Source organism: Sciurus vulgaris, assembly GCF_902686455.1.
Source record: "Sciurus vulgaris genome assembly, chromosome: 10".
Lineage (NCBI taxonomy): Eukaryota > Metazoa > Chordata > Mammalia > Rodentia > Sciuridae > Sciurus > Sciurus vulgaris.
The window spans coordinates 82,643,701-82,715,789 of record NC_136470.1 but is presented as its reverse complement, the minus strand read 5'-3'; the positions used below and the strand labels follow the sequence as shown (position 1 = coordinate 82,715,789).

General features: G+C 34.4%; 1 protein-coding gene across 2 annotated transcripts; it reads right to left on the bottom strand.

Moving 5' to 3' along the window:
- Window positions 1-23,728: 23,728 nt before the first annotated feature.
- Window positions 23,729-65,726, bottom strand: GMNC (geminin coiled-coil domain containing). 2 transcript variants are annotated; one of them, XM_079155825.1, is made up of 5 exons: window positions 65,634-65,726; window positions 31,641-31,815; window positions 29,754-29,842; window positions 28,672-28,788; window positions 23,729-27,212 (listed from the first exon to the last, which is right to left on the bottom strand). In XM_079155825.1, exons 1-5 carry the CDS (start codon window positions 65,658-65,660, stop codon window positions 26,592-26,594), a joined length of 1,029 nt encoding a protein of 342 aa, XP_079011951.1. In that variant the 5' UTR covers window positions 65,661-65,726; the 3' UTR covers window positions 23,729-26,591. The 2 variants fall into 2 exon arrangements, with proteins under 2 accessions (XP_079011951.1, XP_079011952.1); XM_079155826.1 differs by lacking the exon at window positions 65,634-65,726 and adding an exon at window positions 33,608-33,966.
- Window positions 65,727-72,089: the final 6,363 nt, after the last annotated feature.

The window sequence follows — 72,089 nt, the reverse complement described above, 5'->3', positions numbered from 1 at the left end:
ACTACATGTATGAGTAGTTGATCCTCAGCATCAGGAAGAGGATGAGCTATTATTACATAATGTGATAAGGAGGAAAAGATTGGCATCTGTTTGATCTACTTATGTAATTCTTAGTACTCTCTTGTCCAGTAGGATGGTAAATAGACATTAAAAGACCAGGATGACTGGAGTCTCAGACAGTATCAGGGTCACTAACAGGGTCACTACTATGTCAGTTACCTACACAATAAGAGGTGTTAGCAGAAGCACATCTGGAAAGGATGATAGACAAGAGATAAACTGAGTATTGGCTGCAGGCACAAGATGAACTTCAGTCTGGGTACCATAGTACATCAGATTAAAATTTTTCTTGTTAATTACTCCAGGAATAAAGACCAAAGATCAACTAGAACACTGTGGGAACTGTCCCAAGATGGGATGAATTTACTAGTGAAGAAGTGCAAGAAGGGCATTTTCGGAGATATTTCAAGTTTGTACCACTCCAAATCTTTTTCAGAATCAAGATATTAACTCTCTCTGTATAGGATGCCAAGTTTCTTTCCAGAAATGGAGTTCAGTTGAAGGGAGATACACCACTCAAGGTTAATCTCACTTTCAAGACCAAGGTCTAAAGACTGGTCAGTTGCCTCCATTCTGAAGAGCTGTCTCAGTTTCATGGCTCCCCAGAGGACTAGGTCTTGAGATCCTTGTTTTGACCCTATCATCACTAATTTTTTCTGTTTTTAAACTTACCCATAACCCTTTAGGTATGTTTTTCCTCAGAAAATTCCCCTGAAAATCTCCTGCATGCAAGTCTTTGTATCAGAATCTGTTTCCTAAAGAATCTATTTTGTACACAAGATCGCATGGATGGTACATGACAACCAAGATCAGAATTCACACCTGCAGACTCCCATTGCAGGGTCCTTTCCTCTACATCACATTGCTGTCAATAGGGTTTTTATTCATGCCATCACATTATGAGATAGGAATTAAATGCTTCCATGTGTGTGTGTCCCAAACTAGGATATAAATCCTTATTTATTTCCTAAACCGAGACTATTGAGCATTCTGTATTGAGTACTTAATATTTTATTTGCTGAATGAACAACTTTTAAATTACTACCATTATAGATAAATATTTTTCTAGTTTATCTGAAAATAAGAAGTTAACATTCAAATATTTTCTATACAGTAATTATAGTATATTAGAGGGACTGTCAACAAGACAGGATGCTCTTTCTAACTTTGCTCTCTGTTTACTTCCAATGCAAGGGTATTCACAAAATGCAATTCTGCTTTCTTCTCATTACACCTACATTTGTATTGCCATCTTTATCTTTCTATAATATTATGATTATATAATTTTCTTGCTCAAAACTGGCAAAAATATAACAATGAATCAAAAACTATTACCCTAGGTAAATGTATGATTACAAAAACAGTATGCCTCTACCTCATGTACAAACAGAGAAACAAGATGTATCCCATTTGTTTACAATAAATATGAATTTAAAAAAAAAAAACTGGCATGCACTCCTATTTTTTAAAGAACAAGTTTAAACCCAGTAAGTGTTTCTGAATGAATAGAAGCCACATTCTACTAGATTATCACCTAACTTTCTAGGTTATTTATCATTTCTTCATGTACCCCCAATGTTTTCCTGCACAATTTTGCTCTCACAATTTCCTTTCCTCTCAACCGGTCTTATGAATTCCATTATTCAAAATTTTAACATTTCTTCAGAGCCCAAATAGTTTCTTCTTAGTCCACATATTTTTCTGATAATTCTGTCTCCCATGATAAAAAATAATTCCTTTCTACATTTAACCTCCATGCCTCTATTTTCTGATTCTGTTCTGGAAGGCATCGTTTTATAACATGTGGATTATTCATGTTTGTTGTTATCTTATCCCCCATGCTCATTGTTTTTCCTCTTCCCCTCAATAATGAGGTACAAGTGGATGCTGACAACATAAAAGATGAATGACCAGCTATGGAACTGATTTATTTCATTTAAGAGATGTGTGTCAAATACATTTAAAGACAATCAGATGGCAAACCATGCAAATAGTAGGGAGATAAATTAAGGATAGAAGTTGAAAATAGGTGAATTCCAGGTAGAGCAAAGACTGTGGCACAGAAGTGAATCCTTGCCTCCTGCCTATATTCAATTCTTAAATTCAGTGAAAATAGTGAGAAAATACATCACAATATATTTTCATAAATTTGTAATGTTTTCAATAAAGACAATATAAGAGTCATTCTAAATTGTTTAGTAAGTTTTAAATTGATATGTGGTGCTTGTGAGTACTTATGGGGTACCATGTGAAGTTTCAACACATGTATAAATTGCGTAACAGTAAAGGTATTTAGCACCTCTATCACCTCACATGACTATCCTTTCTTTGAGGAGAGAACATTCAAAATTTTCTCTTCTACATACTTTGAAATAGTCTATATTCAATAGATTGAATTAAAAAATATTTAATATAATATTTTTAACATTAACCGGTCACTGTGTAGTAAAACACAAGAACTTATTCCTTCTGTCTGACTTAGGGTATATTGACAGATCTTTTCCTTCCTCCCATCCTAACCTCTGGCAACCACTCTTCTACACTCCACCTATATGACATTTTCTTCTTTAGATTTCACAGGTTAAAGCACGTGGTATTTGTCTTTCTATGCCTGACTAATTTCACTTAACGTAATAACCTCCAGGTTATCCATGTTGCTGCAAGTGTCAGGATTTCTTTTTTATGACTGAACAGTATTCTATTGTGGATATATACCATGTTGTTTATCACTTCATACATGAATGGACACTTTGGATGAGTCAATAACTTGGCAATTTTTAACAATGCTGCGAAGAACACAATGCTGCAGATGTCCCTTTGATGTAGTGGTTTTATTTATTTTGATATATAACCAGTAATGGGCTTGCTGGATCATATTGCAGTTCTATTTTCAATTTTTAGAGCAACCTCCATAATAATGTCTATACTAACTTATATTACCCTTGACAGTTTCTCTTACCCCACATCCATGCCACATCAAACCACTTCTATATGTCTTTTGATAATAGCCATTTTACTTGAGATAAAGTGATATATTATTGTGATTTTGATTTACGTTTCCCTGATTAATGATGTTAAGAATTTGTACACATAAATATATATATAAAATATATTTATATTTTATTTACATATTAATGTATATGAGTTACTCATGTGTCTTTAGCAAGAATTGTCTATTTGTATTTTTTACTCACTTTCATTTGATTACTTATTTTGGGAGTACTGAGTTGTTTCATTTTCTCGTTTCATTTGAATAGTAACTCCTTGTCACATGCAAAGCTTCAAATAGTTTCTACATTCTCTGGGTTGTCTTTTCACACTGCCAATTGTTTCATTTGTTGCACAGAAGTTTACTTTAGAAAACTCCTTTAGCAAATATTTCTTTTGCTTCCTGTGCTTATGGGATCTTATTCAAAAAAGACCCTTACCCAGACCAATGTCCTGGAGCCTTTCCCTGTATTTCTTCCAGTAATGCTCTCATTTCAGGTCATACTCTGAATATTTGTATATGATGAGAGACAAGGACCTAACTTCCTTTTTCTGCACCTGTATATCTAGCACCATTTATGGAAAAAGACTTCCTACATTGCATGCTCCTGGCAACTTGGTTGAAAATCAATTGGCTGTAAGTTTATGAATTTGTTGTGTTCTTTGTTCTATTCTGTTGGTCTATGTGTTTATTTTTATACTAGCACCCTAGTGCTGTGGTCACTATAGGGTTGTATTAAATTTTGAGGTCAGGTACCATGAAGTCTCTACCTCTGTTATTTTACTCAAGATTTCTGATTTCTTAGGCTGTTTGTGGTCTTTTGTGGGCCTGTACAAATATTAAGAGATTTTAATATTTCTCTGAAGAATGTAATATTTATTTTGATAGGCATGGTTGGATCCATAGATCACTTTGGGTAGCATAGTCATTTTAACAATATTAATTTTTTCTGAAGATTTTCTGTCTGGATGATCAGTCCATTGTTGTAAGTGAGGTATTCAAGAACCCTACTAGTATTGTATTGCTGCCATTTTCCTATTTAGATCTATTAATATCTGCTTTGTACATTTAGGTGCTCCTATGTTTAATGAACATATATTAGTGATTTTTATATATTCTTACTGAATAATCTCTTTACCATGGTGCTGTGGCCTTCTTTTTCTCATTTTATTTTATTTTATTTTGGGGGTGGGTCCTGGGGATTGAACTAAGGGGCACTCAACCACTGAGTCACATTCCCAGCCCTTATATTGTATATTATTTGGAGACAGGGTCTCACTGAGTTGCTTAGTGCCTTGCCATTGCTGAGGCTGACTTTGAACACGAGGTCCTCCTGCCTCAGCCTCCCAAGCTGCTGGGATTACAGGTGTGTGCCACTGTGCCTTGTTCATTTTATGTCTTTTAATTTAAAATCTATTTTTCTAAGTGTCACTATGCCTGCTTTACTACAGTTCCCTTTTGCATGGAATATCTTTTCCATCCCTTCACTTTCAGCATGTGTGTCTTTATTGGTGAAGTGAGTCTTCCAGACAACATATGGTTCTTTTTTTCACATCCATTTGCCCTTTCAGTCTTTTACTTAGATAACTTAATCCATTTATATTTAGGATAGTTATTGATTGATAATAATTTTTAAGTATTTTGTTTTTTCCTAATTGCTTTGTAGATACTTTATTCCTTTCTTCCTCTCTTATTATCTTCCATTGTGGTTAAGTGATTTTTCTGTAGTTATGTTTTATTCCTTGTTTTAGTGTGTCTTTTTGTAAGTGTTTGCTTTGTAGTTGCCATGAAGTTTATAAAAACAATCTTACAAAGGTTATTTTATACTAATAACAACTAAAGATTTTTGGTAATGAGAAAAAAATAAAACTATGTATTAACCTCACTCTTCGTCACACATTTCGAAATTTTAGTAGTACAATTTATATATTTATTTATTGCATATCCTGTAACACATTATAATTATTATTGTTTATCATAATTTTGCCATTTAGCTTTCATAGTACATATTTAAATGTTTAACACATCATGGTTACCATATTAGGGAATTCTGAATTAAACTGTGTACTTATTTTACCATTATTGTTATACTTTCAAGTGTTTTCATGTTCTCCATTAGTATACTTTTATTTCAGCTTGGATAATTCTTAATTTTTTTTTTTTTTTTTTTTTTTTTGGTACAGGGGATTGAACCCAGGGGTGCTTAACCACTGAGCCACATCCCCAGCCCTTTTTAATATTTTATTTAGAACAGGGTCTTGCTGAGTTCCTAAGTGCCTTGCTACTCTTGCTGAGGCTGTCTTTGAATTTGTGATCCTCCTGCCTCAGCCTCCTAAGTTGCTGGGGTTACAGGCATGCACCAACACACCCAGCTCAGTGTGGACAATCTTTTGTAGCATTTCTTGGAAGATAGATCTGGTAAGGATGAAATTTCTCAGTTTTTGTTGGTCTGGGAAAATCTTAATCTCTCATTCATTTCAACAGAAAAGATTTGATGAATAAAATAGTCTTGGTTGGTAGATTTGTTTTCTTTCACTACTTTGAATGCATCATACTAGAATTCTGTTGTGAGCTGCATTGGTGTCATGTTGACTCCATTTGTATGTAATATTTGTCTTATCTCTGCTTTCAGAATTTCTCTTTGATTTTTAATAGTGTATTATATGTCTAGGTATACTTCTTTTTTGGTTTAATTTGATTGTAGACTTCTGTGCTTCCTGTACCCATGTATTAGCATCTATCACCAACATAGGGAAATTTTCGGCTATTATTTTTAAAATATGCTTTTTTGCCCTTTTTCTCTTCTCTCTCTAAAACTCATATTATACAAATATTTGATTTACTGATGACCTCATATAATTGCTGTAGACTTTCCTTCTTCTTTCATTTTACTCCCCTGGCTGGATAATTCAAATGATCTGTGTTACAGTTCACTGAATTTTTACTTCTGGTGAGTGATTTTGCTGTTGAAGCTTTTTATTGAATTTTTAGTCAGTCACTATATTCTTCATCTCTAAGATTTCTATGTGTGGTTTAATATTGCTTCTATTTTTCCTCTCTCTTTTCACTTTTGTGTATTATTTTCTAAATTACATTAAATATTCTATCCATTTGTTCTTGAAGTTTGCTGAACTTGCCTGTGAACATTGCTTTGAACCTTTTGTAAATTTATAGACATCCTTTTCTTTGTGTTCCATTATTAGAATTTTATTGTTTCTTTTAGAAATATCATTGTTCCCTGATTACTTATAATCTTTGTGTCTTTGAATTATCTGTGCATTTGAGGGCACAATACTGTCTTTTGGCTTTTGTGGGTATTTGATGGCAGAAAAAGAGCATGATGCAATTTAGTGTAGACAACTGATGATGACCCAGGCATGGCAGAGCCTATTGGGAGATCTCTAGTTAACTGGGCTATTGCCTTTGCTCTTATGTATGATGGAACTACCAGCTGGGCTGCCCTGATCAGTGAGAATCCTAGCTGTGTTGTGATATCAGGTGGATCTGTAAGCTAGACACTGCTATGAATTTTGTTCAGGCTTGTAACAAAATGCACTACATGACTGGGTATTCCTTGTATTTGGTACCTGCAGTTGTAATTAATGCTGTAATTTTGACTTTATTTTTCTACTTTTGGGGGTTATAGGGCATGCTGAGATAATTTTAGCACTTTGATATATACTTCATTGGCATGTGATTAGAAATACAACAGCACGGGTATTCAGGCTGAACTCTGAGTTTAAGTGGACTCACTGTTCTAGACAAGTTGCACTGACAGCTGTGCTCCTTAGAAATGTGTAATTGGAAATGTCCTCTCTAAGCAGAGACACAGGATGGGTTTATGGCTGAGTTGAGCTTGCCTTCCAGATCTTGTCATTATAGCCACTTTGCTTCTCTGAAGACAAGGAAGGTGAGTGGGGCTGAGTGAGATTGTTGGAGTGGGCTGATTAGGGGAACTAACAGTCTAATAGTTAAAACTAGAGGGTGCTTCACACTACACTTTCAGAGGCGACCACTCAATTTTGCAAGTGTTCTATGATGTTACCCATTATTCCTGATTGTCACAGCCAGCAAGAACACAATCCATGTGTTGGCCACTTTCTTTACTTTTACCTGAATTCTAGGCAGTCACTCCTTTCTATTTCCCCAGTGTTCCCTGTGAAGTGAGATTAGAGGATGCTCTTCAAGAAGCAGTCCATAAAGTTAGAGAAGCAGATGCCTGCTTATGGCTCTCTTTCCCACCTAGATGAACTGTGCACTCTTGGAAATCCCCTCCATCTGGCACTATGCAAACTTGGGGAAGGAGAAGAGGGTAGTGTGGTCAGAGTGAGACCATTTCTCTTTACTCTCCTAATTCAGACTTCTGGGTTCTGCCTATAATGTTTCTAGGTGTTTTCAAAGGATGGTCTAGTCTGTGGATAATTATGAGTTGAATAGTCTGGGGAGTGTGGAGACATTGAGTCCCACGAATTCTTACTCTGCTATCTGGCTGATGTGACTCTCAGGGCAATTATAATTTATATTCTGAAAATACTGTAATTGATGTTATGCATATATAGTTGCTTTATGTTCTAGTAAGTATATGCTTTAAATTTAATTGTTTTACAGATATTCAGCATTTGAAACAGGCTATGATACAGTTTTAGTTTTTACTGTATGCTGTAATTTTGACTTTATTTTTCTACTTTTGGGAGTTATGGGGCATGTTGAGATAACTTTTAGCACTTTGAAATATACTTCATTGGCATGTGATTAGAAATACAATGAAAAACAATCAGAACTTTCTTCTGCTGCTTCACAACTGGAATGCAATTTCTCAGGCTGATTTCAGCACCTTGGCCAGAGCAAAGGGATCAAGGATGTTTTCATACATTTTGTATACCTTGAATTCAATAGGGCAATTGTCGCCATAAATAATTATTAATAATTATATATCCAAAGGTGATTGATAAAGGAACACAATAGACAACTATAAGCATTCTATCAGTATATACTAAAGTCTTCAAGCAGTTTAATAAGTATATTTTGAATAAATTAATCAATCATAGAACCCTAGGACTGAATAATATGTAAATCACCTAATTCTAAATCCCTACCTCCCATTATAAATGGACAAAAATTTTTGCTTGATTCTTTCAAATTAAAAATTGGTCCATAAACTAAAATTTTCCTTATCTTTATAAATACACCTATTAAAATGCCATGATGCAAGGGATTATGTACTCAAAACTTTCAAGAAAGTAGTGTTCTAGATCTAGTTATTTATGTAAACTAGAATAAGTAATATTAAGATTATACATTTGAAGTTTGCGTCTGTACAAAGAAGAAAAGAGATTTTATGGTACTGATGATACTATTTTTTTCATTTATGTTATTATCTGATGAAAGTGGCATGGTCAAAGTATATTATGCTATGGCCAGGACTCACAATCTATTAGTATACTGGAAGCTATCTGTTCATTTGCATGGCACACATGCTTTATCAGGTTTTAAATATTTGCCAGTCACTACTGTTTATATCTTTAATGGAAGAATGGAAATACTAATACAGGTATATACTTACTTAATAATTTAGAATCTTACCTGAAAAGCGAAATCATTTCTAATGTGCTTCTTCAGATTAAATACCATAAATACTTCTGAGTATACAGAAAATAAGTTCTTTGTTCTACTCATATAAAGGTCAAAGTGATTAGTAGAATTACTGAATGGTGGTTTCCTAAACTGATATTGTCCATATAGAAACACAATCCAAGTGTTAGAATACAGGAATTCAGTCTGAGTCAAAAGCACCAGATAGCAAACTGCCTTTCTCTGCAGCAATCCCCCTTCTGATCTTCTTTCTCTCCCTTATTCTTTAATACTTATTAGCTTAAAAACAGATAAGAATATAACATGAACTAGAAATGTTGGGAAAAGATAACTGTGGGAACATAAGAAATATGTATGTTGTAGCCAAGTTATTTTACTCTTCCTTGTATTTATTTTCTTTCATGGTCTCTTGGGATTTTCAATATTTTAAAGAGATTCATTGTAAAATAAAACACCACACAATGAAGCCATAAAATACTAATATTTATGTATGTTGATACAAAGACATACCCATAATGAATTCATATATTCAAAACTAGTCAATTCTATGTAACAAATGATCATTTCTCCAATAAATCAATGTAATATACAAAAGAATATATAGCTGCTATAGAACAAAATAATATTTTACTGGTGCATTATAATTATACAGAATAGGGGGTTTTATTGATGTATTTGTATATGCACATGACATAATTTAATCAATATTAATACCCATACTTCCTCTTGTCCTTCCCTCCTTCCTCCCCCTCTCTACCCTACTGTTCTCCCAACTATTATCATGAAATAACCTTTTTTTTTTCCTTTTTTCTTTGTAACTTCCACATATGAAATAAAACATATAACTCTTGACTTTATGAATCTGGTGTATTTTGCTTAACTCAATGTTCTCCAGTTCCATCCATTTTCCTGAAAATTACATAATTTAGTTCTTCCTTATCAATGAATTAAGCCCAATTGTATGCTTATGCCATATTTTCTTTATCCATTCAACGTTTAATGAACAAGAAGACTGGTGACATGTACTGACTATTGGAAATTGTGCTGCTATAAAAATGGGTACACATTTATTTGTGTAGTACACTGACTTTACTTCTTTTGAATAAAAACAGAGGCAAGCCAATTTACAGTTCCACTAACAGTGTGTTACTATTCCTTTTTTCCCCATTCTCACCATAATTTATTTTAATTTGTATTCTTGAGATTGTCATCTTAACTGAGACAATCTTAGTGTAGTTTTGATTTACATTTTCCTGATGACTAAAGATGTTGAACATTTTTGCACATAGTTATTGGCCATTTGTATTTCTTCTTTTGAAAAGTGTCAGTTCTGTTCATTTATCCACTTATTGAATGAGTTATTTATTTTGGGGTGTTGAGGTTTTTGAGTTCTTTACATTAACTAGATATTAATTTTCTGTTAGATAAGTAGCCTGCAGTTTTTCTCCCATCCTTAAGTTCTCTTTTTGCACTATTAATTGTTTCCTTTGCTATACAATTTGATACCATCCCGTTTATTAATTCTTGGTATTATTTTCTGAGTTATAGGAGTCCTATAGAGAAAGTTGCTGCCATTCCTGTATGTTGGAGGGTTTCTCCTATGATTTCTTCTTAACAGTCTGTCTTACTCATAGGTCTTGGATCCTCTTTGGGTGACTTTTGTGCAGGGTGAAAAATAGGGATCCATTTCATTCTTTTCCACACAGATATCCAGTTTTCCTACCACCATTTGTTTAAAAAGGCTCCTTTCTTCAATTATACGTGTATATTTTTAGTGATTTCTTCAATGATCAGATGTCTGCATCTATGTAGGTTTGTCTCTGTGTCTTCTATTTTGTACCACTGGGCTATGTCTGTTTTTCTGCATATCAGTACATGCTGGTTCCTTTCTTTCTTTTCTTTTTAAGGAGAACTCTGTAACAATTTGCAGTCAGATATTGTGATGCCTCCAGCTTCTCTCTTTTCACTCATAATTGCTTGGGCTATTCTGGGGTTTTTGTTCTTCCATATAAATTTTAGGATTTTTTTTTCAAGTTTTGAGAAGAATTTCATTGGTATTTAAACAGGAATCGCATTGAATCTCTAGATATCCTTTGGTAATATGACCATGCTAATAGCATTAATTCTGTATGTATAAAAAGGGAGGCCTTTTAATTCTTCAGTGTTTTCTTCAATTTCTTTTTCAGGGTTCTATAATTTTTCTTGTAGAGTTCTTTAATCACTTTGGCTTGATTTACTCCTAAGATGTTTTTTAAAGTTATTGTAAATAGAATTTTTTTCTGGTTTCTTTCTCAGATGAAACATTATTAGTGCATAGAAAGACTTTTGATTTTTGTATGTTGGTTTTTTATCCTGCAATTTTGTTTATCACGTCTAGAAATCTACTAGTGGAGCTTTGAGGATCTCCATGTATAAGATCACATCATCTGCAAACAGGGAAAATATGACTTCTTCCTTTTCTATTTGTATCCCCTTTATTTCTTTCTCTTGTGTAGTGCTTTGGTTCAAGTTTCAAGAGTATTATGAACAGCAGTGGTGAAAGTGGACCTCCTTGTCTTGTTCCTGGCTTTAGAGGAAATGCATGCATTCAGTTTTTCCCCATTCATTTTAGAACAATGTTTTTAGATGTGATAAGGACTGGTGGCTATTTAGAAAGTGCTTATTGGATAAAAATGTATATTGTAGTGGTAATAAGTGAGGTGTAATGATAGGTTGGCTTTCAAGTACTCAATATGCTTGTCATATTAGTAGTAATGATAAAATAAGATGTGAATATGTAATGTAATGTTGTAGATAAAATATTGGAATATGTTGATGATTGCTGCTGCAGTGAATGGGGACTCATAAAAGACTCATGTACTTTTAAATGTTTGAAAATTTATGTAATACAAAATAACGATGGGTTTTGTTTTTGTAAAAAAAATACATATGTTAATGAAATATAATAATTAAAGAGAAATGTGCACAGTGATTTTGGAATTGTGGTTGTAGATTTGTTTATTTTTGCTTATTTTTGTTCTTCCAATATTTCTCCTATAAGCATGTATAATTTAAAATTATACAAATATTTTGTAAAAATAAATTGTTTGCATTCTTTCATAATGCTAAGGGAAGCAAGTGTCTTATCAGAAACTTTAGGTATCTGATTTAGGTAGTGAACATACATTAGGAGTCCAATATAAATTAATGGCAACAGTGACAATATAGAGAAAAAGACCAACCCAAGAACTAGATGATATCATGGGGAAGAGTCTTTGAAACTTGGTTGATTGTCCCATCCCTTTCCTTTCACAGTGTCTGTACCAAACTAAGCTAGTTACTTCTATTTGTACTTGTGATAAGAGCCATATTCAGTTGCCCCAATTTTGCAAATCTCTCAGTTCTCATAATTTGTCTTTTCAAACTGTCATGGCCCACATTGATGTGTCTCTTTATAGATGATCGTGATAGAGGTGATGATGATAATTAAAACTTCTGCATGCTTACTGTTAAAAGCAACTATAAATAATTCAATTACTGCCTTAAAATTTAAATTATTAATTATGTGTAATAAGAATAATTAATTGTTGTCTTATAACTTGAGTTACTTTGATTTTGCCAATATTATAAATGAGACTAAGTCCTGAAAATTTAAGTAACTTATCTAAAGCCACATAACTGTGAACGGAAAAATGATAATCCATTCTAACTTTACCAGAAATAAACTTCTTGGTGAACTTCAACAATCTCAAGCTTGGGTTAAATCTAGACCAATGGGAAAGTTACTTTTGACTGGCTTTTTTAAAATTCGGGGCTTGGTGTTCATAAAATTTCCCAATATGTTAGCATTTCTTAAAATTTTGGTTATCACAGACTTCAAAGTCTGAAAAGATTGCAAAATCCATGGGAAAGGATATATAGAATAAGCACATTTTTGGTTCTCTCAAATTCACAAGTTTAATATTTTCTTTATAGTAATGTGTTTTATTTCTTTCGTATTTTATGTACATGACCTTGTATCTAGGCAAGCTGAGTCATCCACTCCGGATGATGGGGGACTTACAACCCTTACAGTGTACAGCATTCCTAAATCAAAAACTAGAAATTTAAAATGATACAGTATAAACATTTTCAGCACCGACATGATACCAAAATATGATGGGCTGCAGTCAGAACAAGCATGCTAGACATATTGTATAAAATCACCTCCAGGGTATGTGTGCAAGGTACACCAAAAAAACACAAATGAGCGCGGTTCCCCTACCCGCAACACTCACGCACAGGCGCACGCAAGATCCGAAGCAATAGAGAAGGCGGCCTCCCGCCGCCTAGAGGCGTCGACCCGGGTCCGCTCTACCCGCGCCGAGTTTCTATGGCAGCCCCAGAGGCCAATTAGGTCCCTGAGCGAGGTGAGCGTGGGAGCTTTCGGCTGCTCTGGGGTTGGGGAACGGGTGTTCCGCAGAGGAACAGCAAGCCTTAAAAACCCGTGAGTGTTGAGGATACTCTGAGAGAACTGAAAGCTTTCCCAGAATAAGGAGATAGAGAAATGTGGTTTGGAAAAAACAAAAATCAACCACTAAGGTGGATGTAGAAACACAAAATTACACTGGATATTTCAGTGCTTGATATTGAAACTGGAAATGGAAATGGTGTTTTCCTGTTGAACTTGTTGATACTTTTAGTATTCATATGTTTACGCCAAGTTTTTAATGAAATTCTGAAGTCTTGCAGTTGAGGATGTAACCATGTGAATATAAAGTAGTAAAGCTGTCATATCGTACTTTGAGAAGTCACATGGGAGGGAGGACTGCATAGATTGTGAGAAAGCACTAAATGAGTGGTGCCCGTCATAATTCTGAAAATCAGAATCCCAAGTACTGTAATCCTGAATGTTGAAATCCACAAAGACCAAAATTGCTAAAATCTAAAATCCCGGAAATCAAATCACAATCCTGAAAGTACAATTTTAAAACTTGAAATCCTAAAAGCTAAACTTCTGAAAATTTCAATTCCTATTTGGAATGAGAAAAAATAAAAATAAAAAAGCTATATAAGCTATATAAGAGGGGTGGAAAGTCGAATTCTGGGAAGGGATAAATATGGTTTTAGTTTTGTGCCTGATAATTGGACTGTGTTGGGGTGAATGAATACTCAAACTTGGTTAAGTGTTATTTTGGATGTGTGTTTCTGAGGATGTTTGCAGAGGAGATTAAAGTCTGAGGCAGGCTGAGTCTGAGTAGGTGGGGGAGATTCCCTTTTATGTGGGTGGGCAGCATCATCCAGTAGAATGCGGGAGCCTCTAGAAAACAAAACGGAAGGTGAATTGATCTTTTTCTGAAAGTTAGAACAGAGTTTTATTCTGCTGTTTTAAATACCAAAACACTTGGCCTTTAGACTCCAGAACTTAGCGTCAGTGGTCCCTGGGTCATCAGGCTTCCTGATTTGTACTGAGAGTTAACACCGTTGGCTTCCCTGATTCTGAGACCTTTGAATTTGAACTAAGCCAGCTACTGTCTTTACATATTCTCTAGCTTGCAAGTATCCTGTCCCAGAAATTCTTAGCGACCCTAATTATGTAAACTAATTCTCCCAATAAATCCCCTTTCACTTATCTACGCACATGAACATGTCTTGCTGGAGAACCCTGGCCAATACAAATTTGGTATTGTGGAAGCCAGACATAGGTCTCTATTACTGAATTCTTTACAACACAAGGAAGAAATCTGTGAAATTGTTCCTTCCCCAAAAAGACTGTGATAACTTAAGTGTAATAGTCTATTTAATGGTGAAAAATAAGACTAAATACTAATTATTATTGGTGTGAAAATAGAAAATTGCTTAATTATAATGACCAAATAATAACTAGACTTTCAAATAGACAATGTATTTAAAAAGTCTGTAGACCAGAACCACTCACCAAATAAAAGTACAGTGAGTGTCTCAAAGATTACAGGAGTTAAAATGCAGATGAACATACCAGAAGTTCACCCTGCCAAGTTATTCAGCTGTGTACTGCTTCACACATAACGCCATGCTTACTTTCAAAAACTGCCCTTTGTCAGAGAATGAAAAGAATTTGACAAGCTTTGGGACCTTCTGAACCAAAGTCACTTGAAGACAGATTCCTCCAGTGTCACAAAATACATTAAGTATGAACTCTTCGTTAGGTATTTTACCATTAAAGAAGACAGACATATTTAACACTTTGGCTAATATTTCAAAACTGTCTCCGTTTTTTAATTTTTTATCAACTACATACATTTCATGTTCCTGTTGGAACTGAAAAATCAAGAACATATTGGCTCCTTTATGTATTAAGACCTGGAAAAAGTGAAGTTTTTTTTTTTTTTATTTTAAAGACTTATTTGAAGATTTGGTGGACTTTGCAGAAGAAAATGGATTTAAGTTGAGTTCTCATAATGACGTATTTGGAATTAGGTGTGAACAAGACATCTAAAAGAAAATTTCAAAGTGTTACCCATAAAATGTTTTTTCTATTCAGTTCAGTTTATATGTCAGAATATTCTAACAAATGTGTTAGTTATGAGGTATGGCAAGGATGAACACTTCCAGGAGTTTTTAGTGGATTGAAGCTATATTTGCCTGAAGAGGCCAACAAAGTCACTAACTGATTTGAAAGTAATTATGTGCGTGGTAGGATAAAAAGACAATGTATTGATGGTTGGACACAGTGGTGTATGCCTGTAATCCTAGCTACTCTGGAGGCTGAGGGAAAAGAATAACAAGTTCAAGGCCAGCCCCTGCAACTTAGTGAGGCCCTAACTCAAATTAAAACACACAAGAAGAGGTAGGGGATATAGCTCAGTGATAGAGTGCCCTTGGGTTTAATCCCCAGTACTACAAAAGGGGGGGGGTGATATGCAATGATGTTGCTGTTTGGTCAGTATTTTTCTGTCAAACTTGTGGTTTGTATATGAAGGCGTGCAAAATGGATTTCTGTGTACCCAAAACAACATATGAGTATGATGCAGAAATGAGAAATTTTAATGGGGAATGCTTATGTTGCTCTATATTGAATCATAAAAGAATTTCAAAAAGAGAAGCACCACTAGAAAATGACTGTGAATGTATTCTTCAAGGAGAGCCTTAGCAAGGCTTCAAAACAGTTAATGATCTTGAAAGTTGGTCAGCACTTATGGAATACCGCTGTGCAATTGCCCATAATCTATCTCTGTAATACACTTTTTTCATGTTGAATTTTCAGGTTTTTACCACAATTTTTGTTCAGCATTATTTTTTATAATTTGCTGTTATTTATTTCATCTTCATATCATCTTCCATACTGGAATTACAAACAGTGTAAATACTTCTAGAGAATTATAATTTTTTTGTTGTAAGTAGTCATGCATGACAGTAGAATGCATTTGTACATTTTGATAGATCATACATAAATGAAGTTTAATGTCTCATTTTTCTGATTATACAAATTGTAGGATTACATGGGTCATGTAGTCATATATGTTCATGAGGTAATAATGTCTGTTTCACTCTACTATCATTCCTACCCCCATACCTCTTTCCCTCCCTTCACTCCCTTCTACCTAAAATAAAGTAACTCTTGTGCTTTTCTGTGCAAATTTGATTCTGCAAAAGTACACTATCACAATGTTAACTTAGTGTGGAAGGATTGTGAATGTACATTTAAAAAAACATTGAAAATTCTTCTATAAATTAAGAAATGTCCTTTTTGCATATCTGCCTTTGAAGGATAAAATTTCTCAATCTCCAGTCTTTGAGCAACTGCATGTGTGATGCTGACCCATCAAGGATTTTGATGTCTCCTCAAAAGATGTAGGTTGTCTTTTACAAAATTTGAGATGATGGCATTTATTAAGCTGGGTGCACAAAATTACTTCTCATGGTGACTTTATATACATATATACATATCACTTTTTGATCTTTTTTTCCCTCTTTTCTTTTCCTCTCTAATACTGGGGCTTGAGCCCAGAAGTGCTCTACCATTGAGCATCATTCCCAGGCCGTTTTATGCTTTATTTTGAGACAGGATTTCTAAGTTGCCGAGTCTAGCTTCAAACTTGTTATCCTCCTGTCCAACCTCCTAAGCATCTGGGATTACAGGCTCCACTATGCCTGGCTTGACCTATTTCTTTATAGGTATGGTTAGTCTGCTTATAACCCTTATGCTTCTGCATCTGTTGTTAGAGTACCTCATAGTTTACTTGCAAAATATGTATGTTGTCTATTTTATTGTGTAAAGTGGTCAATGAAGCATTTTGTTATGTTTTTATGTTTCAGATTTTCTTTTAAAAATCTAAAATATCTTAAAACACGTAAATGAACAGCTGTTGTGGTGACACACATTAGTAAGACCCTAAGTAACTTAGTGAGACCCCGTCTAAAAAAAACAATGAAAAGGGCTGGAGATGTAGTTCAGTGGTAAAGTGCCCTGGATTCAACCCCCAGTGCCAAAATACTACTACCACTGCTACACTACTGTTACTACTACTAATAATAATAAGTAAAAATAAATGAATTTCATTTTAAAACTTAGGTCCCATTCCCAGATATTTCATTTATGTATATGCAGATATTCCCAAATATAAAAAATGAAATATTAAATACTTCTGGTTTTAAGCATTTTAGATAGGAACTGTTCAACCTGTTTACAAAGAAAAAAATGTTAAAATTCAGCTTTGACATTGAAATAATATTTCAGAAAGATAATAAAATAGTCACACTTCAGAGACAAAAATCTATTTTCTAGGTAGAACTATAGGACATAGACAAGCTGGAAGAAAAAGAAGAGAAAGCAGATGGTCAGATATTTCTTACATGTCCTTCTCTATTTTGGTTGAAGTCTTGGAGAGCAGAAGCACATTAAAAAGATTAAAGGTAAAAATCAATGACTTACAGGACAAAAAGATCACTTCCCAGCTTTCTCTTTGAGTTTATGGAAAAATATTGTGTCCCAGGTTCCTTCTGATGCAACAAAGTGAGCTTGGTGAATTCTTTCCAAAAACTATCTCATTTTACATTTTGTATCCACACAAAACGATAGAAATCCATCCATACATGGGTTTTAGTCATTGTGTTTTATAAACATTGACTATTTTTTGCTTTAAAACTTATTGCATTTCCTACAATAATTTATAAAAGTACACCTTTCTTCACATTTCTTGAAAACCTGTAACCACATTCCTGTTATCACTCTTGATTTTTGACAACCCAGAAAGCAGTATTTGAATTTTAATAAATGAATATTTGAAATTAATTTACTTTGTGAATCATTTTAGTCAAAATTTTTAATAATTAGGAATGCATACTTGGGCAGGTATTAGAATGACATAAGCAAATAAGAATCTGAAATTCGTACTACTTATGACTTAAAATCGTCATTCCATAAAGAAAGAAAATGACTCAAGTGTTTGTTGCCTAAATGTCTCAGTCACATAACTATGTTCTTTCCATTGCACATATTTGATGATTCATTGACTTAGGAGGATGGAAATTCATCACTTGTTTGTCACCATGACTTCTGGTCATTATTTATTTTTATCTCTCTAGGTTTTCTGTGATTTTTTTTGGTCTGGCTATTAACATAAATATAAATGAAGATAAAAATATGCAAAATGTTCCTCACTGCTTCCCATTTAAAACACTACTTATTGTTTCCATTGGTTTTCGTTTTTTATTCAGTAATTTGTTTCATAGAATGAAGCTGAAATTGGTGTTTTATTTTGTAATTTACTGATTTTCTTTTACATATGAAGAGTAAAATATGAAGTACATTATATATGTACTTCAATATAAACACACACAAACAATATGGTATTAGGGAATCTCTTATACAACTAATTTGAAGATGACTCATAGAACTTCCTTTGATAAGTTGTTCTGTAAAATGTGGTCCACAAAAACAATGAGCATGGGTTGCATCTATAATGAGAAAATAATGCAGATTATTTATGAAATCAACCACTCAGAACTCAAAATTCAAGACTCTTATCAGTTGACAGAATAAGCTAAAGAGTTAAGTGGTCTTTCAGAATTTTTAGCAAAAACAGTTAAATATGAGTTCTGTTGATCACAGTGATTTGCCATCTCCCTTGGTGACATGACTCGTTGTTGGTGTCCTTTCTCTATGTGAAAAGCATTCAGATGCTGAGTTTCCTTTATGTTGTGGACATATATCCTACTTTGATTGCAGTAATCTGTGATTTTATCTATTGTTCCAGCATTCCTTCCAGTTCACCATTTGTTATATCTTGGACAATAAATTATATGATTATGCTCCTTGTAGGATACTTTTATGGCATCATTTTAGGACCCAAGAAATTCCACATAGCTTTGACTTGATCACGTCAAGCTGCTCCCCTTCTCCCCAACTTCAGCTCAGACTGCCAGATGTGAATTCTGGAGCCTCTTGTTACTTATGCCCATTACCTTAGAGACATAAGGTAATGCGTAAATTTAGGATGTCTTAAAACCCACCAACTTCTCCAGTGTTTGTTCCACCCTAGGAATCCCTGTCTTTAAAGAATGCAGAGACTCCAGGTTACTCTGCTTCCTCATCTTTGTTGCCTGCCTTGCACTGCAGGTCATGCTGCTGCAGTCAGTGTCTATTTGAAGAAAAAAACATTCACATACCCTTTCTTGCGGTCACTTTGACTTTTCACACGATACTTGAATGTCTCCACCTGCTTTCTCACCTCCTTCTTCAAATGGGAAGGGATTTGGATAGACTTTCTTCCATTGTATATTTCAAACAGATGATGCCCACTGCCATGTAGTCTCCTTAGTCCTCTTGTTATATGTGCAGTACAGGTAAGATTTTCAAATAAATACTACAATAGTTTATTTTAAAAAGAACTTAGGGATTTGAAATATCCCATTGCTCTATCTATGAAGGGTTCCCCTTAGTCTGAAGAAATCCAGGGAAAGTAAAAGAAAATCTATAAAAGTTGGAGTTTTTTACTAATTACTGCACTAGAACCAGTATAAAACATAAAAGGCAAAAGATTTATATGATCTGAAGAGAAACCAGAGTCTAATCGAACCTGAATAAATTAGCATGAGAGATAATTTTTTATTTCAAGGATACAAATAACATGTATAAGCTATTATTGTCTTTGCTCTTTTGGACTCAATATATGCTACCTCCATTTCTATTTACAGAACATTTGTAGAAGCTGAGGTGTATCTCATTATATAGAAACTTCTGTTGAATTCCAGGAATACACACATTATTTTATAAAAAACTACCCTGCAGCCAATAGAGCTAGTCCTCATTCCCCCAATAGGCCTCATATCTTTTCTTCTGTTTTTCCTCCTACATCTCTATCTGTATTTGTTGTCAATATAATTTGATGAATGTCTCTGACATCATGCCATCAATGAATTCTTTTCTAGTTTACCTCCACGTATCAACCTTTTAGACATGGACCATAGTCCCTAAAATATAAAAGTCACATTTTAAACAAAATAGGAAAACAGTGAGTATTTATTAAATCAGTAGGAATGGCTATAAATTATTTTGAAATATATTTTGTGAAGTATGAAATTTTTCATTTAATAATTTAAAACTTTTTTTGTTACTCTGTGTGAAGTTTAAGGAGAAGTGACAGAATATGTAGTCTTAAAAAACTATAAGATCATTTCATAAAACTGTGAGATAGGTAGGGCAAACATGTTTATCACTATTTTACAACTCAATATTATGTGACTGAGAAAGGTTAAGTTACTTCCTGACGATGTAGAGTTGTCAGTGGAGAAGCTCACTTTTTTGACTTCAGAAACTTTCTTTGTTCATAGTGTTACTCCTCTTTAGGAAAGGGGAATGTTCTGATCTCCTGACATGAGTAAATTCTAATAATTGCTCTGAATATTAAGTGGTCTTCTAGAAGCCTGTGTTCAAGGTTATCAGAATGTTATTTCCACTTATCAGAGGTCTAGTCTTTGGGCCCACCTCATTTTTGCTTCTAGTGTGCTAACAGTCTCACCCACAACAAATCTGTCTCATTCTCTATCATTTCAAAAGAAGCTTGTTAATTAAATTGATTGTCTAACTTTGGAGTGAGGACAATAGGATGGACTTGGTGGGACTAGTTACGGTCCTTAACAGAAAAGGAAAAAAAGGCTAATAAGTCTCTGGCAATATGTGTTCTAATTCTCCACGGAGGCTAGGATGACTGGGTATACTCCCAACTCTATGAGGTAGGTGGGGCTGTGGGCAGTCCTGTGCAGATGCCACTTTCAGACTGCATCTGGGATGAACTCCCCTGTGAACCAGAGATGGAAGGAGGGTGACTTTGTGGCTTCTGTGAGGTGGCAAATCCCAGGAGACCAAAATGAAAGGAGGATGTGTTTGGATCTTTTGTCTCATTGGGTCCAGGGGTTCTGGTTTCTCACAGCACATTCATTAAAGAGCTTCTCTTCCTCTCAGATTCACTGTGACTGCAGGGCTCTGAGGAAAACTTACCTTCAGAAAACTCCTGAGAGAGTTGGGCCTTATCCCAGGGGGACTATCCTTTTGGTTTTAAACAGTCTCTTGAAATGAGAAATTAAAATGAAACACTATTTCTCGGCCTTTTTATTTCAGATTCTAAACCTTGGATAGAGATGAGAGGGAAAATCTGCTATGTTCCTGAGAGTTACCATTTCACTCCTGATTTCCAAAAAGAAAGGATAGAATGCCCAGTGTCAGAATCAGTGAGTTCAGCATTATAAATATCATGATTTTACTTTCCCTCGGAGTTAAACCTAAAAGGATTGACAGAAAAGGGAATAATGCCATTACCTGAAGAAATATTGTCTATTTCCTGTAGGAAGAGAGGAAGAGAAGCTTCATAGGGATTGCTTACACACAGCTACTTTAGGCTTGAATATTAGCAGTAGTAATTGGGAAAGAGATTCATTCCACTGAATTTCTCTTTTGCATTTAAGAAGCATATTAATGCTTTTGACCATGATGCTTTTTCATACTTTGCCACCCCATTCTCCTCATCCCAAATTTTAAAATGGGCTTCAAATTACACACTACTCTATTTCAAACTGATGGAGGTTGAATTAGGTCTCTTGTGAACAATCTCTGTTAGCAACGATGGGATTTTTAAGCTACAAAATAGAACTCTGATAAAAATAAAATAAGGATTTAAGAACCCCTCTATACTTGTGGGGCCTCTATATCTGAGGTCTATAATACTCTGTAACAGCTGGTAGACTGTAAGTATATTTATTGGCCCCCAAAATAATTATATGTTAGAGTAGAAAGAGCATTAGACCTTAAGTTAGTGCCAGAGTTTTTCTTGGACCTCACCTACTTATTATTTTATGACTTGCATAACACTCCAGACCAGTTTTTTCATCTTTCAAATGAAATTCAAAAAATGATCTAAATCATCCTAATAACTTGTGTTCAGTAGTCTGTATTTACTACCTTTATATTCAAAGGTCATTTAGAGTGAGGAAGGTATTAGCACTATTTTCCACGAAAAAAAATCTAACAACCCTGCAAAACAACTAAACAAAATCAGCAGTTTCCATGACTGATAGCAAAAGCATGTCCAAGTAGAAAGGGTTAATGACCTGATATGCAAATTCCAAACCATTTTCTCTTGGTATTAATCATATATATATATATATATATATAAAGACCATATATATAGACCATATATATATATATATGGACTAGATAGTGGCCTAAGGAAATCCCACTCACAATTCTTACATGCAATATTTCAATATGTTTGTAATTCTCCGTGGCACAAGTGAGACCAGTCTAGAATCTTTAATTCAAGTTTTACTCATTCAGCAGGATTATAAATTGGAAGGATGAGGAGAATGTCCAAAAATAAACAATATTTATGAGATGTAGCTAACTTTTCAAACTCACAGAGCTGGTCCCATCCTGGTTTCTGTGTTACTTTTGTGTGCTTTTATTTTTATCACCATTCAAAGATCCATCCCCAAATATTGCCTACCTTGAAATCCCAAACCAGATTCTTGACAGCATGTCTGTAGTATGTAGAATCAACCATACCTGAAATGAGAACTTTTTCATTATGAGAGCCTATTATACCCTTGTTTAATTAAGTTTGTTGAAGTTATGCTTCTCTCATGTATTGCTAAGTTAGTTTTAATATATATTTCATCTTTACATCCTCAGTAGAGCTTGACACTGGCTGTATCTATTGAATAAGTGCCTCAATTTGTAATCATACTACTATTTCACACATTTGTAAATTGAAATACATATTTTTATGACATGGAATTTACAGCAGAAATGGGTACAGAAAACTTTTTCTTAGTTCATTTCTCCATTCACTGAAAAAATGTTTCCAAATTAAGGGCCAAACATAAAATTAAATGACTTGTCACTTATTTATTAGTCATAAATTCATCACAAAATTAACTTTCACAATTAGAAACAGTTCAAATCAAAAAGGATATCATTTAAGTGCTTATTATTAAGTGTTAAATTATATTTTACATTTGTAGAATATCTAATATATGAATTAAAATTGAATGTTTATGTTTAGTAACAAAAAGATGATAAAAATATGAGAAGTATGTTAAGAAATACAAACTTGTAGCATGAAAACCAAATTTGGTTGGTTTTACTCAAAAATTTTTTTAAATTAGGCATTTACTATTTAACCATATGTGAATCTTTTGGTAAACTGAAACAAATACCTAATCGTATGCCCTGACTTTACAGGCAAAAATATTATACATTTAAAAAGTTGTCAGTGGATGTTCAGGCACCATGGTGCATACCTGTAATCCCACTGGCACCAGAGGCTGAGGCAGGAGGAGGATCACAAGTTTAAAGCCAGCTTCAGTAACTTAGCCAGGTCCTAAGCAACTCAGTGAGACCCTGTCTCTAAATAAAAATATTTAAAAAGGGTTAGGGATGGTTAAGTGTCCCTGGGTTCAAGCCCTAGTATGAAAAAAAAAAAGAGTTATCAGTAAATGTAAATGTATTAATTCTATATTTCCTGCTGTACCTGTGGTAAGTAGATTGGTTGTTGAATCCATTTGTCATATTTAAAAATATATTCTGTTCTCTTCAATTACATCAAATACATGAAGTCGTTTCATTGATTCATATTGTTTTCTTTAATTTTTTCAAAATTATAGTTTAGCATCACTGCAATTTTAAGTAACCCTAATTATTAAACATCACTTGCAGAGCTGAGGCTTTCCAATTGTCCATATTTTCCAAATACTAGTAAGATATAGGTTTGTTTTCAGATGATCAGAGGACCCTGGAAATTTCATCAAATTTAAAAAATTGATACTGAATTCTGATTTTTATGTGTGATTAGGTAAGAGAGCGCCGTTCCCCTAAGGCACTTGACTCTTCAGGCCACCTAACATCTGAAAAATCATTAATGTGTCCTAGAAGAGAGAAGGAACCATTAAAACCTAAATTCTAAAGATATTAATCTGGCCATATCATATATCATACAAAAGAGATGCAAAAATGCAAGTTTATGGTCACAAAAATCCAGTAGAAGAAAATCCATTATTAAAAATGTTATGCACAATATAAAATTATTCATCATAATCACAGAAGTATTTAGTTTTATTTCCTGCTTTATCTTAACAAAATATTAACTGGCTTGCTGGAAATGCATGATAAAACCATAAAAGAACATATTCTCAGGTGAAACAAATTTCCAATTTCTCAAACATTAACAAAATAATTTTGCATACATTATTCAAATGAATATCAAATGTTTGTAGATATGATTGCAAATATATCTGGTAATTCTCTTTTATACTACCATTCATGATATTAAGTCAGAATAAGATATCATAATTTACCACATAAATGTCCTATAATTTTCTTAACCAGGCTGAGACCAAGTCTCAGTTAAAAGCTTTCAAAAGCTTTGATATTTTTGGTGACTTTATGTACCACATGCACTGTGAGAAGCCTGGATGTTTCCTCATGGTAATTAACATAATATGGATTGGATATGGCAAAATAAATATGTGTTAACTGGTAAATTTTGTTTTACAGCATGATTATTAGAGTTTTAAAATAGTTCCATTGCTTACTCAATTCCTTTTGTAGTAACATACAATCAATTCTAATTAAATTTGTTATTCTAGAGATAAATTTCACCCACCAGAGGCATAGACACTGGAGTGTAAAAGGCACTTTTTTTGTGTGGGAAGAAGTAGAATGTGTTCTATCTCTTCCTAAGTTGTGAAAATACTCCAGAGAATAATATTAACGACTGACTTGGATTCCCCTTCATGAATTATAAAGAAAACTGAGTGGTAACAAATCTTTATAAAATAGATTATTTACTCACACAACAAAAATAAACAGTGGTCAAACCCAAAAGAAATATCTTTGTTACAAAGAATTCCAAACAGCACACATAAGGAAGTTGATTGTGCAAAGTGATGTATTGAGAGGAGAATGGAAAGAGGAGAAATGGGAATGGCTTTCAACCTGGTAGATTTAATCATTAACTGAAGTTTTTCCAAAAAACATAGGTGCCCAACATTGATGCATAATCTATTCTGGGAAGAGTAGGGAACTTAAGGGATGGAAAAGAAACAGTCATGACCACTAAAAATTCTTTTTGTAAAAAATTTGGGGAAGGAGAGATCTTTGATATCCATATTTACATTCTATCTATTCACACTTAAAAATTAATATGTACCTATTTTTTAGATTCAAGTTACTCTTACACAGAATCAACCTACACAGTGGACTCATACTGGAAAAAAGAATCCTGAGATCAGAGCAGTGGTTTCTAATACCAACTGCAATTGACTCGTATTTGTTTTTCTGTTTCTCCATTGCAGATAAAGTCCACCCTACCTAATACATGCAGTGCCCATCTAAGGGGAAAATGGCCTTGAATGACCAAATTGGATGGGACCCAGCCTCAATTCATGGGATGTTAGAAGTTATTTCGTCAACTTCTGCATTCCACAGCTGGGAAAAATGAATTTTCATAAAAGGGAAATAGCTTTCTCAGGGCTGACAGCAGATGAATGGCTCTAGGTCTCATGAATGTGGACACAGGGTCCAAACTGCTCACATTTTATCACCATCCCATATCACAGTGCCCGTTAAAAAGTGAACATGAGGTATTCTACAGACATTTTGGGTGAATTGAGTGAATACATGAGTGATTGAAGGAAGGAGCATGACAGTGATGGACCTGGGCTAGTGATGAGTTGGCCAGCATCTCTGCAGTTTAAGATGATGCCTTGCTTTGTAACGGTTCCTCAAAAATGTCATTTTTGAGCCATGCTGATTAAAGAAACAATGGTCAGGTGCCAATAGAAGCTGGTATGGGACATTTTGAAGTAACTCTGTTTAATTTTTGTCATTTATCAGTGGTATTGCTTTAATGGAGTCGCAGCTGTCTTAAGAGAGGTTTTGCTAATGCCACTATGGGACACTTGACTCTTTGAGCTGCCCTGGACATAACATTATTCACATTCACAATATGTCTTCAGCAGTTGCAATGGGCAGACACTTGCTTCCACCCTACCCCTAGCAGGAGCAAGCACTTGAAGCAAAAATAGGGCTCATTCTAAAGGCAGTTTTCAGAAATAAAGCAAAGTAGGAGAGGGAGGAAAATAAAGACCACAAACAAACTACTTGACAAGAGAAGAAAAGCTGTTAAACTGGTCATGACAAGAAAAGTAAATCTAGGTCTTCAAGAAACCTACAAAAGATTGGAGAACACCTTTGCAAGTAAAAGGCAAAGAGAAGTAGTTGACAGCAGACCTTGGTGTGCAAACTAGTCAAGTTCTGGTGAAGGAAGAGCAGATGCCTCTCACATGGATTCCTGGAAGCTACTCCCTGCGAATTTAAGTAGTAGCTGAGAGTAACATTTAAAGTGGCCGAAGACTGTCTGGGCAATAGCTTCTGTGTTCCACACCGTGAGATTCAAGTGCAAGAGAGGTCTTTGTAAACAGAGTTCCTGGCAGTGCTCTGTGATACAAGGGGTCACTAAGGCTGCTTAGGGACCCAGGTAAACTTCCAGCCTCCTTCTTCATCTCGGCGCACAAAAGCTTGTCCCTGGTGGAAGGAATGAGTTTTGACATTACAGTGAGGACTCAGGGAGGTGGAAAATGCCATCTCTGTCTTGTTGGGTGACACATCAGCAAGATGATAAGGAAGTGTTTGCACCCCTGTTGAGGGATTTGAAAGCTGAGAAAAGTAGTGGAAGTCTTCCCCATGGCTGGCAGTGCTGCGCAAGGGGGTTGTTCTTTCGCCTCCATAGTTGATTGGCATATCCTCTCTGGGAACATTTTCATAATTAATGGCATCACCCGGAAACTGGGAGTATGTGCTGATGGCTCTTCTGGGATGAGAGGAGAGGGCACTGTAGTTAGCTGATGAGGTGTCATCAATGGTGTTGAGGTCTTTCAATCCAAGTGTTTGAAGCACCCAAGGATCAACAGGAGGCCCAGGTTGTTTTTCACAGTTAGTAAATTCACTAGAGAAGTTTCTCTTGGCATTTTGGGAATGGGGGATCTCAGCAACAGAGTATCCCTGCTCTTTGCGTTTCCTCTTCCCCTTTCTGAATTTTCCATACACTCTGGAGAATTCATCTGATGACAGCAATTTCTAGAGAAGTGATATTTGAAAATTATACTTCCTTGAAATATCTCATTCTTTAGAAAAATTGGTTAATTTTTAAAATTTTTTCACACACAAGTAAAATGGATTAGATTAGTCTCTATTACTAAAGTAAAATCCATGATAACAATTTATTTCCTAGAAGCCTGAATTCATTTCTTACCTTCATTTTAAAACTTGAAAAAAGTAGATAATGTCTTTAGGGTTTCAACTCAGGGAAGTAATAATTTTTATGATGGTGACAATAAAAGCATTTATTGAATTATCACTGATAAGTAAAATATCATTTATTATAATTTATAAATATTGATTACATGCACTATTTCTTTGGATATAGATACTCTTAAAATCTCCATTAATGAGTAAACTAAGGCACAGATGTATTTGTGACTTGCTGAGAATCCCTTAGTCTAGAATTAAACTTCAACTATCTGAATATAGACAGAACCCCGTTTAAACACTATATATGACATTCCTCATTTTATTTCATTTACTTTCAAAGCAATTCCTTGAAAAATGGATCAAGAGAGGTAGAGCTGCCTAATTAATATCATTTAATAATTTAATAATGTCCTTTCCATTGAATGGTGGCTGCAGTTAGAAGCCTGGCCTAGTAACTATAAGATGCAGTCATTTTTTTATGAAAGCTAACTGAACAGTAAAGTAGTCAAGTCTAATGTCTTTTCATCTCTGTATTGTTATGTTCAGTAAAAACAGCAGACACATCATCAATTTAGATTACACAATATCAAATAATACAGGTTTTCTAGGAATAAGGTATAAATTGATCACAGAAACAATAATGATAACATAATGGCAAATATATAGTAAGAAAAACACAAACTTGAGAAAAAATAACAAAAAGAGACTATAGGAAAGCTATTTATCTTTGAATTGGAAATAGGTCATTTAAAAGTATAAGAAAAAATGTGAATAAAAGATAATGTTATTGTATATACCTAATTGCTGCTCAAGATACTGGGCTCCAGTCATCGTTGAGATTGAGAGAGATTTTTTGCAGATTTTTAGCTCATCAATTTATAGCTAAAGGTAACTGAATCCCTAATTGAGAATGATTTTCCTAAAGTCAGAAGATAATTAAAACAATTGAGTTTTAAAATCTCTGATTTCTACATTCCATCCATCTAACTCTCCTTTTGATAAACTTGTTTTCTCAGCAATTCCCTTGACTAATGTTTGATTCATAAGAAACTCCTTTGAAATAATGTCTGGCTAGAATCTGCAATCTAGATACTTCTAAGAAATGATACATAAAAGTTCTTGTGAAATTAATGGATTTCCTTAAGAAAATGTTATTCATCCTATTCATGTATCCCATGACACATTGTTGTTGAGTACACTTCTTGCTTTTAATCAAGGAATTTTACATAAATGGTTTCCTTTCTTAAATCACTGCCCTGATTTTATAAAAGAGATTATTACACACCTTGGCCTTTTCTTCAAGACATTTAACCAAAGTAGAATTCAGGTATTGTCTGAGGTGATTATTCTCTTCATGTAGCCTAGCAAGTTCTTCTTCCTTCTGTACCAGAGTATCTTGGAGCTGCAAAAAGCAGACAATGGTGAAGGTTGCTCCACTGTATTGACTTTGTAACCTTATAATAATGCCACTGCTCCTCAGCCTTCTTAAACTTGATTATTCTTCTGTTTGCTTTATGAACACAATTTCAGGGAATCCTCATCCTCCAAGATTGAAATCAACAACCTCCTACCACCTGATTGTTCAGTTTTGTGCTCTGAATTTTTCATTTGTTACAAAGTATTTGAGGAGATTATATGACTTTTAAAATTATAACCACAGGGAATCAGAAAGGAAAATGAGCAGCATTCAACTGTTTAAATATAGAAAAGGGTGTTTAGAAAGGTTTGCCTGGACTCCTTCCTTGCACATTAAAAAAAAAAAAAAAAAGATGGTTAACTTGTGCCACACTCAGTTTGATCTGCCTACAAGTCCACTAGCTTAAATTACTTTTGGGGAACAGCTAAGAACAAAATATGGAAAATGAAGCAATATCTGGAAAAAAATTTTTGTCATCATCATTAATTCTTCAGGCAATTATCCATGTTTATCCTTTAAAAATACTGACACACATATGATTCCATTTGGTCTTTTTGTTAACCCTTCTGCGATATGCCACACGAATATTCCAATTTCATAAATGAGGAAAAGGAAGACATAATAGGTCACACAGCTGAAATCTGATAAAGTCAGAGCTTGACTTTAGGTCTTCCTAGAGTGTTATTTATGTGTGTGTGTGTGTGTGTGTGTTTGTGTGTGTATGTGTGTTTGTGTGTGTATTTGGGGGGGCACAGAAAGAGGAAAAAACAGGAGGGAGAGAGATTTTTCATCTAACTTTTCTCTCTCTGTCTGGACACATTTTAGTTCTAAACTGAGTCAATGTGATTTTAAAAAGGAAAAAGAAGCAGTATGAACTTAAGGGAAGATGCAGTGGAGAATGGACTGCAGGACACCTGGCCAGTCTCAATGCTCTGACTATCCACACACACCTGCTTATTTCTGTACAGCTGTGAGGAAAGCTGAGCCTCTTCCCAGGAACACGAGTCCAGAATAGGAAAACTCAAATTAGAAGATGACCCTGTGTGAAAATACAAAATTGGTAGCAGAGAAACACACTTGTGATTTATGTGCAATCAACTCAACAGACCATTCCCAAAGTGCAATAGGTTCAATTACCTTTCTAAAAATAGCTATTGCTTCCTCACAGAACAAAATATTTAAAACTTTCAGAAGAAGGAAGCAAGCTGTGACAGACAAATATTTATACAATATATGCCAAAGTGTGTTTAAAGAGGTGGGTTTTTTTTTTTCTTACTTTTTGGAACTAAGCAGTCACATTATATATATATAAATAATAAATATTATATATATATAAATAATAAATATTATATATAAATATATATTATGTATAATTATTACATAATTATATATAATTATATGATATAATTATTTATATAATTATATATATTCTTGTTGGTTAAATTAAAATAAGATTTTTCTCAGCTGTATCATTAATTCATTCAAATGTTTATTAACCCTTCCCTTCCACTAGGCATAACATTGCAATCCCACTATTTTTTTCTAATTTTTATTTTATTTTCTAAGCTTCAGCACTTAATAATATAGTGTTTAGCTTGATAATCAAATAACATTTTGTGATGCTACCATTTCCCTTTCTGTATCCCTAACTGTTAAATCTGATGGATATAATTCATTATTCGATGTGGTAGCAATTTCTACTTTTAAATAATTTGCACCTTATTTCTTTGAAGACCATGATAAAAATTGCAAAACTCTACCTTCTTTATTTCAACTGTTTTCATCTATATATTTTTTATGCTTTTACAAAGAATTTCTTCTTCTAATTTGACAGCAAGTTATGCCTGTTAATCAAAGCATTTGGGCATGCTTAATTGGTTTTTTACTTTTTCCCTCTCATTATTACCCTTCTGACTCTTGCCCCATTCTACTTAAACTTCTTTTATTGAAGTATTTTTTATTAAAGTAGAGTGGTGAGTAAAGAAACAAGAATCCAATTTTATAAAGAGTTTGAGTTCAGATTTGGGGCATTCTGTTTCTGCTGTTGCTTATAGTGAAAAAGTAAAACTGAATAACTTTCTCCATGACACGTAAGTGTGCTTTAATATTTTGGGACTTTTCATTTTTGTTTTTGTGCCTTTCCTTAACCCCTGCCTCCACCAGAGAACCATGTGGCAGAAACAACAGTACAGGTATTTAATTCTAAGATATCTGAGACTTTTTAGAAAAATTTGAATATTAATACAGAAATTCATTTAATTTTATAAGAATTGTTCACTAAGCTTCAAGTCAAGATTAATGCTATCTATAATTGCCCATCAATGTTATACTTCCCTCCCATGTTGAAAGTCTTTTGTGTGTGTATGTGTGTGTGTGTTAAAGGAATAATTGTTTCTATTTATAAGCCATTGTCTATAGAATCTCCTCTATGAAATAAAAGATGAAGTTATTCATTCTTATTTATTTATCCATACTTGGGAAACTTTCTTGAGTTCCAAAAGAAATGCTATAACTAGTATCTTGACTCCAAAAGCATCCTACTAGGTGTTGTTTATAAAATCTGACCCAGACAGACTCTCAGTGAGTTGGGAATCTACAAGAACTATAAAGTATAGGGAGAAACAGGTGTTGTCCAACATGAATGAGGAAGAATCCCATTTTCATTATTTGGTAAGTAAAAAACAGCAGGCATTATGGTAGTACAATTCTGGAATCTTTGGGCTTACTTAAGTTTTCCATCACATCCCTTTTTCAGAGTCCCAGATCATGATGCTTTGCAGGCACAGTGCTTTAAAAGGGCTTCAGGTCTACCACTAAAGCAGAAGAGCAGAACTTACCCTGTCCTTGTGGTGCTTGTTGGGGCTCACTGTTGTCCAGGAGACCAGCAGCCCAGAAAGAGACCCAAGTCTCCGTGGAAACGTCAACACTAGTTTCTGAAGTTGTAGTGGAATACGGGCAATTATAGCTCTGGTCTCCTGCAAAATACTGGTCTTGGCAAGGCAGAATGGTGTTCTGTGAAATTCAGTATAAGGAGTTGGGGTGGAAGGGGGGTGTCCCAGGAGATTGGGTGATGGAGATTTGGAGGGAGAGAAGGGTGGGAGAAACACAAAAATTACATGCAGTGAACCAAGAAATAGTAAAGGTGTTAAGTATAGATCCAGATTAATTTTTGAGTGGTTTGATTATAATAACTAAAAAGAAATCAGCTCCTATGACTTTCCTAACATTTCCATAGGTCTCTTAAGCAAAGAACAGACCACTATTGGATGAATCATATTTGCATTTTCTGTTGCAAAGCCTAGCTCACCTAATAAGCCACTCAGTAGCTATCTTAATTATATTTCTATTCTAATCATCTTGAAAGACAAAGAGCCCGTTAAAAAGGATGAAAAAGCAGGACCAGGACGTGGCATCATATAAACTAACTTCTGAATCATACACTTGTCTTATTTCTCTCTTCCTCTTTTCCTCCAAACTAAGATTCTGTTGGATTTTATGGAGATCTGAATAGGAATACACACACACACACACACACACACACACACGTGTAATGTACATGCATGTGTGTGTGTGTATATATATATGTGTGTGTGTGTGTGCATATATACACATATACATGCATGTAGATATATATATACATATACTTTCTTGTATAAATATGCATACATACATATAGATATGTACAAGTACATATGTATATGTGTATATGTATATATATATATATATTCTCTCTATGTCTGTTCTATAGATAATTAAATAATCTTTGTTCCTTGTAGGTAATTAAATAAACTTTACTCCTAACTCCAATCTGAGAAGAGTAACATCTCTCCAAATAAACATCTAAAAGTTGAAAGAAATAAGCAAAGACAGCAAGCTCTAGTTCTCTCCATCACTAAGACTCAAAGCCTTTGCAAAGTTATCTTGTCACCACAACTGCCTGCAGTATGTTTTCCACTGTGTTCTGATTCAGGGAATACCTTCCTGCCTGCCACTCCTCAAACCTCAAACATACACTCTTTCCAAATCTCCAAACGGGCAGGTATGCAGCCTTCCTGGGTTAATTTGTACAACAGTCCGTTCCTAATTATTTGTCAATGTTTAATCAGGTAAAAACCATTTATTCAAGCAGAGCCTAGGTTTGGATAAACTCTTTTTGACCACTACAACTCTTTTGTTGGCTTGAGTACTTTCTTGGTCATAACATAAACAGAAGGGGAAAAAATGAGTCAATTAAGTCACACTTTGTTAATGTTCCCAGTGAGTTAAGTTCTGAAAAAAATCAGCTCAGAAGCAAGTGCAGCTTGGGCAGTGCACACCAAAGAAGTTAAGCCAAAAATTTATCAAGAGCTATTTTCTTTCATTTTAAAAGCATGTTTGCAGACTCCTTCCTTGAGGTTATTGGAATTCGAGCTAAACTATTAGGCAATTGACACCTGAGAGGAAAACAAACCCCAAATACTCTTAGAGTAGTTCAACTCCAAGTGTTTGCAAATATGTGCATAATCTGGAGGAAAAGGAGGAATGAAAAGTGAGTGCAGGTGAATAGGAGAGATTTGAGGAAAATATGAAGAATAAAAACAACAGAAATAACAGGGAGAGAGGCGGTGGGAAAGGAAGGGAAGGAGAGATACAGAAGATAGAAGATACTAAAGAGGAGACAGGGCAGCAGAGAGGATCTATTTTAATGGGTGGGTAGCAAAGAAAACTTGCTCCTAAAATGGAATAAATTCTCATTGCAAAGTTTATTAGCTTTGAGAGCCCAAGGTTTTGCCAGCCGACTAGCTAACGCCGGTTCCTCACTTACCATCTTGCAGTGGAAGAAAGCGCGGAAGAAACTGAGTTCACACTTAACTTTTTCGTAAAGTCAGTGGGAGCTTTAAACCGAATGAAGGGAGGAACTAAAGAGAGGCGAGTTCTAATCTTCGGGAGCCGGTGACGCTCGGGGCTCCTGGTGAGCGCTGCCCTCTGATTTGGTGCGAGGCTGTCAAACAGGTGACGTGAGCCTGGAGACTCCAGCTGAAGTCCAAGTCACTCGCACTTGGCGCGACCACCACAGCGGGACCTGGGACCTGCGGGTCGGGCCCCGTCGACTCGCGGCTACCGGCTGTGCTGCGCCGCTTCAAACCCCGCGCCTATGCGGGCTGGCTGCGCACCTGGCACTGGACGTCAGAGGCTGGCGGTGGCCGCGCAGCACTGCCCACCGGACCCTGCGGCCAGCGCTCCCTCCTGAGCCACGCGCATTCGGGCAGGGCGGGGCGGCAAGTCTGCCTGGGCGAGGGTGAGGGACAGCTGGACTCAGACCCGTATTTCAGGGATGGGGCAGCACTTGTGGAAACCAGTCCTACAAGGCCCAAAGCTAGTATTATGCCTACATATCTTCTGATCACATGGTGACAAATTAAAGTCATCTTGTATTATGTTGTAAGTTTATTTTAATTAATTTATTTTCCCTATTTGATGGGCCTTATTTCACCCAATTCCTGAAGTGAATGTTAAATGTGGAGGTGATATCTTTCAATTCTAGAATGTAAATTTCCCAAGAGTAGCGATTTCTGCACATTGCTGTCTCCAAAGTGCCTGGGACAATTTCTGACACGTAATAAATGCTCAATAAAGATTGTTTAAAGAATGAATTAAGCTGCACATTAAGAAATCTAAAACATCTTTCTCTGTGTAGGACTAGCCTCACGACTACCTTTGTATAAAATAAATACTATAATTAAGATAAAATAGTATAAGTTAATACTTTTCAAAGTATTTAATTTCCTCCATCTTTTACATTTTATTCTCACAATTCCAAAATACTATACCTACAGTAGAAAGAAGAGTAACACCATCTTTAAAAGTATTTATCTACAAGTAATAGTTATTGGTAAGTTATTTCAATTAATAGTTAATGGTAAGTTATTTCAACTTACCATCTAAATAGATTTAAAAAAAAAACACTTGATAACAATAGGAGGCAGTACACTTACTGTCTCTGTTACATGCAATAAGGAATGAAGCACTAAGGTTAAGAAAACTCACTAATATTAACACAATTAGGAAGAGGCAAACTTTCTATTTGAACCTCTGCCTAAATAAAGCATGTGTGCTCCTAACTACTCTGCATATGGCATTTGACTTTAACTTATCTCTACTGCCTGTTATTTCCTTTTGTGCGATGGGCACTGTTATGAACTGAGTTGTGTCCCCCCTAATCATACGTTGAAGCCCTATACCTGATGATACTGTATTTAGAGACAGGGTCTTTAAAGAGGTAGTTAAGGTTGACTGTGGTTATAAAGGATGGAGCCCTAACCCTATAAGAAAAGGGAGAGATACCACTGGTGGTAGGTGCAAAGGAAAGGCCATGGGAGGAAACAGAGATAAAGCGTCTGTCTGCAAGTCCAGAAGAGAGGTTTCAGGAGAAACCAGTTGTCCTGCCGAAACCTTGATCATGGGCGTCAAGATTTTGAGAAAATGAATTTCCGTTGCCTAAGGCCACCCAGTCTGTTCTGATAGCCCTAGCAAACTACTATGGCATGATGTAGGAACTGAGGATTAGCGACTGATTCTGGCTTGCACAGCCCTTTCTCTACTCCAGCTGTGACCTTTCTTCATTCTTCGTTGTACTCTACTCATAACCATTAGCACTTAGCCAAACAACTAGGACAGAATGGATGTTAATTTAGTATTCTATATCCAAATTTAAGAAAGGAAAGGAGGAGGAACATGCCTGTCTTGGGTAGTCCTTTTCTCCTGCTCCAATAAAGTTTATTTGAAAAAACTTTCAAATATCAGCATTCTACAGAGATACAGCCACATCAATGTTCATTGCTGCTCAATTCACCATAGCCAGATTGTGGAACCAACCTAGATGCCCTTCAGTTGATGAATGGATAAAGAAACTGTGGCATATATATACAATGGAATATTACTCCGCCATGAAGAATGATAAAATTATGGCACTTGCAGGCAAATGGATGAAATTGGAGGATATCATGCTAAGTGAGATAAGCCAATCTCAAAAAACTAAAGGACGAATGATCTCGCTGATAAGCAGATGAGGACATATAAGTGGGGGTAGGAGGGGTTAGCGTTAGGGTTAGGGTTAGGTTTAGGGTTAGGGATAAGGAGGGTGGTAAGAATGGAGGAAGGAAGGACTGTATAGAGGGAAAAGAGGGGTGGGAGGGGTGGGGGGGAAGGGAAAAAATAACAGAATCAAACAACATTGCCCTATGTAAATTTATGATTTTTAATTAAAATAAATTAAAAAAAAATTGGACCATGGATGAGAGATTAAATAAAAGTGTTGTATGAAGGCTTTAAAAAAAAAAAAAAAAACAGTAGCAGATTTGGGGATCCCTGCCTGGAATGCAGATGAACTGGATCACTCAATGTTGACTTGTTTCAGTATGTGACACGAAGGAGTGGTCCCTCTCTACTCTAACCCTACAAGAGAAAAGGATGCAATGGCTTATGACCCTGAGATGATGGGGAAGAAGAACACATCAACATGCATTTAATTCCTAAGAATCAGTGATCTTTTTCAAGGCAAAGAACTGCTCATGCTTTTAGTCCTGCCAACAACACAATCTGTTTGGCAAAACCCTCTTTCATTTTGTGATGAGCAGCAGGGACAAAAAAAGGAGGACTGAGTTATGTTTTTGGAAACTTTCACAAATGACACGGGAGCCTCTGCAAGACAGATTTTCTTTTGGCTTAAAAAATGATACAAAGTAGGCAATTGACTTAACTGGTATGCAAAAGGACCATAAGCTTTGCATCAAAATATACCCAGGTTTCAACTTTGGCTATGCTGAGATTGAGTTGCTTGGGATTATCTTAACTCTGTTAGCTTAGTTGGTAAATTAGTAAATACATACAGTAGAAGCTTACTTGAAAAGCTAGCCTTTTTTTTTTTAACTAATGCTTAACAATTTCCTAATTTGCTGACTAAATAATGAATAGTATCTCTTTTTACTATTAGGGGTAAGGAATTCTGTCTTTGAACACACCTATGTTCCTGTGTCTTGTTTGTTAAATTAACTGAAAAAGAATGCTACATTTTATAAGTTTTTTTTTTAGGATTAGATATAATTTTAAGAAGCTTTTGATAGATATTAGGCATAAAAATGTTTGGCAAATCATTAACTACTTTAGCTTCATAGGTGTGGGAGTATAAGATGGCAGAGGAACCCTAAACAGCAAAGAGCTGTTGACATAATAACACAAATCAAATCATAAGTCTTTTCTCAAGTCAAAAAATAAGGAAAAAATTCCTAATTATTAATAATTGATTTATTCATGTCATCTTACTTAACATCTACTACTGAGGTATAAGCTTAATTATTACTGTTACGATAAGTCTTTTGAAAATTACATCCAGTGAACAATAATGGGAAAGCCTTCAGCAGTTTTTAATCCACATTTATGAAAGAAGGAGGTTCACATTTCTTAGTGATGTCGATGGAACCCACATAGATGGGTTTTTACCTGTGAATAATAAGATTAGTTAAAACTACCCTTTGCATTGTGCCTAAAGTGATGGCATTAAAGGGAAAGTGGCTCAAAACAGTCCAATTGTTAAATCAAGGTACCATCTCCTGTCTGGGCAAAGATATAACAAAATAAGAGGTAATTTGACTTGCATAAAATACAAGTCTGCAGACAGAGAAGGGTAGAGTGTGAGCAGAGGTGGGCCAAGAAGATAAATAGATAGGCATATGGAATATTCCTTCACTTAACCCCATTATTATCCCACTAGTGGATTCAATACTGAATGTAATAAAGATTTTCCTATTTTTCTATAAACATAGCTTTTTCCATTGATTCAATGGTTGTACTTCCGGGTAATAATAAAGATAATATTTCTGATTTCATCTGTAGGTAAAGAAAACATCATCTTTAGAGAAGATGTTTTAGATGGATTTAACATTTGCATTTTTAGCATATCTGAAGAACCTGACACATTCCATTTGTTGAGGCATAGTGTTGAATTTACCCTTCCAGAATAATATGCAGAAACCAACCATTTTAATATAGACTGAGACTTACTACTTGCCAGTAGTGCCAGCATATATGCAACAACTTATGCAGTGATAAAAACTGTATCTACATGAACAAAAGGCATGAAAAATAGAGTCAATTTTTAATTCTAGCAACAAAAATGTAAAAAATAATAAATTCGAAAAAAGTTGAGGCAGTTTACTAGATAGAAAAGAGAAAGACCTTGGATCAATTCAGGAATGAAATATTCCATTTGGGACTGAGTCAGACTAGCTCTATATGGAAATATGTATGCACATGTGCACAAGTGTGTGTGGTTTGTAATACTATTTTATTGGATGTTTCAGTCAGAATTTATTTTAATAGCTTTATAGCTATCTTCAGTTATTTATCGACTCATTAAGTGACTGCTTAATTTAACAGTGTGTACTTGATGGCATTTTATCAAGGCAAATCACATACTATAGTAATACTCACAAAGTTGAATATTTTCAGCCTAAGGGCATATCTTTAAAATGGAAACTATTCACTTCATCTTTGAGATATAACTAGGAAATGGATGCAGATCTGTATTCACTGCAAAGTGAGGCAAACCTTTTCTGTACTTGTTAGCATTGCTTTCTGACTTTTCTCATAAAAGGTCAAAATAATATTTGTGGCAAGCTAGAATAAAATGTTGAGGCTTCTCCAGGCTGTTGACAGGCATGGGAGTTCCCATTTCCCCGTCTCACCAGGTCACCCTGAGAACAGGGGAAGTTGATAACTCACAGGCCTGTGACCTCTTGTGCATGGGTGTAAAAGTTGGGAAACTCTATTCCATGGTAACTATCTGATCAAAATGGAATGAAATAATATCAATACTACATGAAAATACTTTCAAAATATTGAAATATATCTTGCATTGTGACAAAGGTTAGAGATGTGGAACCTCAAACAAAACAAAACAGAGACATCTCTACCCAACCCCCCCACACACACTTTACTCAATTGCATTAGAAAATGGTTAAAATAGCTAGTCCAGCTGTAATTTAAAATACAATCAATTTCTTTTTCATGAGCACCAGTATTTTTACAAACTAAGCTTCTGTGCCTTCAATGCTCAAAAAATTCCTCCCAAGGATTTTTGCTGCAGAGTTTTATGACTAGATTGCTGACCAGGCATTCAAGGCCTGAAAGGTGAATTGGCAGGAACTGTGACATCTAATTGTATCCTGAAGATGCAGAAATAAGGAAGTCAGGTCTGCTTTTTCCAAAAAGCTTAAGACTTCAATACTAAAATAGGACAACTGGGGACCTGGTTCCTTCTAGCCTTGGAATTATCAGAGAACCTGAAATGAGTTGACTTCTTTCATGAAAAAAAAGACAAATAAATGTATTTAAATACGATATTTTCAGTTATAGTAAAGGTATAATTCCGTGTTTTTGTGATCTATAAGATGTGTGAAGTATTAACTGACTTCTTAATGACCTATATTTTTGACATATTCATCTTATTAATAATCAAATCAAAGAAACTTACTTGATATTTGTGTTAATGCAATTTGGATTTTTCTAGTTAACATCTGTTTGACATATTTCTTTTTTAGAAAATGAAAGCACAATGCCAATCTATAGTCAGTGGAAGCATTTATATATTCTAAAGCAATCCGTGAAAAACATGGAGAATTATTATTGTTATGAAACTAAAAATGCTTGATATCATTACAATAATAAACGTATTATAAGATGAATAAAGTACCCTATCAAAAATAAAATAAAATTCTAAATATCCTCTATGACATTAGATAAAGAATGCTATGGTGACAATAGTGCAGATAATTTTTATTTTTATTTTTTCTTTATCCAACCAGAAGCCTCCCAGCTGCTACTTCTGGGACAGCAGTATCAGCATTGCATGACCAAATCATAGCCAATAATTTTACACAAATAAGTACATTTCAATAGCCTCCTTTTGGGAAAGGAAGTACCACAAGACAAGCAAACGAATTGACTAAGTCCTTTAAAAAGTGGTTTTTGTCCATGAGCACGACTAAGAAGAATTCAAATTGCATAATGTGCATCTTTTAAAAACTTTTACTTGGAATTACTTTTATGAATTATTGGGTATTCATTAATATATATCTAGATGTGTATGTTCCTATTTATGTTTATATATATATAAAATGCAGGCATCTGGAGCAATCAGTGATGCCCAAGGCTTTAAAACACTTAGAGCTAGAAACGTTCAGATGTTGACAAAGATTTATTCTCCACTCTTCATTTTTCTCTAAAGGAACAATAATTCACTTAAGTGCAAATTGTTCAATTGGTGAAGGACAGGAGCATTTGGTCCCCTATGCCAATGTCAGTGTCTATGTGTCGGGCTCTCTGCTTCTCCTGGGAAAGCTTACAGAGTAGCTCTGTGACAGTTGAAGTTGTGTTGTACCCTCAATGTCACTCATGATAGTGACTGAATCTGTATTAATCAGCAATGCATATTAGGAAGCCTATTTAACACTACACATGCAAGTTAAGCTTTACCATAAAACTTTGTGTTTTAATGCTAAAGGGAACTTTCATTTCCATGTCTTTTGTGTTTATTTCTTCCTAACTCAGGAGGGTAAGAAAAGAATGTCATGACTGCAATCAAATGCTTTGTCATAAAAAAAAAAGTATTCAGGGGGAACATAGTGCACCTATTTGACATTCGGTTATATGCAAATATATTTTAAGAACGTTAAACCAGCAAACACACACAAAAATTAATTCATGAAGCTAACAAATTTAGATACAAATAATTTACAACTGTCTTCATCACATCTATATAAGGGACATTCGTAAACATAAAAAATATTCAAGAATAATAGATGGTTTCAATAAATTAGAGCTGTCTATAGTATGGATTGTGTATTCATAGAAAATATTTTTTAATTAAAGACGTAGACAAATAACATTATGTTAATTATATTTAAATGTATACAAGCGTATTAAAACAAATTTCAAAACCAGACATAAACATAATGATGTTTAAATGCTGTCCTTTTTTCATAAGAGAAGTGTGTTTATAATTCTATTTTATGATTCTATCCTGTATATTCCCAAAACTTTATAGCAGGATGTTTTGCTTTTAAAATAATAAAAAGTTATATATATATATATATATATATAATCATAGAATTGATCAGAAGTAATATATTTTTGTGGAATAAAAACATAGTTAAAGTTGAGGGCCTTGAAGAGTAATGCAGATTATATTCTGTATGTTCCTACCATTACTGGATTACTAGATTTGCATGTTTAGTGGTGATTGTGGTAGAAAGTAAATGTTCTATTTCATTCTTACCCACAAATTTAAAACTGTTTTAAAAATCGTGCAAATCTGATTCCTCTTATCTCCTGAAACCCTCCCAGGAGGGCTTTTTCTTTCTTTCTCTTTCTTTTTTCTTTCTTTGGTCTCTGAGCTTGTATTTGTTACTCTATAGTGAATTTTACTGATGATTTCTTCTTTGGTTTGAAATATTCTATGATCCTATGAAAACTAACCTTTGACATTTTCAATTCAGATCTTATATTTTCTTTCCTTTCTTTCTTCTTCTTTTTTTTTTTTTTCCTCTCTTATTTTCAGTACTTGGGACTGAACCCAGGGTCTTATGCCAAGTGTGTGCTCTACCACTGAGCAACATCTGCAGCCCCATGATCCCATATTTTTCTCTTCTAAAATTTCCATCTGGATTTCTTTGATGTTTCCACTTTTCCACCAATATTTCTCATCTCTTTACTCGTCATATTCCTCTTTTAAGTTCTTAAGCATCTGCATTTTGTCTGTGTAATGGTACTTTAAAATCTCCAATTTTAACATCTCCAACTCTTCTGTATTTATATTTGTTCCCCACATTTTTTGTTAGTGTATTATAGTTGTATATAATGATGGGATTTGTTGTTATAGATTCATACATGGACACAATATAACAATATAATTTGGCCAATAGCACTCCCAGTACATCCTCCCACCCCAAACCTGTTAATTGTTAAGTGAAAACCTAGAACTATTAACTGGAACATTGAACTCCTGTACAAATATTAATCAATGTTATTCTTTTATGGTTGATTAGAAATTTTAATAACTCTGCAGCATTTATAAGTCTCATTTTGAATTGGAAGTATTGGGCTATTATAGTTTTATTTTACAATATATTGGGAATATCAAAAAGTGATTCTAATGTATTTTTGGTTATTCTAAATACCGTGAGAAACCTTTATCTAATATTCTGAAATAGAATTACAGTTACAATAGTCCTATTATTTCATTTACTTAAGCATCATTATTCAGGGTATAATATTTGTGATATCAAAAGCACCATTTTTATGTGCAAGATAATAAATAATAAAGTGATATATATATGAAAACTTTTAAATTAATAAAAATATGTAATGAACATGAATATTCACAGAAGAACATAAATGGTATCCACATGTAAAACTGTTGACTTTACCAGTTCTAAATGTCCATGAACAGTGATAGATAGTTTTACAGAAATAAATTTAAAAATTCGTAACCTCTTATATTGCTCCTGTAGTAGAATATATTCTTCAAAACTGGTTATAGCAAGTAGAGTAGAGCAAGTAGATCAGAGGGAGAAGGAGGGAAGGGAAAGGAAGGTACTGGGGAATGAGATGGATCAAATAGATTTGTGCATGTATCAATGCAACATAATTAATCCCACAATCATATACAGTATGCCATTAAGAAACTATAAAAAGACATGAAAAATGACTACAGCTGTATGTCTGTTCTCATATGTTCTACAAGCTTGCTATGCCCATTGAGAGTCAGGGTCTATTTTTTTTCATTTTGAACTACACAGAACTTTGTGACTGAACCATCCAAGAAGAGTCTGGTAGACCTGGTGAGCTTCTGAGGCTCATTCTTAAAGTTCGAATGACTTGTCTCTCTTTCTCTTCCTCTCACTCTTTTGAAAGGTCAACCTTGGAGTGCAGGTACACACTTAAGACAAAAACAAGGCCACATAGAGAGGGTAACTGTGGTTTGTTCCAGCGGAGAGGCTCAGATCTCTGTTTGGTATTAAACCCAAATAGAGAAGCCTCACATGATTTCAGGTCTGGCCCTCTAACCTAACACTGAGTAGAGGAGATGTGCGGTCTCTTATCCAGTCCTCTCCTGTCCAAATTGCAGATTTGTAAACAAAATAAATATTGTCATTTGAAGAGTTTCTTCACATTGCCCTAGTGACATTTTGGACGGGACAATTCTTCATTGTGAAAGGTTAGCCTTACTTTGTAGGATGCTTAACAGCAACCCTAGCCTCTGGCTCTAGAGTGTGGGTACTTTATACTGTCCATCAATCACCACTCTATACTGAATACTACTGAGAAGTCAGAGAGACAATACATACTTTTTCATACTGAGAATAGATAACAGTTCCCTAAAGAAGTGTGTCTGCCCTGATAGACCCATCCAGTGTGTCTTAAATTAAGGCAGCAAGTTCCCTCTCCAGACCCTGTTCCACTCAGATTCTTCTATATTAGAATAAATGATGAATGAGAAAAATACAGTTGTTATTGTCTCAGACCAAGTCTCTGATGAGGAAGACTAATGGTGAATAGTGGAGGAGGAAGAAGAACATGAAATTTTAGCCTTTTATTTTAAAAATCTGTTGCTGTGTGGGTTATAGACAGCAGTCTTCTTAAGTCTTAATTTCTTATGAAGCTCAGCTACCATATTGCTGCCATACTCTATCTCAGTCTTCACTGTGTATTTGATTGACTTGATTGGTACTCTGGACAAGACAATCAGAAAGCCTGGGCACTAACTTGATATATTAATTTGTGTCACACATAAGCTCTGATTATAAAAAATGTCCCTTGAGAAGCAAAATCAGCCTCAGGTGAGAACCACTGATTTAAGCTACACTAGGTTCTGTTGTCAGTTATTATGCAGCACATGATAACTCGTTCCTCCCCCTTCTGGACACCATTCCACCAACATTCCCACTTAAGCAATTTAATCATGACACTACAATTAAATATTCACCCACATCTAGTTATGATACATTCATACATAATATATAGGACTTTTTAAAACAGTATTTTACAAAGGAATAGAAAGATACTGTGTAAATTGTCTATGTAATTTCTAGATTGCTCAAATTTCAAAATAACCATATTAAAAGTTCTCATTGTGAATATATTTCATGAAGTTTCCAATGTACTGGAAGTAAAGTAAACTGGAATAACTTTCAAAACGTTCTATTTTTGTTGGTTATAACACAATACATTGTCTAAAATATTATATTGGCTCTATAATTTTACATAATAAACAATTCCTCTCTTAATGAATGCTTAGATTATTTCCATAGTTTTTATTTCTATAAATATTACAGAACAAAATACTTTTTGTATATATTCAAAATGGTTATTGGTTTAGTATGAATAGATTCTTAGGAGAATATTGAGTTAAAGGTTTTATAATTTTAATAGATATTGCCAGACTCTTTTTTTCTAAATTGACTGCAATGTTAACTAGCAGTATATAAGTTTTTTCATTTATTTAGAACATTTTATGACCTTCATAAGATTTTTCACATGTATATTTTATATAATATACAGATGATTACATATATTTGTATATTTGTTTATATATGCACATATACTTTTAATATAGAATCAATTTCTCTCTGTTAATTTCTAGGTATTTTCTGTTGTGTGTTTATGCAATATGAATGAGGGTCTAATTTTTTTTCATTTATAGGTAACTGAGAGCCAAAGAGATAACTACTGATTTTTAAATGTATGTCTTATGTCTAGATTCTTTACAGACTCCCATATTAACTGTGTTAGATTTTTCTAGAATCTCCTCTATTATACAGAGTCATATGAAGAGCAGAAAAAAATGAAATTTTCTTTTCCAATACCGACACTAATTTGATCTTTACCCTAGTACTTTAAGGGCACCTCCAGCCAATATTGAAACCTAATCTTAAAAGCAGGCCTCCCTATCCAAACTTTGACCTTAAAATGACATGGTTTTAAGCCTTTTCTATTTACTGTAGTATTTAAACATCTGCTGTTTAGAGCAATAATATTTATCATGTGATTTGCAAATGCCCAAGTGTTAAATTTAAGTGTTTCTTTTCAGTCAGTTTTCATTTGGTGTTTCGTTAGAAATGGCTACTCTATTTTATCAAATAATTCTATAGGATTTTTGATAGTGAATCCTCCTCTATTGCTTTAATGCAGCTGAAGTATCTTCTATTTAGATATTGGACAGAAATCATCTGTGAAATCAAAGGATTCATTTCAAATTTTCCAATTTTTTTACTTGTTTGTGGTATTTATTATTTCTCTCCACCCCCAAAAAAAATACATCTCTTGATTTCCAAATGTGTTCTGTAGAGTTTTGTATAATAACATTTATTTTTCTATTAATATCCTCTGTGGTTAAGTCTTATCTACTTTAATCTTGTGTATTTTACTCCCTTTCTTTTTACTTATGAGGGAGTTACCATTTTTAATGGAACGTCTTAAAAAAATCTGTGATTTATCTATCTTTTGTACTTTTCCTCAGTTGCAAATACATCTTATAATCATGTCCACTTTCCAGGGCCATTGGGGTGAGGATTAAGTTAATTTTAATGAAGTACTTAGATTACTCAAATTTGAAAAGAAACATTAAAAGCTTTCATTTAATTACATTTTCATCAAGGCTGTGAGAGAAAAGAACCAAATTACATTCAGGGGGAAACCAATACGCATATCAGCAGATTTTTCAATCCAGACCCTAAAAGCTAGAAGGTCCTGGAACAACATTTTTCAAGCCCTGAAAGAAAATGGATGCCAACCAAGAATCTTATACCCAGCAAAACTTACCTTCAAATTTGACGATGAAATAAAATCCTTCCATGATAAACAAAAGCTAAAAGAATTTACAAAAAGAAAGCCAGCATTACAGAACATTCTCAACAAAATATTCCATGAGGAAGAGATGAAAAACAAAGAAGCAAATCAGCAAAGGGAGGAATTATCCTAAAGGAATTGTCAAATAAAGGAGGAAACAAGTTGTGTCAAACAAATAAATAAACAAAATTTTAAAAATGAACCAAATGACCGGGAAACCAAATCATTTCTCTATAATAACCCTGAACGTTAATGGCCTGAATTCATCAATCAAAAGACATAGACTGGCAGACTGGATTAAAAAGAAAGATCCAACAATATGTTGCCTGCAAGAGACTCACCTCATAGAAAAAGATACCCATAGATTAAAGGTGAAAGGATGGGGAAAAACATACCATGCACATGGACTCAGCAAAAAAGCTGGAGTATCCATCCTCATTTCCGATAATGTGGACTTCAAGCCAAAGTTAGTCAGAAGGGATAAAAAAGGTCATTTCATACTGCTTAAGGGAAGCATAAATCAGCAAGATATAACAATCATAAACATCTATGCCCCAAACAGTGGTTCATCTATGTATGTCAAACAAATCCTTCTCAATTTCAGAAACCAAATAGACCACAACACAATAATACTAGGTGATTTTAACACGCCGCTCTTACCACTGGACAGATCTTCCAGACAAAAATTGAGCAAAGAAACCATAGATCTCAACAACACAATCAATAATTTAGACTTAACGGACATTTATAGAATATTCCATCCAACCAAGAGTGAATACACTTTCTTCTCAGCAGCACATGGATCCTTCTCTAAAATAGACCATATATTATGCCACAAAGCTAATGTTAGCAAATACAAGAAGATAGAGACACTACCATGTATTCTATCAGATCATAATGGATTGAAGTTAGAAATAAATGAAAGAGTAAAACACAGAAACTATTCCAACATCTGGAGATTAAACAATATGCTATTATATGATGAATGGATAACAGAAGATATTAGGAAGGAAATTAAAAAATTCTTAGAAGTAAATGAGAACAAAGAAACATCATATCAAAACCTCTGGGACACTATGAAAGCAGTACTTAGAGGGAAATTTATTTCATGGAGCGCATTTAATAAAAGAAGTAAAACTCAACAAATAAACAACCTAACACTAGAGCTCAAAGCCTTAGAAAAAGAAGAACAAAACAGCACCAAAAGTAGTAGAAGACAGGAAATTGTTAAACTCAGAGCTGAAATCAATGAAATTGAAACAAAAGAAACAATACAAAAAATTGACAAAATAAATAGTTGGTTCTTCGAAAAAATAAACAAAATTGATAAACCTTTAGCCACACTAACAAAGAGAAGACGAGAGAAAACCCAAATCACTAAAATTCGGAATGAACAAGGAAATATCACTACAGACAGGATGGAAATACAAAACATAATTAGAAGCTATTTTGAAAATCTATACTCCAACAAAATAGAAAATTTCGAAGACATCAACAGGTTTCTAGAGACATATGAATTGCCTAAACTGAATGAGGAGGACATAAACAATTTAAATAGACCAATTTCAAGTACTGAAATAGAAGAAGTCATCAAAAGCCTACCAACAAAGAAAAGTCCGGGACCAGATGGGTTCTCAGCCGAGTTCTACAAAACCTTTAAGGAAGAGCTCATTCCAATACTTCTCAAAGTATTCCATAAAATAGAAGAGGAGGGAACCCTCCCAAACTCATTCTATGAAGCCAATATCACACTGATACCTAAACCAGACAGAGACTCATCAAGGAAAGAAAATTTCAGACCAATATCCTTAATGAACATCGACGCAAAAATTCTCAACAAAATTTTAGCAAATCGCATACAAAAACATATTAAAAAGATAGTGCACCATGATCAAGTGGGTTTCATCCCAGGGATGCAAGGTTGGTTCAACATCAGGAAATCAATAAACGTAATTCACCATATTAATAGACTTAAAGTCAAGAATCACATGATTATTTCAATAGATGCAGGAAAAGCATTTGATAAAATACAGCACCCCTTCATGCTCAAAACACTAGAAAAAATAGGGATAGTGGGAACATTCCTTAATATTGTAAAGGCCATTTATGCTAAGCCCATGGCTAATATCATTCTAAATGGTGAAAAACTGAAAGCATTCCCCCTAAAAACTGGAACAAGGCAGGGATGCCCTCTTTCACCACTTCTATTCAACATCGTTCTTGAGACTCTGGCCAGAGCAATTAGACAAACCAAAGAAATAAAAGGGATACGAATTGGAAAAGAAGAACTCAAACTATCCCTGTTCGCTGATGACATGATTATATATTTAGAGGAACCTGGAAATTCCACCAGAAAACTCTTAGAACTCATAAGTGATTTCAGTAAAGTAGCAGGTTACAAGATCAATGCCCATAAATCCAACGCATTTTTATACATAAGTGATGAATCTTCAGAAAGAGAAATTAGGAAAACTACCCCATTCACAATAGCCTCGAAAAAAATAAAATACTTGGGAATCAATCTCACAAAAGAGGTGAAAGACCTCTACAATGAGAACTATACAACACTAAAGAATGAAATTAAAGAACACCTTAGAAGATGGAAAGATCTTCCATGTTCTTGGATAGGAAGAATTAATATTGTCAAAATGGCCATACTACCTAAAGTGCTATACAAATTCAATGCAATTCCAATTAAAATCCCAATGACGTACCTTACAGAAATAGAGCAGGCAATTATGAAATTCATCTGGAAGAATAAGAAACCCAGAATAGCTAAAGCAATCCTTAGCAGGAAGAGTGAAACAGGGGGTATTGCAATACCAGATCTTCAACTCTACTACAAAGCAATAGTAACAAAAACGGCATGGTATTGGTACCAAAATAGAAAGGTAGATCAATGGTACAGAATAGAGGACACGGACACAAACCCAAATAAATACAATTTTCTCATACTAGACAAAGGGGCCAAAAATATGCAATGGAGAAAAGATAGCCTCTTCAACAAATGGTGCTGGGAGAATTGGAAATCCATATGCAACAGAATGAAACTAAACCCATATCTCTCACCATGCACGAAACTAAACTCAAAATGGATTAAGGACCTCGGAATCAGACCAGAGACCCTGCAGATTATAGAAGAAAAAGTAGGTCCAAATCTTCATCTTGTTGGTCTAGGATCAGACTTCCTTAACAGGACTCCCATAGCACAAGAAATAAAAGCTAGAATCAACCACTGGGATAGATTCAAACTAAAAAGCTTTCTCTCAGCAAAGGAAACTATCAGCAATGCGAAGAAAGAGCCTACAGAGTGGGAGAATATCTTTGCCAATCATACTTCAGATAGAGCACTAATCTCCAGAATCTATAAAGAACTCAAAAAACTCTACTCCAAGAATTCAAACAGTCCAGTCAACAAATGGGCTAAGGAAATGAATAGACACTTCACAGAAGAAGATCTACAAGCAATCAACAAACATATGGAAAAATGTTCAACATCTCTAGTAATAAGAGAAATGCAAATCAAAACCACCCTAAGGTTCCATCTCACCCCAATTAGAATGGCGATTATCAAGAATACGAGCAACAACAGGTGTTGGCGAGGATGTGGGGAGAAAGGTACACTCATACACTGCTGGTGGGGCTGCAAATTAGTGCAGCCGCTATGGAAAGCAGTGTGGAGATTCCTTAGAAAACTTGGAATGGACCCTCCATTTGACCCAGCTATCCCACTCCTTGGCCTATACCCAAAGGACTTAAAATCTGCGTACTACAGAAATACAGCCACATCAATGTTCATAGCTGCTCAATTCACAATAGCCAGACTGTGGAACCAACCTAGATGCCCTTCAATTGATGAGTGGATAAAGAAACTGTGGTATATATATACTATGGAATATTACTCAGCCATAAAGAATGATAAAATTATGACATTTGCAGGCAAATGGATGAAATTGGAGAATATCATGCTAAGTGAGATAAGCCAATCTCAAAAAGCCAAAGGACGAATGATATCGCTAATAAGTGGAGGTTGACACATAATGGGGGGGAGGGAAGGGTTAGAGTTAGGGTTAGGGAGGGGGGCAAGTATGGAGGAAGGAACTACTGTATAGAGGGTAAAGAGGGGTGGGAGGGGTGGGGGGAAGGGAAAAAAATAACAGAATGAATCAAACAACATTGCTCTATGTAAATTTAGGATTACACAAATGGTATGCCATTACGCCATGTACAAACAGAGAAACAACATGTATCCCATTTGTTTACAATAAAAAAAATAAATAAATAAAATGCTGATATTGTAAAAAAAAAAAAAAAAAAAAAAAAAAAAAAAGCTTTCATTTAATTACATTTTCATCAAGTTGCCAATGAACTGATTAGTAGTTCTTACCTTTAATGTTTAGCTACTAAAGTTTGTTATACGGCGGTCGACAATTGCATACCTTCTTGATGAACGTGCCTTTTGTCCATGCACGGCCCCTACTTTGAACTCTGTGTACAGCTCTCAAACCTACAGTCAGCCTTGGGACACTGTTACTCCTGCCTTTCTCTTCTGTACCTACTTTCAGATTTTCAAGTTTCTTTTCTTTCTGACGTTAAAAAAAAATTAATTGTGAATTATAGCATACATCGTTGTATTTCCTTTCTCAATACCTCCACTTTCTCTCCTCTCCTCCCTCCCCCACCCCCACTCTCCATTCCACCACTCGATCTTCCCTTTCCAGGAGGTTCCTTTTTCTTCCCTATTTTTCTTCACAACATCTGCATGTAAGAGAAAATATATGGTCTTGACTTTCTGAGTCTGGCTTTATTCTGATTCTTGTAAATAGCATAGAACTGTCATTTTGTAAACCTAGTTTAAGAATATAGGATTTTTTATGGAAGATTATAGTTCACCCCCAATTTCTGTCATGATGATAAACTATTTTATGTCCTCATTTTATGTTTTTACTTATTTGATTTTTTTGTTTTTAACATTTTTTTGCATCTTGATCAACAGGAATCTTTCCAAGATCCAAAAAAATCAAAAGAATTACTCTATAGTTTCACTCAACAACTTATTTTTTCTGTAAAGTTAACCATTTTTTTCACAATGCATGAAACATAATATTTGCCTTTTATTTCTTCTTGAGATTACAATGATGAAATAATCTATATACCTTGTTTAAAATTCATAAGGTGTTGATAATACTTAAAGGAAATATTAATGTCAAAATAATTAACATATTAAAAGCTAACAAATTTATTACAGTTCATAGTTGATAAATATATTATTAATAGTGTGTATCATGCAGTAGAGCTTTCTACAGATTTTTTTTAAAGCTAATAGACTACTTTTTGAACACTTAGCTTTACAGGAAAGTTGAATGGAAAGCACAGAATTTCCACAAGCTTACTTTCCCACTCCCAATTTTCCTATTATTAAATCTTCTATTAGGCACACATTTGTTAAAATTGATAAGCCAAAATTGATCCATTGTTATTGAGTTCTATTGTTTACATCCGGGTTCACTTTCTGTGCTGTAACCTGTGAATTTTGATGAATGGGTGATGGTATATATCCACCATTAGAGTACCATTCAGAATAATTTCTCTGCTCTAAAAATTCCCTTGATCTGCATTTTTCTCTTTTATTATCTATTTTTATACAGTTGTTTTGGTATTTTTAATATTACTATATATTTTTCCCCTTTCAATTCTTATTCTGTGTGTTTGATAAAGTTGGTATCCATTCCATATTATTACCTTGTCAATTTGGAAATCATACTATATTTTTTCATTACTTCATGGTTTCTTTCTCTTCTTGGTGCTCTTACTTAGACATGTTTCTCTCTATTGGTAATTGACTAAGAGAAAACAATGTTAATAATATTTAGAGACTGTATGTTATGTACCTGCCAAGTGTTAATAATTTACATAATCTGTGTAATATAAATAGTAATCTATAGTATCTAATTAGGTCCTTACAACAACCCTTTAAAGTGGGCATAGTCTATCTCAGGAATTAAGACATTTACCCAATGCTATGCAAATACTAAGAAATGGACCCAGCATTTTTGAGTTCAGTCAAAGTTTTGAAATTCTAGTTTTGTATATTAGCATAGAATTAATTATTTTTCTTGGGAAAGTATTCTATTTCTTTCTTTTTTCCTTCCATTCAGATAAGATAATATTTTAAAATCATTTTAAAATTATTTCACCTCCCTTCTCTCATTTGCCCCTCCCAGGAAATCTTTGAATTGATTTTATACTCTACTTCAGCACCATTTCTTCCTAGATTTTTCCGATACAATTTAGAATTTTTAGTTCTGGTCTATTTTTCTGACCAATGCTTTATCATACCAGAAATTAAACTTAAGTATCATTTTTCAAATAAAATTGAGAGTATAGTTACATGTTGTCAAATTTGTTTATAATCACACAGAATAAATTAGTACATGTCTGTAAAGAATCTCATAACAGATATAAGGGATATTTACATGTTAATACCTAAATAGGTATTAACTGTTCATTATACTAGGAGAACATATTATAAGGAAACATTAAAAAATTAATATAAAATTCAAATAAAAATTTTTATCATAGCATTAATCTGTAGATAAACATGCAGTAAATCTAAAATTAAAACAAGAGCTATATGGTTAGTTAACATGTATACCTATGAAGAAATTTGTCCATCCATTTAAAGTAAGATGCAAAGTTTGCAATATATATACAGGCATCAGACTGGTTTTGTCTGAACTTGGGGATAATGGATAATTTAAAATTTATTTTTACTTCATTAATTTCTAAATATTTTATAAATCTTGTTTATTAATTTATAATCACAAGTCCTCCCCCCTACTCTTTTATTATTCTTCAACTTATATCTCTACATTTCACCTTCTCATACCACTATTTTATTTTGTTTCCATTTTTTTGACTAGTGTTCTATTCTTTACAATGAAACAATTTTATCTGCGACAGCTAAAACCATACTGCCCTCTGTGGGACTTTGGGTGATTCACAACTTTCTTATCTTTTTCTTTTTTTAAAAAAGAGTGGACCAGAGGTTGCCCAATGTGTTTATTTAAATAAAAGAAACAAATGTGTAAAGTGCATACGTAAAAGGAATATATGCTAAAATGGACAACAGAGTTACCTGGAGCACCAAATTAGTGCTATTGATCTAATAATATTGAATTCACTAGGAATTGATTTATAAAACACCTACCTGGTAGAAACAAAACCTAAAGTTCACAGAAAATGGGGGGAAAAGAGTTTTGTGATTTAAGTTCAGCTCCTTAAAGCATTGATTGCAGTGTAGCTAATCAATATTTTGGAAAATAAACAAAAAATCATTAGCTGTAGATAAATTTGGTATCATTTATATACTAATAGTTATTTGGTATCAGTTATTTTGCAAAGACTGAGCATTTTTGTGCTTGATAGGTGGCCCTTCTGAGGATACACAGAGACATTTGTTTAATATCAGAGGTAGAAGAACTTGGATCACTTCTCTCATGGTATACATAGAGCAACTGAGTAGCAGAAAAATCCCAAGATTTCTCCAAGCTCATACTTGAGAACCTAGCAGAGTTCTTTCTTGAATAAATTCTCCACATTTCTGGACCAGCGTGGTCTTTCCGTTTCATACAAATAACATTTCTCTGCTTCAGGGTAACATGATGTCTACCTATTCATTCCCATATCTCCTTACTCAGACTTCTGCTGAATTCTTCTTTTTCTTCTTTTCCATCAAAGATCTCTTTTCCTCTTCTGCTTCCTCTTCAGTGCTGCCTCCAACTTGCTTAGCTGCTAGATTATTCAAATTCAAGAACCCAGTGAAAGGTTCTGTGATTTAAAGATGATACTTAGATCTCTTTCTATTCAATCTGACAATGAACTATAAACACTGAGTAGATCACATAAAATGTGCTTGCCTGTAGGTGCTGAGTTAGAACAATCAAGATAGAATGTTAGAGAGAATTCAGATTTTTGGAGAAGATTCTGGCTTAAATTGTAGCTCTCTCTCCCATTAGAAATAAATATAAGTAAATTGCTAAATCCTTCTGGGCATTGATTTCTTTATCTGTAAATATTACCACATACTTTGCACAGTTGTGGTGAAGAATAGATACAATAATATATGTAAATAGACTACTGCATAATTCCTGGTGTTTAACAGTCATTTGAAACACAGTTCCCAAAATAATCAATTGTTTATTAAGAACCAATAATTTATCTATCATGCATTATTAAACTTATAAAGTTTATCAAGTATTGACTTCATAATAAACAAAAATAGTTTATACTCTTACAGGTATTTTCTGGTGTCCTGAAATTTTAAATTTGAAGTAGTTCAACTAATCAGTATTTTCTTCATGATTAATTCTTTTCATGCCTTATTTTAAAAATCTTTGGTTACTCCAAGAGAGATAGTCATCTGCTTTCTCTTCTGAAGTTTTTATTTCTTTCCTTTGTGCATTAATGTCTCTGGTCTATTTGTATATGAGTTTATATTGTTTGGGATAGATTTTAAGATTCATCTTTCCCATGCAGCTATCCAGCTGATGGAGTATACTTATTGAAATAGTCATTCATTCATTTTCTTCACTGCTTTACAATGTCACCATTGTCATAAGGTGGGAGATTATATATGTGAGTCTATTTTGTGTATCCTGCTCTGTTCTGTTCATCTTATTTGCTTGTTTCCTCCAATACCATGCTGTCATTAGCAGTGTGATTTTATATTAAGTGTTAAAAATCTTGCCATTTTCTTGAACATCTGTATTTTCAGTTTTAGCCTGTTCATTTTCACCAAAGCATTCTGGGTTTTGGTTGGGATTATAGTAAATTTATATATCATCTTTGGGAGAAGTAACATCTCAAACATTGAGTTGTAATCATGAGCTTAGTGATTCCAAATGCAAAATTTTTAATAAGTAGCTACCTACCCTCAGAGACCAAATATATACAAGATTCAGCATCAAGACAAGGAATAAAGATCAGACATGACAGGAAGAGAGACTAAGTGATGATAAGAAGATGTGGAAGGTCTGCTGTGACACAACTTTTGGTGGAGGACTGAGGAAATATTCACTCAATAATTTCTATTTTTCTCCATGAAGTGGAAGGCAATAGATCCATTGATGGTAGACGGTAGAGCTTGTGGACAGCTGAGAAGTTTGAAATTGTCACAGAGGGTAGAAAAAGAGGGAAATTACCATCAGCTCCAACAGTTCAGATAAAGAGAAAGCCTGTGGATGTGGTAACTGAATGATGTGATCAGATGTAGAGAGGTTAAGAGAGAAAAGAAGATCTGGGTCAATCTGTGTTTTAGGATCTGCTGAGAACTTTTAAAGGAACTTCAATGGAGAGAAACATTTGAAGGCTTTCATAAAGGAGTGGTAGAATGTTGGATCAAAAAGGAAAGAAGTTTCAAAAGCATTGAAAGAATTAGGGGAAATGAAATAGTCAATTGAGCAAACTGCTAGATGGTGGATTGTTGCCAGACAGTGGGACAAGATCAACTTGTGAAAGGAACCCCAAAGTTCCTAAGATGTATTTAGATCCCCTCCTCTTGGATACAGTGTAGGATTCACTTTAGCCATCCTTTTGGCATCCTCGTTTATAGAGCAACTGGCTGGACTTGAGGCCCTTTTAGGAGTGGCAGAACAATCCTGGGTAATGTGGTGAATGGAGAAAGACAGGGGAGTTGTGGCCAAGGGTAAAAACTATCAACTCTGCTTGGTATAATATGAGCTTTTATAGCATGCCTTGGAGACCAGCTATAATACATAGAGAGAATCACAATTGGAACTTAGATCTCTTTTTGTGTCCAGTGTTTAAATCCATGCATTCACTATTTAGTATCCAATTTATTGAATCAATCAATTTCAGTTTCATTGTTTGGAAAATTTTTACAGCACTTAGATCATTGCCAACTTTTTAAGTTTAACAGCATTTCCATTAGATCTATCAAACTTTTCTTAGTACTATGAGGTTCAATTAAAATGTCTCAAAAAAAAAAAAAAATCAGGGGCTTAAGGTATAGTTCAGTGGTAGAGCACTTGCCTAGCATGCATGAGGCCCTGAGTTTAATTCTCAACACTTCAAATGTAATAAAATATAAAAAGCAATGAATCATGTAACATCATTTATACTCTTTTAAATATAGAAACGTCTTGAAGGAAATGGTGAAGAAACTTTTATGAGAATGCTGTAATGCTTGGCCATTTCTCTTAGACTGGTGGCCCAAAAGGACTGCCCCAGTGATAAAGGTGTCTTGTAAAAATTCAATGAGATGATGCTTGTAAAAACACCAAGAATAGTGCATTGCGAAAAATTGGTTCTCAATATATTTTACTTTATTAGGAATTGGAACCTTATGTATGATGAAAGTCATGAAAATTGGTGAGAAAGAGTATTAGATTTCTATGAGGTCGTCTCACTTCTAAAAAGTGACTTCACAGAAATTTACTTCCAAATCCCTTACCATTCTTGTCCGGCATAGAACTGCTCAAATTATGACTGAGCAAGTCAGTCTGGAGGAATTTTGCGATTTCTTCCTTAGAACCACAGAAATGTAGGGATTCTCATTCACTTATAATTCACTTTCTTAATTCAGTGCTCACACTATATTATTCCATAGAGAGCTTCTTGTCTAAAGCATTTTTATCTGTCAGGGTCCCATGCAAGTCATGTCTGCCTTGTTTACTCATCTCACACACTGATGTGGAAGTGAAGAGCATTTCTGGTATCAGGTATCCTTAATGTCTGGCAGCATGTATTTTTGGACTGTATCTCCACAGCACTTCGGTATCACATTCCATAATTGCTAACATGTAAAAGGATAATAATCGAAAGGTGACACAAACAATATGTCCCCTCTTTCTTGTCTATTTTTGTGTTTTCCCCATGAGACTCTGAACTCTTCAATGCATATCTTATCTGTATAGCACACTCCCACATTCAATACTTGTGAAAAAGAAATAGCAGAATGTTCTTCACAAACTATTTATTAGCGATGCTATGCAAATAAAACTCATACACTTTAAGGAACTATGCTGTTCCGATTTGTATCTTTTGGGGGAGATAGTTCTTTAAGTGTTTTCCAGAGAGGTATTGCCCATTATGCATTCTGGGGAAAGAAAGGGAGACAGAAAGTTTTGCACTCCACATAAGGATATATATCAGGACTTTTAACCAACAATCCCATTGCCACTTGTTACAGTGCACTAGAGTTCAGTGAGAAATCAAGGCTTATTGTTCTGTAATGAAAATTTCATGTTCTGCATCGTTGGTAGTGTAATCTCTTTTGACACAGGTAAAAAGGATAAGCAAACAAGACTTAAGTAACCAGTTTTAATAAGTGGGGAATGTGTAGCTAACCTTCATTAATCATCTTATATTCAGAACAATGAATAAAATCCCGAACTTTGTACACACTCATTTTAAGTGTATATTTCTAATCATCTGTCAGTATCCTCCCAAGCATCACAAATCAAATCATCCCCTTCATCGCCCTGTCTCTGAATTCCTATTTTTAAATAAAGAACTACGGACCCCTTGCATTTTTCCCTTTCTGTTTCCTCCTTTATCCCAATGACTCTTCCCTTATATCTGTAATTCTTTTCCATTTGAAAAAAAATCTCATATCTTTCAAGTTCCCTGTTTTTATTGTACTTTGGGACTATTTGTCCCAAATCCAAGTCCACAGAGCACAGTGGAATGTTCCATTAACTAGTAGTAGTAACTAGGACTTGAGACCCAAGTCCTACTTCTTGACCTATCACTAACCTACTGAAAACCTTAGAAAAGGTGTTCTTGCTGAACCTTCAGTCTTCCCATATTCTGGAGAGAATGGGTATTGGAGTTGAAGATGTCTATGAACTCTGAGCAGTACAAAGAATTCTCTGTTTCTCTAGAGCAAATCCTTTGTCCATGAGCTATTGCATCCTTCAGACACTAGAGGGGGCTTCCTGAAGGCTTTTCTAGTATTTTGCAGATTAAAGAAAAGGTTGACTCTCTCTTAATGACAGTACAGTTTTTAAAATACAAATTCTAACTAAGAAATATGATTCCAATTTTTTTCTTTTAATATAAGTGAAACAAACTTTGCAGCAATTGCATCATTTTCTATTATATATGACTTTTACTATGGAGCTAATTTAATTTAATGCCAGCCAGGCCTAGATTTTCTAGCCTATTTACATTTATGAAACTATGGGGAAGTACTTTTAGAAATCAATGGAAGAGAAGTGCAATTATGAGATTAGGATTCTGAAGGCCATTTTTCTCAACTGAAAATTCATTGCTTAATAATATGGTCAAAGGAGAGTTATGGTGGTCCTTTGTGAAGAACCTCTTTCAGAAAAGTAACCTAATACAATTTGATGAAAATCCATTTAAAAATAAAATTGTTATGAGTTCATCTCTTAAATTTCAAGGCAATAAAATTCAGGAAGTTTTGTAAAGAATAAATGAGAATTTTTTTCATCACCCTGCATCCAATAATGCAGGTTGAGATGCACAATTAGTTTACATTCTTAAATTATTATATGGTCCAGCATATTTCTGATGAAGAAGGGTTCATATTACTGGGATTCTTTGCTTCTTTTGTGAACAATTTTCTCATTCGTTTTGGAATCTATTGCTTATTATTGTTGATATTCTTACATTTAAGTATATTTTTGGTGTTGAAATTTTCTTTTCTTGGAGGCTTGAAACCCTACAAAGTTTTTACTCTGATATGGTGTGATTACACTTATGAAGAAATCTAAACTAGTCTTTTCATTCATTATTTATTTATATTCTATTATTTCATTTATGGCATTTGTACCACACAGCGTTAGCAAGTATTTGTCAAACCTCCATTTCTTTACTTAACTGCATCCATTCCTTTAACCAGCCAGACCTTTCACTTTATTTTTATTTCAGGCTATACATTTTTTAGAACCAGAATTGCCAACTGATCTGGGTTTTTTTTTTTGTTTTGTTTTGTTTGTTTGTTTTTTTGCACCAGGGATTGAACCCAGGGATGTTCCACCACTGAGCTACATTTCCAACCCTTTTTTATTTTATATTTTGATACAGGGTCTCCCTAAGTTGCTGAGGCTGACTTTGAACTCATGATCCTCCTGCCTCAGACTCCTGAGTCTCTGGGATTACAGGCGTGTGCCACCATGCCTGGCTCCTGATCTGTCTTCTTCTATTCCAAATCTTCCCTTATGTGGGATAATATTTAAATCTATATGTTTTAAACAGTGCTTCCTGTGTTCCAATACCTCTGTTCTCTCTAGTGTCTGTCCAATTGTTCTGTCCCTCAGAAGTCTCAGGAAATTTTACTGTGAATTCATCTTCATTCTGTGAGACTATCAGCTGCCTTTTGAGACAAGGATTTCAAGGCTGGAATAGATGTTATTTTGATCCACTGACAAAGTGGTCCTCTGTGCTTGCTTTCTTTCTTAGCCTTTTCTGATCTATCAAAGTTTTAGTATGGCAACATCAGCCAGAAACCCACATTTGGATAATGCCTGTATAAAGATGATAAGCCAACTAACTTAACTAATAATATTGCATTTTTTATTCAAGTGTGGAAAATGTGCTAACATCGAACATTTTCTCTCTTCCTCTCTCTTGTTCTTGATCTTATTCTCAAAATCCTTTTCCTCTAGTGTGGAGTAATTGTTTTATTGTTCTGAAATCTATATAGCCCACATATTACTGGATGTTAGTAAAGCAGATAAGCTATCTTTAATGCAGTTACTAATGAACACAAATATAATCAAGATTTTATGGAAGGGAAAATGTTACTTACATTTAAACTACTCAAATTTAACTAATTATATATTATCAGTGTGACTGCATGTTAGGTAAAATTACAGGTTGGGTGAAAGAATACCAAAAGGAAACTGAAAAGACATGGATATAAATCCTGGATCTACATCTTAATAGTTTCACCTTGGTTAAGTACCAAGGTCCTTCAACTCCCATTTTTATATTAATAATATACAAATCTTAATTCATTTCTTCTCCTCTGAATTAATCTGCCAAAGGAGAATACACACATACAAAAAGAATATGCCAATAAGGAATGTGTGTATGTGGGAGTGTGTGTTTATGTGCAAGTTAATTTGTGTGTTTATTTGAAATATCCAATGCAGGGCTCCTCTGGTATAATATGTTGGAGGAATATACTTACCTGGTTGTCCAAATGAGATATTTTCCTTTGATTTTTCCTTTTTGAGCAAACTCCAAGTCCATTAACTCAACTAGTTATATAAACAAATTAAATAACCTTTGCCTTGTAGCACATGGATGGGACCAAGAATGGAGGACTGCATGTAAGGGTGGACTCTGACAGCTATGTGGCTACATGTCCTTTGCAAAGAGAAGAAGGAAGTCAACCAAGAAAATTGCAGCACCTTGAGTGCAAAAGTTAAATATAAATAAGTAAAAAGTATGGCATCTCCCGGCTTCTTACATAAATGGAACTTCTTCTACTAGCAAATTATAAACCAAGAGACACCCATTCAGAACAGTCTAAAGATTATCCTGTCTTCCTGTGGGCAGAAACCAGTAAGGGAATGAAGAAAGAAGAGTAGGTGGAAATGTCCCTCTTTATGGATTAAGGCAAATTAGTGAAAAAGAAGGGTTTTTTTTTGTTTGTTTGTTTTACTTCCACAGTAGTGACAATTGACAATGTGAAAGAAAGGTGCTCGACATAGTATGATTGGCAAAACAAAACAGAAACATTCATTGATATCTTTATTAAAGGAGAAATTTGTTTAAAGTACTTTGTGTTCCAGATGAAAACTGCTAATTTTTCAGCGTTTATTTTGTATGAGGTGCTTATCACCCTTGTTGGAGCACAGAAAGCACTCAATACATGGAAGTTGGTTATTATGGTTTCTACCAGACTTAATGTTCTGACAATGCCTTTCAATCTTATCAACAGAAAATGTACAATTCATACAACTTCCTGCAATATCAAAATTCCTGTTAGTATTATTAGTTATGCTTTTAATGGGGATTCCAGTTTGACTATCATAGGTTAAGAATTCAGTTTTCTCTTCATAATTCCTTTTTCTTCAAATATTCCAGTCTCTTGTCTTATCAGAGATCTCATGCCTCTTTTTCTCCTCAGTCTTCTCCTGTGACTTCAGAATCTTTGTCAACTCTTCTTCCTCCTGAAGACCATGGGAATTGCTCAGGGCTTCAGTCTTCTTCCTTTCCTTATGCTACAGATGTTTCATGGCCAAGTTGATCCACTGCCACAATTTCAATGACTTTCTATATGTGCAGGGCTTCAAAATTTGTATATTTAGCCAAAGCTTTTCTATTTGAAGAAAAGTTCATTATATTCATACATTCTTGTTATCTCCTTTTATCTCACAGGCAACACAGGCAAAACTTACCCCAAACTAATGTCATTAACAATGAAGTTAAGAGGATGATTGAAAACCATATGGATTCTAAATAGGTCATAGAAAATCAGATTCTAAACCTATGATATCAAAGTTAAATTTGTATAGATGCTAATCATCATCCTTGTTATATCATGGCCAGCATTTAACACATGACACAATCTCTGCCATTGTTCTCAATCTTCATATCAGTAACGGTGATGCCACCACCCTGTGGCCATACTTGACTTCACTCTAACTACCACCTTCCTCACAGTCACACAGGAAGCCTTAATCTGAAAAATTGTCCCTTATTCTGCAATTATTTCCATTCCCACCTTATCACCATAGTCTAAGTTTTTATAAATTTTTGTCTTTGGCTATTATTATAGGAAACATCATTTAAAGTATTGCAGAATTCAGAGAAGAGTAAGTAGTATCTAGTAATTTAATGACTTCTTTTAAAAATATTTTTAGCTGTAGATAGACACAATATCTTTATTTTATTTATATTTTTATGTGTTGCTGAGAATCAAACCCACTGCCTCACACATACTAGACCAGTGTTCTACCACTGAGCCACAACCCCAGCCCTTAATGACTTCTTCATAAAGTTTGAAGTCAATAATATAAAACAAAGTGAATACAAGTGAAAAAAATTAAAAATCAATGTTAAATTGCCTAAATAATTAAGATGTTAAAGAAAATTATGTTAAATGCTATAAAATGTTTAGAAATACATAAAACAAAGGTTTTATATCAAACTTTATGTAAAATAAATTTATAATGGTGACTTATGAACTTCAATAGAAATATTGGGCAACAAGAAAAATAAAATATCAAATTTTAATCCAAGAAACTAGGAGAAAAACAGGATTTAAAAGGTGGGAAAAAGCCAGGCACAGTGGTGCATGCCTATAATCCCAGCAGCTCAGGAGACTGAGGCAGGAGGATAGTGATTCAAAGCTAGCCTCAGAAGAAGCAAGGTGCTAAGCTCTAAATAAAATATGAAAAATACAAAATAAAGCTGGAGATGTGACTCAGTTGAGTGTCCTGAGTTTAATCACCAGTATCAGAAAAAAAAAAAAAAAAAAAGGGGGCAGGAAAAAGGGAAACAATCATGAAACAATGGGAATAGTTGCAAAAAGAACTGAAAAAGTATTTAGTTAATAAATGAACTTCTTTAATTACTTTTCAAAGAGACTAATCAAATAGCCATACATATAGATTCTTTGATTATGAGAGGGAAAAGTTTTAAATATTAAAAATAAGAAGGCAGACATAATAGTAATCATTAAATAGTAAAATAGTGAATTTATTAATGTAGGTAATTTTGATTAATCTTAAAAATATTAATCTGAAAAGAACCCAAAAGAAACTAAGAAATAAAATATTATAATACCTTAAAAAACTGGTTGAAATTCTTCCTCCAAAATATAAACTGGGATTACATGTTTTTATGAGTTTTTAATCAAACTTCCAAGTAACTGATTATCACAATTTGTTGTTGAAAATAAGGGCACAGAAACAAGCAAACATCTCTCAATTGATTTCATGAAACTTGTGTAATCTTTCTATCAAAATCCGAACAAAAGCAACAATCTGAACAAAAGCTGCAATACTTTAAATGATGTTTCCTGTAATAATAGCCAAAGACAAAAATTTATAAAAGCTTAGACTATGGTGATAAGGTGGGAATGGAAATAATTGCAGAATAAGGGACAATTTTTCAGATTAAGACTTCCTTTGTGACTGTGAGGAAGGTGGTGTGAGAGTGAAGTCAAGATCCCTATAGACGTAGGGGCAAAGTACTACATAATACATTAGAAATATTCCCTTTGCTTATTATTACTGCTTTCACATTGTCTGAGATTTTGGCTGCCATCATTACCATGCTTTAGAAATAGATTTTGAAGTTTCTGGCTTGTTTAATCGAGTTACTTGTATTGTTAGCTATTTTCTTCACACTTGACCTCTATCCTCCACAAGATGTTTTTACTTTCTCTTGTTCTTTAGATGTTTATTGTCTTGCAGAGTCTCTTATCTGACTTTTTTCTTGACACTCTTCCTGTGTTCTCATTCTTGACTCCTTTCCCTAGGCCCCTTCGTTTTGGGAATGTAGCACACAGAGCCTGACCTGTTGCTTTTCGATCCACATTGCCTGCCTCAGAGAGTCCAGTGTTTCCCCTGTGTACACTCATCTGCATTGCCTCTCTCTTTTATTTTTTTTGGTATCAAGGACTGAACCTAGGGGAGCTTAACCACTGAACACATCCCCAGCCCTCTTAAATATTTTATTTAGAGAAAGGTTCTCGCTAAGTTGCCTGGGGCCTCGCTGAATTGCTGAGGCTGGCCTTGAACTTGTGATCCTCCTGCCTCAGCCTCCCGAGCCACTAGGATTACAGGCCTGCCTCCAAACCAATGTTTTCTATCGGATCATCAAAGTTCTATCCTGCCAGATGATCATTCCTACTGTGCAGATCGCTCCTTAAACACAGTTTAACACTAAACTCATCATTTTTTAAGTAAAAAAACCTGAGTTCTGCCCTCCTGTCTTCACATCATTTTTGCCACTGTACTTTTTTTCCCACAACAAAATTTGCCAATTTGGCATCACTGTCTTGCATTTCGCCTCTTTCATTATCTGCGGCCATCTGAGTCAGTCTTTAGTATGTCTTGTTTGCTTCCCTATCTAGTCCCATTCGCACTGCCTTGGCCAAGTGCCCAGCACTAACCTGGATCCCGCCTCTTCAATGTGCCTCTTATTTTCTTCCCATCTGCACTGCTCATCATTGCTCAGTTTTTTCTTAAGCATTCTGCCTCATATGAGAACACCATTATTTGAAATCCAGTGATTCACTATTATTTCAACAGGGCTAAAAATTCAGTCACTTCTTAAAACTCATCAAACCTTGCTTCCAATTTCCAATCTGCAGATCGTCATATTCCTTAAATACTTGTTATAAATTAAATCTCATTTAAAAGTTAATCACATTGAAAGCTACAATAAAGACCTCCTAGTATGCTATTGTAGAAAAAACCCTTTTCTATGAAAATGAGATTGCATGTTTAGTTGAATCAGGCTTTATTTTAATTAAAATGTGTCAGATTTTGAAAATTTGGCAAGACTGAACTGAAAAATTAAATGTATTAATCTGTGGGCATTTTCATCGGATTGTTTTTGTTTTAAAAAATGTTACTTGCTTAACAATTAAGTTGTAAAATATATGTACTTTTGTAGTATGACAACTTGTGTTTGAAAGCAGACATGAAGCTGTGATAGTAAACTGGTTTGTCCCATAGAGGCTAGGGAAGACGCTTGACATAGTTTGTCTAACATTATTGTAAAGGGAGTCATTAAGAAAATTGCCTGTAACTTGTACCAATCTGTGGTTTCTGCATTTTCTCTTTGACTTAGATTTTCTAATTCCCTGGTCCCAAGCCACATCAGTTGTTTCTTAATTCATTTTAAGCCACATGTCATTCTGACAATGTCTGTTACTCAAGACCCCTGAGTCCACTGCCAACCTCAATGGTTATTTAATATAATAGCAGAGATTATGTAATTGACAATGAAATTAGATCTCAAGCTGATACTAAACTCGGAGGGACCAGTGACCTATGTTTGGTGGATATTTAAATCTTGAGTTGGTCTCTGGTAATCCTTGCATTGTCCAAAATTCTCAGATTGCTTCACAAGAGGATTTCCTCTGAGCAAAAATATGAACTACAACAACAAAATCATAATTGTCTATGATTAGCATTCTTTAAAATAATGAGCTGGTTCCTTATTTATAATTATTTTGACAGGCATTCTTTAATCTTCTTTTTTAATTTGAATTTTCTTTTTACTTCCATATTTATAGTCACATTTTTGGGCTCATAAAATGTTCTGTATGAAAACACACACACACACACATATGTGTGTGTGTATATATATATATATATATATATATATATTTTACCACTTTTTCAGTACTAACTTTTATAGCAGTTTTGTAGAGTCTACAATTAGGAATTCACATGGCTTTAACTAATATTTTTTCATTCCAACTTTAATATATCAATGCACATTTGCAATATATTACAAATTTAAAATAATGAACTTGCAATATTTAAGTTATAGAAAATACATCCTTATTTTTTCAAGTTTCAAAATTTATTCCCTATAATCTCACTAGCTGTAAAAGAAGAAATGACATTGTCAAATTCCAATTACTGAAATTCAGGATCATTATATGCTTTTAGGATAACTTTTACTCATTGGAGCAAACTAATGTGTTAGAGCATCTCTACTACTATTTCATTCAAAGTAGAGCAATTCATCACTGCTTCTCATCTAAATCAATGTAGTTAATGAATGTACACATTTTTAAATATATGTTAGACATTTCTTCGTTAGTCAATGGGCACAAAAAAGGCTTCAGAGTTCTCATTACCTTATAGCTTTTTGCAAAATATTGTTTGCCAACTTTTTCTTATAAAGAAAACCCATACAATCAAACATGTATAGGCTCAAAAAGGAGATTGCAAATTTAATTTCATATGTAGCACTCTTACCTTGAGATGAGATTTCTTAGCCAGCATCGTACACTGCTGTTTCTAACATTAATTTCTCATTGCTGGGTAACCTCACTATTACCTAAAAATGTGTTCCACCGGCTCATAAACAATTATATCATCAGTCCCCTCTGTGTGTAACAAGAGACCTTAACCACAGAACTGGGAAATAAAAGGAAGAATTATGCCAGAAGTAACAACAGTGCCAGGAACCTGCTTTGCAGTGATTGGCTGGTTGGGGCCAACCAGTTGAGTTTCATTCAGCAGACTTGTTGAGTTAACCTATGAGCATTTTTTTTTTTTTTTTTTTTCATTTTCTTTATTTTTCTTTTCTGGGGTCTGCTTTGATTTCATGCTGGCTTTTTAAATTGAGGATAAAGTTAATTCACTTAACAATGCCACAGCTGGAATTAAGTATGCTTCTTCTCCTACTGCTGAGGGGAGGGGCTGGTGCTGGTTGGTGGTGTCTTATTGGATGCCCAACACCCTTGAGGGCTGTTGCTGAATCAGTGGTGCCTCTAGCGACAGGCAAGAAGTTAACTAATTACGAACATATGGTTTGGCAGACACCTTGTTAGCTTGCTGCTGCGTAGGTGTTTGGAAGGAGGTGAAGGGGAAAGTTTGAGGTAGAAGGTGTGGTTAAAAGTCCCACTGATAAGCCTGGGGGAGATTTGATTGATCCTAATCTATTCTTTTTGTCAGGAATCAGCATGCTTCTGGCAGCAACAGCTTGGTAATAACAGAGATTTGTGGCCCTTAAGCTCTTGTGGTGATAGTCGGCACAGGCACACGACCAGACCAGTCAACTGGCTCCTTAAAAGGCCCCTGTTTAATTGGCCACAATGGCAGGAAAAGAAATGAGATGTTAGGTCAAGGTACAACACATGGTCTACCTGAAATGATTCAAAATGATCTGAGGCACAGATGTCACCCCTTATTGGTGTGATTGCCATCAGAGGAATAAGAGAAAACTTGAGAACAGGACTGCAGAAAAGCCTTTAGCAAAAGTCACGCAAGTGCACTGTTTAGCTTGAATTTACCTAGAGAAAAATGCAGGTATATAAAGGATAGGCAGAAGACATTAGACTGAGTTATGAATTAATCTGATGAAGAATAAAGAGAATATTTATTTTTCTGTAGAAAGGAAAATTTCTTGAAAATTTCTAGTAGATAGTTCAAAATATTCTGTAAATTTTATGTCCAATGAATTGGAAAATCACACACACTCTTGGTAGTCAAATGCATAGCTGTAGCAAATAGATATTTTTCCATGATCTGTAAGTTTGTATGTAGTACTCATGCTTTGCTCAAATGTTTAAGGTGCAGTATTCTCTGGACTATAAAGTTTTCTACTCAAAATCAGTTACCATCAATGGGGATATTGTTGATTTTAGTTATTGAATCTTAGACCATTGTCTAAATTTTGTAAGCTTTCTAAAACTTTCTAAAGCTACATTTTCTGAATACTTAAAAAGTCTATGATGTCTGTGGATGACTAGTGTATCTGTGGGGAAACAATTACTTTTAAGAGATTTGTTAAATAACTTTTAGTTTTTGCCCTAATTAATTTTTTACTTTTTCTGTTAATTTCTCAGGATTAGGCTGTACATATATTTTATAGGTCATTTAAAATAGTATTGATAATGATATAAACGTAACTATTCAGTCTCCCTTAGTGTGTGATCACTAACAACTTCAAAATATTTGTTGGTGAACTTATAGATGGAAGTAGTTTGTCGCATTTGGGACCCAGTAGACTCCTGTGTTGGTGTTGCATGGACCACACATGGACAGTGTTGTGTGTGAGTGACCATGTGTGCACAACAATTAGTGTTTGCTTTTCTGAGAATGGTTTTTACAGATTTTCATTTTTAAGGAAGTTACAATTCATTTTTTGAATATTCAAAACCCTATATCTTGCTGAAAACAAATACAAAGGAGTCTTGGAATAAGAGAGACCAGAAGTGAGACATTATGGACTATGAAATCTATAGCCAGGTTGTTTAGACCAGGCTCTAATGCTTCAGCCTTGGACAGATTGCTCACTTATGAGGTCTCCACATCCTTATTTATACATAGCACTTGCTCCACCTGACCCTTCCCAAGGGTTAGTATAAAGATAAACTGAGTTAATGAACATAAACTGGCATGATTTACATGCTAAATATATGTTCAGTAAAAATGAGACAGAGAAAGACATGTTTGATTTTCAGATAGTTCTTATTATCTTTACGTGGTCTGACCCGTTAGGGTAAATTTCACAGAAACAGTAAACTCAAACCAAGAAGGTAAGGATCTATCAAGCCTAAAAGTGTAACTTATTTGGATACCTAGGTAAAGAAATCATGCACACACACAAAAGAAGTTCAATTGGATCTGTTAGGTGACAGAAGGTAGCTCCAAGCATCACCTACAAGACCTGCCAGTCCTACAATAGGAGATGAGAGTGACAGGTGCAAACACATGGGGCTTCTCTCCTTAGAACGTCTAGCTTTTGAAAACTTTCTGCAATACGGCCAAAATACAGCATGGTCCCCCCCCCCCCCCGACCCCCCCCACCCCCGCTGACCCCAGAGACTACCTGTGTTTCAGAGCAGATTAACTTACTCTGTTGCTTGGTCACAGTGCCCTGAGTACAGTGGATGTTATATATATATGCTCATAAAAAGACTTCTGTTTACTCATGATCTCAATTTCACAAAGTTGTGCCTAATTCTGGAATTTTTTCTCATTCTTTCTGCCTGGAATTTAATGGATCGTTTCCTTCTGAAGTTCATGTCTTTCTTCAATTCTAGAGTTTTCCTTCTATTATTTCTTTTTCTCTCAGTTTTCTCTATAGCTGTTATCTTGTATTCACTTAACACAGCAAACCATTAGGCAGATATACACAGATATTGGTTCAGATATATCAGCTATGTTGTTTTCATAAAAATCCTCTTTAGTATATGCAGAGTGTGGTTTGATATTTTTGATTTTAGTTATGATGTAACCAGTGGAATTCATGCAAGTATACTGGTCATGATAAATGTGCATAAACTAGTAACTTTCTTCCTATCTGTACCTTAGCAAGTATTCTGTTGATATTGTGATTTTATTATGGCATAATTGAAGCATATATTATTATCTATTATATTCTGAAACCAATTCTCTTATACTACTGATCTTTATCAGATCCTAGCAAATAATCACATTGCTTTGGATCCTGGTTTTTCAGAAATGAGCATCAGAGACAGAGTTGGAATACTCTGAGTAACCCTCCTCACTCCAATATTTCTCTTTCCCTTCTCAGAAATCAGCAACCTATTTTTGTTGTTTTGTTTTTGCTTTTCCTTTCGTTGTTTTTTGTTTTTGTTGTTGTTGCTGTTGTTTTTGTAGTCCCAAGCTGTTATTCACATATTATCATATAATTACACGTTCCTTACAATATATAATATTGTTAGGCATGTCTTAATACTTTATCTAAATTATATCATACTGTAATATCCTTCTATACTTTGATTTTATTATTCAATATTAGTTTTGCAAGATTTTTACCTTTTGATAGGTATAACTCACATTCATTTATTTTCATTGCTTGACAATAGTGTATTGCATATTAAATTTACCTTCTGCTATCAAAAAGAAAAATAACTCTCACTTTCCAGGCCCCTTATTCTCATTTTCAGGACTATATTGGGCAATCTGTTAAGAGTTACAGGCCTAACAGAGGCCTGATTCTTTGGCATTGAACTTCCACCAGATCCACATAATTTTGCTTTATTTTGTTATGAATTATGAGATGATTGTAATATATTGTTTTAGTACTTGGAGACATAATTTGGTTCTCTTTTTTTCACTTAAGTAAGCACTCATCACTCACCTACCTCATGGTAGTTTGCTTTCTTGCTTGTTTAAACCACTTTATTCACAAGGGTAGTTTATTTTAAAGAGGAAAATATCTATTTGAACCTTGTATAAATATAAAGCTTACTATTGGTGTTAAGAATACAAACACATTTTCTATTGATTCATGTTTAACCCTTGGATTATGTAATCTGCAGCTAAAAAACAACTTAAAAATAAAAAATATACTGTTTCTTGAAAGTTAACTCATGGATTTTTACTCATTTAAAACATCGATCTTTTAATTTCTCATCCTAGACATTTTAGAGATAGAAATAGATTATAGCATTAAGATTTTTACCAGAATTCATCTCAAAAATAAGTTAGCATTCTAGAACCAAAGAATTTTGCATCAAATAGTACTTATACCATATAATTCAACAACATATTTTATTTGTTTTATTTACAAAAAAGGACCAGGCTTATGAGAGTAATGTGATTTGGTCAAGTTCACACAATTGACATCAAAATCAAGAATATCTGAGTCTGTCATGTTTCTTGTATAAAACTTCTTGTTTGTATAGTTATAGTTTTAGAAGAATTAAATAAAATATTCAATATTTTTGTGAAAAAAATTAAAAATCAAGTTGTTTCTACTGCAATGTTTTTTACAAATAAGAGAGCCTAACCTTGTCTAGAGAATATTTTGTGGTTTTAAGGCCTAGCATACAGAGCCATTCATACACACACACATATATATATATGCATACATATATATATATAATATATATATATATGTTGTAGGTGGACACAATACTTTTATTTTTTTTTAATTTATTTTTATGTGGTGCTGAGAATCGAACCTAGTGCCTCACAGGTGGTAGGCAAGTTCTCTACCACTGAGTCACAACACCAGCTCCAGAGCCATTCTTAAATCACACATCCCACATTATAAATTGTCTCTGAATTCCAAGAACTCATGGTTAGTAAAATTATTTACTAGAACTAAGACTTTAAGATTGCTTCCTAGAGTCCTTAAATGAATGAAGTCTTTCTCAGTAAAACTGTCAGAATTCAGAAAAATAATTACCTATGTAAAAGTAGATGATGCATATTATATTTATTTATAATGTTTCCTAAATTAAGAATTATCTGGGTGAGTACAGTTGCACACACCTATAGTCCCAGTTACTCAGGAGGCTGAGGCAGGAGGTTCATTCGAGCTCAAAAGTTTGGGACCAGCCTAGACAATATAGTGAGACCATTTCTAAAGAAGAAAAGAAGAAAAAGACAAAAGAAAGAAAAAATCTAGGCTAGGCTAATAATGCTTTTAACCTCCAGTGTGAGGGAGCACTGGAATTTCCATAATGAAACCTTCTTTACAAAGGTGCAGCAAGGAGGTACGGAACATGCAGGATGCTAAAAGAGAATACCGGAAACCCTCAAAAGGGCAATACAGTGTTTCGAAGATCGGTCCCCAACTTCTCCAACGCTGCTTCATTCATGAAATGGAGTTCAGTGCTTCTTCCTTAGAGCATGGGCTGAATTCAGTGATTCATTCAGAGTAAACCAAATATGCTAGAAGTGAGGGACTCAGTCACTTTCAAGATTAAGTAATAAAAGAACAATTTGGTTTTTGTCTTCCTGTCTCTCTGGGATCACTTGCTAGGGAGGAAGCTGGCTGTCATGTCATGAGAACACTCAAGCAATCTTTGAAGGAGCCCATGTGAGGCCTCCTACAAACAGCCTTGTGAAATAGAGTCTCCCAGTTCCATTATTTTTTTTAAAGATGCATTATAATCACAATTTTACCAACCAAGGAACAAAAAGACAAGTAATTTATTCAAGATCACACAAATTTGAAGGTTTTTAGGGTTAGAACTTCATTGTAATTCTAGTGGCTATGTCCATCACCACTATGCATATTTACATGACCTACATAACTCAAAGTATTTGCTCACTTATCTGGATTAAAGTATCTATTATATATTTTCTGCATCATCATCAGGGTCCTAGCACATTTCATTTAGATAATGTCATACATATATCACTCTCTATGTTGGTTATAGGTGAATTAAAAAGTAAGAATTAAGTATTGAGATACAAATGACTGGCAAAAAATGAATAAATTCATTGGTATGAGATGATGATGGTAGAAATATTATAAGCAAAAAGACCGGACAGTTTGCTTTTGATATGTACTAACTTTTCCATTAAAAACCTTGACAGTTATGCTCATGAACAAACTTGTTATGCTTCTTTTGTAAGGTGTTCGTGAATCCTTATGATCTAGCGCTACTATGTTTTTCAGCTTTAATTTCCATGATTTATAAGACTTTGTAATTAATTCTCTGTCCTTACTCCATATTCTCAAAGTCTAACCATGCTCTCCACATCTTTTCCTTTGCATATTTAATATTCTTTTTCTTCCCTGCTGGGAAATCTATTTATTCCTCAAAACACAGGTCCATTATTCTCCTCTGGGCTTAAGAGCAATCACTACTTCCTCTCTGACCTCTATCAGAATATATGAAGTAATTCTTCATACTATCTGAAAGTGATTGCATATATGTCTTCAATAAATTCCATCTTGGAGTTGGGGGATAGAATATAGTCTTTAATTATTAAGCACAT

What these genes read in the sequence shown, in the direction of transcription:
- GMNC (XM_079155825.1), bottom strand. Translation starts at nt 65,660, where the DNA reads ATGCTGGCTAAGAAATCTCATCTCAAG. An exon ending in ACAAGCACCACAAGGACAGG is followed by an intron (nt 29,843 to 31,640) that starts GTAAGTTCTGCT and finishes ATTTTCACACAG; the next exon opens with GGTCATCTTCTAATTTGAGT. An exon ending in GTCTTGAAGAAAAGGCCAAG is followed by an intron (nt 27,213 to 28,671) that starts GTGTGTAATAAT and finishes TCACTTCTCTAG; the next exon opens with AAATTGCTGTCATCAGATGA.